The 53036-nt window shown below is 37.0% G+C and overlaps 3 protein-coding genes across 3 annotated transcripts; 2 read left to right on the top strand and 1 right to left on the bottom strand.

Annotated features, from left to right (window-relative positions):
* Window positions 1-2439: 2439 nt before the first annotated feature.
* LOC126967455 (N-alpha-acetyltransferase 40) lies at window positions 2440-33401 on the bottom strand. Its single transcript, XM_050811922.1, has 5 exons — window positions 33208-33401; window positions 32836-33092; window positions 29042-29197; window positions 7856-8014; window positions 2440-2690 (listed from the first exon to the last, which is right to left on the bottom strand). The coding sequence occupies exons 1-5, from the start codon at window positions 33211-33213 to the stop codon at window positions 2579-2581; spliced, it is 690 nt and encodes a 229-aa protein (XP_050667879.1). The 5' UTR covers window positions 33214-33401; the 3' UTR covers window positions 2440-2578.
* On the top strand, window positions 11433-25686 carry LOC126967447 (UDP-glycosyltransferase UGT5-like). Its single transcript, XM_050811913.1, has 6 exons — window positions 11433-11564; window positions 20099-20566; window positions 22457-22627; window positions 23122-23353; window positions 23944-24163; window positions 25332-25686. The coding sequence occupies exons 1-6, from the start codon at window positions 11493-11495 to the stop codon at window positions 25684-25686; spliced, it is 1518 nt and encodes a 505-aa protein (XP_050667870.1). The 5' UTR covers window positions 11433-11492.
* Window positions 33402-35382: 1981 nt separating the features above from the next.
* On the top strand, window positions 35383-45985 carry LOC126967451 (1,5-anhydro-D-fructose reductase-like). The gene is made up of 6 exons (XM_050811917.1): window positions 35383-35769; window positions 36706-36873; window positions 37528-37731; window positions 39318-39568; window positions 40460-40610; window positions 43926-45985. Exons 1-6 carry the CDS (start codon window positions 35482-35484, stop codon window positions 44094-44096), a joined length of 1233 nt encoding a protein of 410 aa, XP_050667874.1. The 5' UTR covers window positions 35383-35481; the 3' UTR covers window positions 44097-45985.
* Window positions 45986-53036: the final 7051 nt, after the last annotated feature.

The following is a 53036-nucleotide window of genomic DNA, read 5'->3' as shown; positions in this document are numbered from 1 at the left end:
TGTGTTAACATTAGTGTGTTTCGGTCTGAAGGGCGCGTAGTGTAATTACTGGGCAAATGAGACTTAACTTCTTATGTCTCAAGCCGCTCAGAGTTTTTGAGCTTTTCAAGAATCCTGAGCGGCACTGCATTGTCGTGGGCAGGGCGTATCAATTACCATCAGGTGAACGTCCTTTAAATAATAATATAAAATCAACGAGCATCCTTTCCTTCATTATTTTTGTTAGTTCGATTCAAAATCGACAAAAATTTATTTATTTATGTAATAGGTACTACACACAACAGAATTACAACAAATACATAGTAAACAAAAAAAACTATCAGCTAAATACAAGATAGGCTGCAACTCCACGAAAGTGTGTACTCAGCATGTTTAGCATAAATTAATAACTATGAAAATACAACAATAATAGCGATTTTAAAACAAGCTTTAGGTAATGTACTATTATAAAAGAAAAAGACAGAGAAAATATATATTTGGACAATATTTAATAGAAGTGAATAATTATGGTAATAATATTAAGATTAAAAAAAAATTAAACTAATTAAGGAATTAATATAAACTAGATTTCCATTTACAAACAGATGAACTGTGGATGTCAGGTACTTCACTGATTTCAAGTAGTAGTGCACTGTATTGACGACAAATTCTATAGATAGGGTTATGGAAGGACACGTTATTATTGCAGAACGGAATGATAAAAGGCTGATCATGTCTTGAAGACCGATTGGGAACCCTTAGATGAATATCCGACAAGAGGGTAGTAGAAATCTTTAGTAGCTCTACATATGAAGCCAGATAGCTTATTACATTTCTTGGCTATTGCTTCATAGTGATATTTAAAAGTTAGTTTCGAGTCAAAAGCAACACCTAGATCTCGTAAAACAAACTTCCGCTCAAGTGGTATATTATCAATTTTATAGTCAAACAAAATTGGGTTTTTAATACGAGTGAAAGATATAATGGAGCATTTTTTATACTCAAACTCATACTATTAGCACTACACCAATCGAGTAGAGTATCAAGATCCAATTGTCAATACAGTCACTAACAGTTTTAATTAAAAATTTTAAGGTCATCCGCATAAAGTAGGGAAACATTTCTTAGCCTAGGGATCAGATCATTAATATATATAATAAACATCAATGGGCCGAGATGGGATCCCTGAGGAACGCCGGATATGATAGAGACTCGTCGTGAGTAGGTACTAATTGACTACGATTGGATATATAAGATTTTATCCAACGTAAGAGGCAACCATGCAGACCCATAGTCTCCAATTTACAGGTCAATATTCTATGATTTACTCTATCAAAAGCCTTTTGAAAGTCAGTATAGATAGAGTCAACTTGACCATGATCGTTGAAAGCTATACAAATAAAGTCTGTATACTCCATCAAGTTACTGGCGGTTGATCTTCCTTTTAAGAAACCGTGTTGCTTCTGAGTGATATGCGGGATAAAGTGTTGGTATAGGTGGTCGTAAACTAAGGACTCTAATATTTTGGCAAAACTGGATAAGATGCTTATAGGCCTATAATTAGTACAGTCGCTAGGGTCACCCGATTTGTGTATTGGTATGATGTGTGCTTCTTTCCAAACATGAGGAAAAACACCAGTTTGTAAAGATTTGTTAAAAATCAAGTAAAGAGGGTCTATCAGAGCCTCTGAGCAATGCTTAATAAAGTAGGGAGGAATGCCACCTGGCCCAGCTCCTTTGTTGGGATCCAATGCATTGAGTTTCTTTAAAATATCCTCTTTAGATATGTGCACTGAAAATAGAGGATAATTAATAGTAGGCTGACTTGATAAAGAATCGTTCATGTGCATCAAAAATCATTTGACAGATGTTGTATTGCGTCCTATATTTGATATTCGACGATTTAATAAAGTGTAAATACTTTAAAAAACATTTAATCTAATAGGTAGGTAAGTATAATAAACCCTAACACTAAGGATTGGTCTCCGCTGCGCTCGCAGGCGTAGTCGCTAAGTGCTAGTCTCGAACAATGTGTGACGTTGACGTGCCACATGTTCTGTTAAACTTTGCTTATAATTGAAACAAAAATACCGGGTTTCGCAGTAAAACTTTGTAAAAATAATACTACAACAATAAGACACTGGGATCATATATCATCAGTAAGTATTTTGTATTTTATTAATTTCAATACAAAATAACACGGAGCGTATGTTACAAATCTTGAAAGATGCCATTGAGTGTCAAGATACTTCACACAAGCTTCTAATAGTTGCCGTAATAAAAAAGTTATTGTTCTTAGGTAGTGCGGTATCTAGTTGGAGCGCAGCGTAGACCAATCCTCAATCTAAAACCTGCAAACTCTAAAGAGTTTAGAACGGTGTGTGCGAAAACTGAGTCAGCAAACGGCGTGTCTAAGTGTGCGGTACGGTGCGGTGTACCCTTATCGAATTAAACTAAAAATAATCTTGAAAAATTTATTATGAAATGTTATTATTATATTCTTTTCTTAACAGAACTTCGTACAAGTAAATACAATTTAGTTCATATAAAAAATATAGTTTCATACTCATAAGTAGAAATTTGCGAAAACGATATCGAGTCATGATTCGGTCGGCTCCCCTCCATCATTGCTGTCCAAGCAAGTTGACTTACTGAGTATCTCATAATGACTTGCTTCTTCTTTCGGTGGACTAGTGTCATCTGTACTGTATCTGTAACGAGATAAAACTATGATCAACGTGTGGTTGACGACGACCCCCATAGCCGACCCGACCCTGCCTACTGAGCTAGAGGCCCCGGGTTCGAACCCCGGTAAGTGCAATCATTTATATTATGATGAATATTAATGTTTGTTTCCGAGTCATGGATGTTTATATTTATTTATGTATATTTAAGTAAGTATATTGTATTAAACATATCGTTGTCTTGTACCCATAGTACAGGCTATGCCTAGTTTGGGGCAAGATAATTTGTGTAAAAATATGTCAATATAAAAAAGCCCCTATCAGGTACACTCAGTGAGTAGCTAGACTGTTAAATGGTTTAAGTATAGTCAAACCATAAACTTTGTATACTACCTAAGTAGACAAACCATGTGTGAAAAAGCAGTGTTGATAGCCCCCCACAAGATGGACCGATGATTCAAGATCGCTGGAATACCTTGGATGAGGGCATCGCAGGACCGATCGTCGTGAAGATCTTTGGGGGAGGCCTTCGTCCAGCAGTGGACGTCTTCCGGCTGATGATGATGAATATTATTATTTAAAAGACCAGTGGGAGGCTCCTTTGCACAAGAAGCCGGCTAGATTATGGGTACCACAACGGCGCCCATTTCTGCCGTGAAGCAGTAACGTGTAAGCTCGTGAAATTACTGGGCAAATGAGACTTAACATATTATGTTTTTCAAGAATCCTGAGCGACACTGCATTGTAATGGGTAAGGCGTATCAATTACCATCAGCTGAACGTCCTGCTCGTCTCGTCCCTCCCTTTCATAAAAAAAGACTGTATGACTGACTGTGTATTTTAAAAGGTTAAAGTTTAAAGTAAAGACTAAGTGAAAACTAATTTTTTTCTTTGAAAATTATTAAGTAGTTAAAACCACGCCGCTTGACTTTATCCAATCGGAATGTTACATCTTATCGTAAGTCGGAACCTTCGAGAGCATTCAATGAATTCAATTAATAATTAGAATATGTCAATATTAATTTATTAATGAGATTGCGCAAAGGATTGATAGAAATGAGTGTCATTGAATGATCTACGGAAATATTTGTTTTGTTTAGAAACTGTGACTTCGTAAAAATAGCAGTATTATTAAAAGCGGCCAAGTGCGAGTCGGAGTAGCCCATGAAAGGTTCCGTAGCAGCAAGTAACAGAATATAAAAGTTCTTGTAGTTCGTTGTAACTTTGATCGATGTTTAAATAATAGGGGTTTTTTTAATTAAGTTATTGATAATACGATTTATGACGTATTAAAAAAAACTACTTACTAGATCTCGTTCAAACTAATTTCTGGTATAAGTTTACTGTACATCATATATTTTTATTAGTTTTATCATTCTCTTATTATAGAAGTTACAGGAAACACACACACACACACATTTTACCACTTTGGAAGTATCTTTCGCGCAAACAATTCAGTTTAGAAAAAATTATATTAGAAATTTCAATATAATTTTGAAGACCTATCCATAATTATTATAATTTTTGAGATTTTTTTGTGTGAAAATCTTAATGCGGTTCACAGATTCCACTTATCAAGTTTTAAAAGTTCTTATGGTTTTCTCAGGGATGCCATTATCAGATCTGTACCAAATTACAATGCAATCCAACGCGAGAAGTACCAGCTTTCAAATAAGAAAAGTATTATCAAAATCGATTCACCGAGTCGAAAGTTTTGAGGTAACAAACAATAAGAATAACGACGATTTGAGAACCTCCTCCTTTTTTGAAGTCGGTTAGAAACGGTTGGTTGTGACATACGAACGGACAGACACACAGACATGACGAATCTATAAGGGTTTCTTTTTTTCCATTTGGCTACGGAACCCTTAAAAGGACACTTCGATAAAGTACATAAAAGCAACCGCAGAAGAATAATAATCTAACGGATCTGATCTCAGATTGCAATTGACGATATTATAATGTGGTTTCTTTGCCAGTTAACATCACGAACAATAAGCGTGCATCATTTGTACTAAATAATGTCATTCATTACTCGAAAGAGGTTGAACAATTATCCAATAATCGTTATCAATATTGTTGAATTATATGCGAAACTGTACAGGACATGGTTTTTTTATCTTTTTGTTTTTTATGACAATAAGGACGAGACGGTCAGGACGATCAGCTGATGGTAATTGATACGCCCTGCCCATTACAATGCAGTGCCACCCAGGATTCTTGAAAAACCCAAAAATTCTGAGCGGCACTACAATTGAGCTCGTCTCCTTGAGACATAAGATGTTAAGTCTCATTTGCCCAGTAATTTCACTAGCTACGGCGCCCTTCAGATCGAAACACAATAATGCTTACACATTACTGCTTCACGGCAGAAATAGGCGCCGTTGTGGTACCCATAATCTAGCTGGCTTCCTGTGCAAAGGAGCCTCCCACTGGTAAAACTGGTGATAAATTTTTGGGTTTACACCACGAAGCATGGGTTTTCTTGTCGTTAGTTGATCACATTTATAGTTTGACTGATAGAAGAGCGTGCGGCTTGGTCATCAAATTATATTTTTTTTATTTATTTAGGCAATCCAAATAGATTACAATAATTCCTAAGCTTAAGTCTTAATTAAATTACATTTAAATCTTATTGTAATCCTATATAGGGTCATACAGCTTGAATAACATTTTAAAATTAAATCAAATATAAAATTCCTGATCTGCTTAATTATTTTACTTGGTTTATTAAAAAAATAACGAAAGGCTGGAATCAAAAACATCTATGTCTATTTTAACTATTTAATTATATGTGCGACACATTCTTATGATTGGGTTAAAATACGAGGTGTTATTTGAACAAATGGCTAAAGTAAAAGATCTGAGATATCAAAGTTTATAGTTTCAAAACTATAAATGTTGTCTATACCTCACTGCGTACTTGAAGGCGAAAGCTACAAAAATTGAACTCTCTCAGAAAGAACCCCCAACTCAAGCCTATTACTGTACACGGGAAAGTTCTAGAATCGAAAACAGGAGTTAAGTGTTTGGTCGAAAAACAGAAGCAGTCCCAGGACCATGTCCTCCTAGGAAGTGTTGTGTAAAGCCACTCGGGTACTTACATTCTACAATCCATGGAGGACATAAATACTACGTTGTCAGAGGCGGGGCTGCCTAATAAATTACTAGCAACAAGGAAGACCTTTGTGAAACTATGGTAGACTCCAGGGCACTGTAGTCTGCCGCAGTGCAGGAGTCCAATATCTAGCCGACATCCTGTGCAAATGAGCCTCCCACTGGTAAGCCTTTTACGACACCCTTGGGATTTCCCTATATCCCGGGGACGCACAGATGGTCCACGCCGACGAAATTGTGCGCACATCTATACAAGAGTCTGTCTACGTCGCAGTAGATATGTTAAGTTACATAATTTCGTAATAACCATTAATTATCAAATGCAATTGTCGGCGAGTATCTTATTATCTCAGTCAGCTAGTGGGTCACCCGAGTGGCCTAGTGTCGGCGATGTTCTCATATCTTGATTTATAATCGACTCCTAAGTGTTGCCAGTTTTCCATTTAATTAGATTTAACGTGATTTGTTTATGTGTCGCCTAGCTGTCTGTTTTGTGAAAAACATACAATGCGTAATAACCAATACATACTTTTTTTTTATGGAATAGGAGGACAAACGAGCGTACGGGTCACCTGTTGTTAAGTGATCACCGCCGCCCACAATCTCTTGCAACACCAGAGGAATCACAGGAGCGTTGCCGGCCTTTAAGGAAGGTGTACGCGCTTTTTTTGAAGGTACCCATGTCGTATCGTCCCTGAAATACCGCACAAGGAAGCTCATTCCACAGCTTTGTAGCACGTGGAAGAAAGCTTCTAGAAAACCGCCACACATCCAGATGGTGAGGATGATATCCTAACTTGTGCCGTGTCGTGCGAAGGTGGAATTCGGCGGCAGGAATCAGGTTAAACAGCTCTTCGGAACACTCCCCGTGATAAATGCGGTAGAAGACACACAATGAAGCGACGTCTCTACGCAACGCCAAGTGATCCAGACGTTCACAGAGCACTGGGTCCCCAATAATTCGAGCTGCTCTGCGTTGCACGCAATTTCTGCAATTTCATTATAACAACAGGGAGCATATTTTATGAAATAATTCATGATGTTATGAAATATTATTGACAAATTCATAAAAAACAGTATTTTATTTATTATGTACAGAACAACGTCTGTCGGATCAGCTAGTATATATACATATATACTTAGATTATTTATTCATTCATTTATTGGCTGAGGTAATCATATTATAAAGCGCCTACAAAGTTTAAAAGAGCGCAGGGCCTTTACTGCTGCTTTAAAACTTCGTTGATTTAAATTGTGTAATCCACAAGCTCTGAAGAACCCATGACGTAAGCAAGGTCTTGGATGTACGGTTTACGTATTACTTAGTGGACTGTATTAGGTCGCTACTAGTTATGAAATAACTGGGATTGCTGTTAAATTAAATTATATATATGGGCGGATATAGTGAAAGAGAGCTCTCGGTCGGTTCTATGTGTGAACTGTTCGTCACGGGCCGCCTTACGCAGTTAAGAATTCTGATCGGGCGGAAAGCTAATCGACCTGAAGTATAATATTAAAATGATGATTTGTTAGTTCTCCTTGCTCTTTTCTCCCGCCTTATATAAGAATAAGAAAAAAATATTCTATGCCACACACATAAAAATACAATCTAAATACTTAAAATATATTCCTTCTCCTGGTTTAACTAAATATGCTGTGGGGCAAAAGAAAAGGCCGATGCTCAGCTTGTGCTGTAAACCAATACTAGCTGCAGCGCTGATTTTCAGCATCTACCTTTTTTTTTATGAAAATAAGGGACAAGACGAGCAGGATGTTCAGCTGATGGTAATTAATACGCCCTGCTCATTACAGTGCAGTGCCGTTCAGGATTCTTGAAAAACCCCAAAAATTGTGAGCGGCACTACAACTGCGCTTGTCACCTTGAGACATAAGATGTCAAGTCTCATTTGCCCAGTAATTTCATTAGCTACGGCGCCCTTCAGACCGAAACACAGTAATGCTTACACATTTACTGCTTCACGGCAGAAATAGGCGCCGTTGTGGTACCCATAATCCAGCCGGCATCCTGTGCAAAGGAGCCTCCAATTTAACTGTCGAATACGGTGTTGTGTTACCCGCACGCTCGGAAGAAGGCGGCCGCACTAGGGTTGTGTGTGAGCGCCGTCAGCCGCACGCACGTCATGCGTGTGTTCCGCGCCAGTCGCTCCAGCACACGGAGCACGCGTTGGCCCAACCCACGACGTCGCCCGTCCGCTTCCACCTGAACCTCGTAACTGTAACAGAACACCCGACATTAGTCACTGCTATTACAGATTTTAGGCTTAAAGATTTCCGGCCGTTCCCAATATACTATCTACAGATAGAGATACATTACTACCGTCTCAATATAAACGATAAGTCATTTTTATCGCCTTAAATTGGGACGGATGAATTGCAATTTCCATACAAACTTCTATCGTCCCATTGACAGACAGCGTGTAAGGAAGGTGAGTTACCGTCGATATGTTTATTGGGACAGAAAAGTCAACGATAGTTACGATTTTTATATCAAGTAGGCCACAACCGGAGATAGCCTGAATATTGGGAACGGCCGTTAAAGAGTTTATTTCTCAAAAAGAACAAAAGTTACAGTACTTTTTTAATTTAGCTTTAAATTTTGGATAAGATTTTTCCTCAAACATAAATTTTGGCAATTCATTAGTATTACAGGTTTTTCGAAGTGAAAACTTCTTAAGACGCGTTGGGCACTATTTGGTGTATAATTTAAAAAAAAAAATTAGATTATTAAATGAATATGAGTTAGACACTTTTTAGATGGGTGAAATCTCGTGAGTTCGCGTCAACGAAATGCTTATACCAGAGTATCTGTAGCTACACAGCTGACGATTATGCAATAGATAATATTAGTGCTGACATCTTATATAAGTGAAATACTGCGCATTGTTGAAGTAAGTAGTGTATATGTTTGATAAATATATTAATGAACACAATTTTTTAAAATAAATTTGATTAATAATTTGTTTTTAAACATTATTAAATTTAAAATTTTAATACTAAAAATTATAAGTTTTCACTTCTATCGGCGGTCCTTTTAATTTTTATATAGTCTACATATATTAAGTAGTACCTACTTCTTTTTGTTAGTTACTATATTAAGAGTTATTTTCAACTACTTTCATTTCATTCAACTAGTTTATTTGATAAGTCGCCGTTTTATTCTACACTGGTCTTCAAAAGTAAGTATCACACTTTTAAAATTGGGATTACGTTTTAAGTTAACAAGATATACTTTCAAAATAAAAAGGACTTCAAAGAGAATTTAATTTTGTACATAAAAACTTTATAGTCGGTAACCTTCTTTTAAGAATTGGCTGAAAAAAAACTTCAAAAACAAAACCATTCTTATTCAAAGTGGACGTTTACGAATTACAATTTTACCATTCACATTTTTCTTTCTGTTTTAAATTTTTTTCAAGATCGATGGGTCTTGTTTTAAAAATTTATGCTAAAAAGCACATAACATTTATATATCATACCTCTTTCAGTTGAAGAATGTGCTAGGATCATGGCTTTTCTGGAACTAGGCATCAGTATGCGTCGCACTGCAAGAATGGTGGGTGTGACGGTACGAACGGTCCAGAAGGTAAAGCGAAGGTACGAAGAGACTGGACACCATCTGAGGAGACCTTGTAATGGCAGACCCAGGTGTACCAGTGCCCGAGAAGATCCTTATATTATTTCCACTGTGTTAAGAAATCGCCACCAAAATGCAGTTGAAGTCCAGCAACAGCTACTTCAGACCCGGAGGGACTACATTAGTGACAGTACAGTGAGAAGAAGACTTGCTGAAGCAAATTTGAAACCCCGAAGACCAGCGAGTGGCCCAAAACTCGAGAGACAGCATCGAGTAGCGAGACTGCGATACGCCCGTGAACACATGCAGTGAGATGAAGAAGAATGGTCAAGAATTTTGTTTGCAGATGAGTCTCGATTCTCCCTTTACACTTCTGATGGAAGGCGAAATGTTTACAGGCGACCTAGTGAGCGATACCTTCAAGCCTGCATCTCAGAAAGAGTCCAATACGGTGGAGGCAGTGTGCATGTATGGGCTGGCATATCTTCAGAAGGTCGCACAGAGCTAGTAGCCATAGAAAATGGCACCCTCACTGGGCAAAGATATGCTCAAGAGATTCTCAATGAGTATGCAGGGCCGTATTTAGCAAATATGGGTGATGGATCGATGCTGATGCATGATAATGCCCGGCCACACACGGCTCATATCGTAAAAGAGTATATTCAGGAGGTCGGTATCAGCGTGATGGCTTGGCCATCAAGAAGTCCTGATCTCAACCCGATTGAACACGCCTGGGATGAGCTTGGGAGGCTAGTCGGAAATCGCAGACCACCACCTACTACCCTCAGGGCACTAAAGCAGGCCCTGGTAGAAGAATGGGAGGATTTTCCCCAACATCGGCTCCGAAACCTAGTGTTCAGTATGCCAAACTGGCTCGAAGCTGTAATCAGAGCTCGAGGAGGCAATACAAGTTATTAAAAATTAAATAACATGTAATACATTTTAGTTGAATTTTTTTACACTAAACTAAAAATGTCTATTTTCATTGTTTTATCTTTTTTAAGTTAAAAATGTTACTAATGTATAATTTTAGTTTCAAAGAATTAAAGCCTATAAAATTTGCAACAAAACGTTTTTAATCTTAAATCTCTACCTTCTATAGTTAAGAAAAAAAATTAATTTGAAAAGTGTGATACTTACTTTTGCAGGCCAGTGTAGTTTGTTTCATAGGATACATAATAGCTTTAAGGTTAAATGTATACACTTTTATAATAAAGTCAAAGTGGCTGCTAATCCATAACTTATAAATAAATTTAAATGTTTTATTAAAAAATGGCTGTCATTAATTCTACTACTGAATATCTAAGTGATCGGACAGCCTGGGACTAGATTATGATTATTTTATAGCAATAACAATGACAGTACAATATCGTATATTTCATTAAAAAGAGCGCAAAAAAGGAATGCTGGGAGAGTTTCTTGCACTGCTTCTTCTCTCTCAGAGCGCCACTTTATTCCGAAGCGATAGTAGTATTAGAAATAACATCAACAAGAATTCCAAAGGAATCAAATTTGAGAAGATAAATGACTTTATTCGTCATATAAAATCTTATTAAACAATCATTGCTACGTTATACCTAAGAAAAATACTTTAGACAAAGCCATAGCTTTCGTATAGTAAATAAATTTAAAAAATAAGTTACTCAGAAACATTGTACATTATTACGAATGGCACAATATCTACATAATATAAGAACGTATCGAAGTCATCCCTTTAACACATTACTTCCATACAGACATGAATGTTACATGTAGTCTATATCAATAATTCCATCAATCGCTATGTATTACCTAAATTGTTATTTAAATGTGAAAAACGTCTCGTAACTAGCGACCGCGCTCCGGGGAACCGTGTCCAAACTAGAGCAACACAATCCACCCACTTACGAGTAAGTTAATAATCGAAGCGCAAAGTAGCACCTAGCCCAATAGTACGTATCTAAGTTGGTTGTATTATGCAAGCTTCAAGACGGGCGCAATTAGTGACGAGCATCAGTAAGATGCGGTTGATCGGAGCGCTGGTCTGCCTCGCGGTGACCGTGGTCGCAATCGTGGTGACCGTGGACGGAGCAAGAATCCTGGCCGTGTTGCCGACCAACACCAAGAGTCACTATGCCATGTACGGCACGATCCTGGACGCTCTCGTGCAACGACACCATAACTTGACTGTCATCACCCACTTCCCGAAGGTATATGTACAATACATTCAACTTATGGACAGAACTATTTTTGCATACAATTTCCCCGATATTTTCTCGACAAATTATTATCAATCGTTCGCAGATAAATTAAAACAAAAATCTATTTAAGTTGCACAAAATTATGTAAGTATATTAAATACGTAATACAAACTTTTTGATAAAAAAAAACTTTGAACATAAAATCATCAAAAAATATTAATATTATCTACGTCTAGTCTTGTGTTTCTTGAATTTTTATTGAGATTTCAAATCAAAAATTAACAAATACTAGCTGACCCGGAGACTTCGTACTGCCTAAATGAATAAATAAAAGACCTAAACTTTTGTATAAAATAAAGTTCAACGAAAGGAATCCTTTTTTTATTAAAATAAATAAAAAAATGCTCGGTATGAATGAAATTTAATTATTATTTTCTAGTAATTATACATGATGTTGCTTACATAAAAAACAGTTTTCCTAAAATACTGGCAATTTATAAGGTTTCAATTTGATATTGACAGACATACACAGTTATGATACAGTCTGTTAATCAATTTAAAGCTTTCTGATAACCTATATTTTTTATTTTGTTTTGTGGTGCGGTTAGATTAAGAAATTTCATTTTTTGACAAAACTTAAGATTTATCAATCTACATAAAAATAGATCTAGTAGATAGTTAACAACTGTAGTTAATCTACCTTACTATAGCTACCTACAATTAAGTTTATTGAAGTAAAACTTCTTTAGGCGTGACTTGGGGGTAAAACAAAATATTTTAAAACAGAAAAAAGTCAATTGAAACAATGTTTAACAATTATAATTTAATGGTTTAAAAAATTGTTTCAAATTGCTCAGTAATGTTTTCTGAAAATCTCCAAGTGTATTTGTTCATTTATGACTACTTTGTATTAAATAATAAATAAAAGTTCTCAGTGTGACGTTTGCGACATTCGTTAATTTTTCTTCGTCCATCGGACAGGCAAAAGGTCCGAGCCCATAGAGCCATATTCGTTAATATTTAATAACAACGTTATATTGATGTGTCATGTTAATATTTTTTTTATTAAATTATTTATTAATAACACGGCTTTAATTAATGGAAGTATAATATATTTAATGTTATAAATTAATATTTATTATATACTGGATGTCTTAGAATAGTTGCGAGAAACAAGGGCAAACGAAAATATCATACTATGTCTATGAGCTTTTAGATAAGCAAAAAAAGTATATATATGTATCTGTTAATTATTCCTAAAGTTAATAATAATTAAGTTTTACTAAGTCCGCGATGGTATATATCTCTTCAAGGTACTTGATACTATTATCCATTTTAATATTTTCAAAATTAGCAATTATTAAGCGGTAATAGAAAAGCTGTTTACACAAAATATACGATATTCATCCTTATCATTATATCACTGTATATTATATAATCATTCAAAAATATCGTTTTTGTTTCATTTTTAACTCAATAACTTTGATTATACATTTCCGATGGCACTGGCAATTTATACTATAATATTGTCTAATAATAATAATTGTTGTCACACCCACGGAGTAGAAAAAGATGTACTCCGCGCCGTGATATTAGCAAGTGAAGCACCGTTATGCTAGTGTGTGTGTGGTTACGGGGGATACTAGATACACAATTTTCTCCCTTAAATAATCATATATGGCCACAAATACTTATATAGTATCGTTTTTACACTTTTCCACAACGCAAGACGGCAGTTTCAAAGTATTTTATTGAGACGCAAACTGATCTGTCACAGTCGATGACAATTCTCATAACGGCCGCATATCGGCCTGTAGTAGTGTAAGTGTGTGCGTATTGGTGCTACACTGTTAAGTAAGGTGACACGGAGTCCTTATTTTTTTACTAGTCCGTGCTCACACCATTTTTTTCTATTGACAGAACAGCGTCGGTCGTGTCAGTTAGTGTATAATAAAGGAAATTTAATTTTATAAGATACAATTTCAAAACTATATACTTAAAATAAAATAAGTTATAATGTTTTCCAAATCATTATATGCAAAACATAAATTATAACAACTCTTTCTTTTAAAATTTAAAAATAAATCGCCGAAGAAATGGATTCATTTATGTAACCATTTCATGACGGTTTATATAAAGATTATATTTTCACAAAAACTAATTATAAATCTACAGTCTATTCATTTTTTCTTTACATTTCTATTTTTTATAGACATTAAATAAAAAAAAAACACTAAAATATCCTTAACTTATACAGTTGGAGCCATGCTAATCATACAATCTAGATAAAAATTGTAAGAAAATGTATTAATTGTACACCAATACTATTTAACATGACATAGTTTTGTAAAGAAAATTGTATTATATTTGTAATGAATTTATTGAATTAGGCGTTACTTTGCGGAAATCCATAACTATACAAATGATTTAAGTTTTAAGACAACACGTCCTGAGGATGCCTCGTGTAGAGGCGAAACACGTGTCGAATTGTTTCAAAAACAAATATTGGCGGAATTAACACTAAAGAAAACTTAAATCATTTGTATTTGTAATGAATTAAAAATGCTTCTAATTCTGAATTAAAACTATAGCGATCTTATGCGAGAGAGTTAACTTAGCCCCGCTCGATTCCTCAAGGCCATTGGTTCGGTCCCCAGCCTTAAGTTATGAGTTAAGTTTTGTCCGTTGAGGCGCTCTTGTTTATGATTTGTGAACTTTAAAAATCGAAGGAATTTTTTGAAATGACTCCGAGACGATAAGAGTTCGGAGTGTATGTCGTGTTGTCAATAATCTTAATGAGTTTTAAAGTACGCTAGATAAATTGTTCGGTAATGAACACCCTAATATAGTCATAACTGAAAAATGCGGCCGAGAGCATGTGAATGTAAATATTGTTTACGAGATTCGACAGGACTCATAACATAAGCTGCTATGAGCTTTTACCTATGTATTAGTAAACGCGGCTGTCTATTAGCGATATTTGTAATTAGTTACGATTTTATTATATTACTAGATGACCCGACACAGACGTTCTATACATAATAAATAAAATACTGTTTTTTATGACTTTGTCAATTTGAATACTTCATAACTTCAAGAATTATTTCGTAAAATATGCTCCCTGTTGTTATAATGAATTTTGTTCACAGCAGAACTGTCAAGCCGCGCGTCAATTAATTCTCTCATAGAAAATATGTCCATACAAAACAAATATTGTAAATAAAAATAATCATGGCTCCCAAATCGAAATAAAAACTATCCTAGTGGGACTAAACTGCACTCCATGACGTAATCCTCATAAGTTTAGGAGTTCACTGGAAACAAACGTCAGGACACTGGATTTATATATATTAATGATGATATTTCGATATATTTCTGTCTTGTTTTCTTCTTGCTCAGAGGGCCATTGGACTCCAAGGTTTTCGAGATGATGGTTGTGACTTAAATAAGGTCAAAAGAATCAATCCAAAGGAATCTTGAGCAACATAATTACAATTATTATGACCTTTAACGGAAAAGTATACTAATAACTGGGTGGCTCCATATCCCCAATAATGAAGCGCCATTTTTTCCATCATGCTTCTTCGGCGTACGTCGGAAATAAATATTAAATTTTGTACTACGCGTAAAATAATCAACTCACACTTTTACCAAACACACCAACACTACGATACAATATATTAAAAGGTAGAGCATACTAAAAGATAGCCTACCATTATGGTAGGAAATATTAGGACCTTACATATGAAATATAGGCGTTTGGTCGTACGGGCCACTTTGATCTCAAATATTTCCTCTTTGGTTAAGAATTCCAAATTCAAATGTATACAGCTATTTATTCATGCATTTGCGTTTCGAGAACCATAACTCATTTGTTTTTCATTTCGTCACTCAGTTTACGAAATGGAACACTTGAAATATCATGTCATTTACTAGTACGAGTTCCACCGTGGCGGCAATGCTGCAGAAACGGCTTGAAAAGTTAAAGACGTGTATGGCTGCGGTGTCGCAAAAGAAAATAGTGCGTTTTTGGTTCCAACGTTTTCGTTCTGGAAATTTCGAACTGCAGAACAAGCCCCGTGGACGGCCGAAGACCATGATAACGAAGAATTGAAGGCTTTTGTGGAAGCGGATCCATTACAAACCACGTCCGAGTTATCTGCAAGCTACAAGTCCCTGCCTCTCTCGTAACCTTGGACCCAAGGGCGTAGCTACCGCCGTATGTGCCGAGCAATTATACGATAGTTATATTTTATCGATTATTTGTTCACGGACGCGGGACGAAAACTATGCGAAAGAATAAGTGATACCAACGTTCACAAAATATATACTTACATACTTGTCCGTCGTTGTTTGAGAACAAAAGTTAAATGAAATACCTTTTTTTTTAAATAGTATTTAATCAAATAATTTAAGTAATTTATATCGATTTCTGGCGAAACTTCAAGTCCTATGGAAAAAAGTTAAATAATAAAGTTGTAGGTCTTAAAAGACCTACAGCCTTTATATTTCCACTTTTTTACATAACCTCAATATCTATTTATTATATAACTAATTACTAATTATTAATAATATCACAATATTTATTTTTACCTACAATTGAAAAGGAACCCTAATTTTCAATCGAAAATTCTCACGTCAAAATATCGACTTTTTAAAAAGTCGCTGGGTTTTTTGTTTGTTTAAATCTCTACTTTTTGTTGGTGTAAAAAAATATACATTACTATGGTAAATGTTCTTAGGAAATGCAAAGAAACGAAGAAACTCGAATCCGAAATATTATTACATGTACAATTTTGAGCTTAAAATTTACACTTCAATTACTCGAAAAACATAAGATTCCATGTTAAATTGATAAACAAAACAACTGGAAATCGAAATACACTACTACACGAAATACTATACTTTACAACCAAATAAGTTATAAAGTTAATACTTAAATAGTAATGTACAATATTTTGAGAAAGTTGTAAATTATATGTGTAAGAAGGATAATATAACACTGAATCATTAATTAGCCTTTTTAAATTTATAGATTTCATTAATTATTGTAATCCATATTTTGCTGTTACCAAATAAAAGGTACGAATTCTTTATGAAATACCTAATGATGGGCTAAAATTTTCCGTTTTTTATGGAAAAGGAGGACAAACGAGCGTATGGGTCACCTGGTGTTAAGTGATCACCACCGCCCACATCTTGCAACACCAGAGGAATCACAGGAGCGTTGCCGGCCATTAAGGAAGGTGTATAAGTTTATCTTAAAATATCAATAAATAGGCATCTACATATATAATTAAATGGGAGCACGCGTCTTATCACAGCGCACGCGACCTGCATGTGCATTTTAGTTCATTATTATGTAACATTGACTCCATTACGTACAAATTTGACTTCACGATATGAAACCGGACTGAAAATTAAAATGTAAAAAAACAAATAAAATTTGAAAACAATTTTTTTTATCAACGATGCGGGACTCGAACCCACGACCACTCGCGTTCCGTCAGAGTGCTTTCCCAACTGAGCTCACCGTTCGAGTGACGTATCGTCATAAAAACTTGCCTGCTTGTTCAACTCTTAAGTTGTGGCTTCACCTACACACGCATCGTCACAGCTATAATATGTTTTATTAAGGCGAGGTTTTCCCAACACTTTAGGTAAAAATTGCGCGAACGTTAGATTCGATAGGTACGCATGGACACGGGCGTCGGGCATGGCTGAGAACGAACCGAGCGATGCGGGTCAACGACCGCCGACCCAGAAGGACCGCGTAATATTTTTTAAAACTTACAGTGGTGCTAGAGTACGGAATTACTGTGATAATATTTTTTATGCATTTTTGAAGTAAATCTATTTTATCGACGTATGAGAGAAATGTAATATTACGCGCAAAATTATGATTTCAACATTATGGATATCGTATCCGTGATTCTCGAAGGTGCAGAGAACTAATTTGGGATCATTTTTGAAATCCAAGATGGCCGCCGCACAAAATTATGATTTCAGCAATATGGATATCGTGTCCGAGGTTCTCGAGGGTGCAGAGAACGATTTTGTGATCATTTTTGAAATCCAAGATGGCCGCCGCACAAAATTACGATTTCAGCAATATGGATATCGTGTCCGAGGTTCTCGAGGGTGCAGAGAACGTTTGTGTGATCATATTTGAAATCCAAGATGGCCGCCGCACAAAATTATGATTTCAGCAATATGGATATCGTGTCCGAGGTTCTCGAGGGTGCAGTGAACGATTGTGTGATCATATTTGAAATCCAAGATGGCCGCCGCACAAAATTATGATTTCAGCAATATGGATATCGTGTCCGAGGTTCTCGAGGGTGCAGAGATCGATTGTGTGATCATATTTGAAATCCAAGATGGCCGCCGCACAAAATTACGATTTCAGCAATAAGGATATCGTGTCCGAGGTTCTCGAGGGCGCAGAGATCGATTGTGTGATCATATTTGAAATCCAAGATGGCCGCCGCACAAAATTATGATTTCAGCAATATGGATATTGTGTCCGAGGTTCTCGAGGGTGCAGAGAACGATTGTGTGATCATATTTGAAATCCAAGATGGCCGCCGCACAAAATTATGATTTCAGCAATATGGATATCGTGTCCGAGGTTCTCGAGGGTGCAGAGAACGATTTTGTGATCATTTTTGAAATCCAAGATGGCCGCCGCACTTAATTATGATTTCAGCAATATGGATATCGTGTCCAAGGTTCTCGAGGGCGCAGAGAACGATTCTGTGATCATTTTTGAATTCAAAGATGGCCGCCGCTCATAATTATGATTTCAGCAATTAGGATATCGTGTCCGAGGTTCTCGAGGGTGCAGAGAACGATTTTGGGATCATTTTTGGAATCCAAGATGGCCACCGCTCAAAATTCGTCCTCGACACCCTCGAGAACCTCGGATACGGTATCCATATTGCTGAAATCATAATTTTGTGCGGCGGCCATCTTGGATTTCAAAAATAATCACAAAATCGTTATCTGCACCCTCGAGAACCTCGGACACGATATCCATATTGCTGAAATCATAATTTTGTGCGGCGGCCATCTTGGATTTCAAAAATGATCACAAAATCGTTCTCTGCACCCTCGAGAACCTCGGACACGATATCCATATTGCTGAAATCATAATTATGAGCGGCGGCCATCTTGGATTTCAAATATGATCACACAATCGGTCTCTGCGCCCTCGAGAACCTCGGACACGATATCCATATTGCTGAAATCATCATTTTGTGCGGCGGCCATCTTGGATTTCAAAAATGATTCCAAATTCGTTCTCTGCACCCTCGAGAACCTCGGACACGATATCCATATTGCTGAAATCATAATTATGAGCGGCCGCCATCTTTGATTTCAAAAATGATCACAGAATCGTTCTCTGCACCCTCGAGAACCTCGGACACGATATCCATATTGCTGAAATCATAATTTTGTGCGGCGGCCATCTTGGATTTCAAATATGATCACACAATCGTTCTCTGCACCCTCGAGAACCTCGGACACGATATCCATATTGCTGAAATCATAATTTTGTGCGGCGGCCATCTTGGATTTAAAAAATGATCACAAAATCGTTATCTGCACCCTCGAGAACCTCGGACACGATATCCATATTGCTGAAATCATAATTTTGTGCGGCGGCCATCTTGGATTTCAAAAATGATCACAAAATCGTTATCTGCACCCTCGAGAACCTCGGACACGATATCCATATTGCTGAAATCATAATTTTGTGCGGCGGTTATCTTGGATTTATCTAACTTCCCTAAAGTGCATATATATACAAAAATCCCGCGTGGCATAATATTCAAAATAATATTTCGTAAATTTTATTTTAGGTACTTTCCGACTTACATTTACCTGTATATTTCAACAAATACGCTGTCGCATCATCATTATTTTTTTACTATGATTCCCGCTTTGTACTTGTTTGCTAAAATCTTACGTAATGTGAGCCCGAGAGACACGAACACAGTACCTTCCTTGACAGTGGTCACGGGCGTACTGCTGGTTTGAGCGCGCATGCAACCAAGGCGTCACGTTTGGTTTATTACAAAAAAAAATTATATAAAATAATTCACAAAGCGTATTGATAAATCCCACAGTGAAAACTTATAAATACTAATAAACTATCGAATAAAATAAGTTTTGTGTTTATAGCTATCATAGTTTTATGATAATATAAACAATTCAAATAAAAAAGACCATTTAAAAAAAAAATATCTATCGAGATTTCTTTTCGTAATCGTGTTTTCGAAACAGCGATAATTTAGATAAAGAAATGAAGATAAACATGTCAAAAAATTGGAACCGTAGTATTTGTAGAAGTACTTTAAGTAGATTTTTAAAAATGTTACTTTTTAGGACTTTTTTTAACTATTTTTATTTTTGTATTTTTCAGCTGTTTGTATTAAATTTACAAACTTTTATTGTTAAAGTTTAGAATAGTTAATTGCTTAGTGTAAGATTTATAGTGTATCTAATATTACTAGAATAAATTGTATATTTGTTTCTAGAATTACGCTGCACCGAATATAAAAGAGATCAGTCTAGCGGGGACCATAAAAGACTTAAGCAATAATCTAACCAGGCAGCGGAACACTCTCAAGCCAAACTTCATTTTCAACCTGGAAGCACTCATAAGTGAATGTATAGAAGCATGTCAAGTTGTATCACAACAGGCGAACATACGAGCACTTCTTAACACCACAGACACGTACGACTTAGTTATCATCGAGGTCTTCGGGAGCGACTGCTTCTTACCGTTCGGGAAGTTGTTCAACGCACCAGTCGTCGGATTACTGTCCAGTGTCCCATTGCCGTGGGTTAACGACCAACTGGGTAATCCGGAGATACCATCTTATATCCCAGCGTACGTGACCGGCTTTAGCCAGAGCATGAGTTTGTGGGAACGTTTCAGTAACACTTTGTCTATTTTATTGGCTAAGATCCTATACCATTACAAATCACAAGTACCATCCCAGGTAAGTGGTGTTTCTTATTAAAATAAAATAATGTTTTAATGGAATGAAGTCAGCCTATTATTATATTTTTTTTTATGAAAAAGCAGAAGGGCCTGTTCAAAACACACAAATAAATTAGCTAAGCCCGCCACACAATCGTAAAGTAAATAAATTTAAAGTTAATAAGGATATATACGGTATGGATTTTGCATATATGACTTAAATGTAGCTACTATCAATACGATATTTGTTATCGCATTTGTTGACGATACACAAAAAATGAACGAAATCGGTGCACTAATTAGGTCAAAATGTAGATTTTAATATTGAGCAAATATGAACGCACTGTAGAATTGGGTCACCAGGTCAATGATTCAATGAACTTGAATCTTTGAACATCAAAAAGCGATGTTGCCGTTCCGCGCGCTTCAAGTTCAAAGTCGCTGGCCGTTCATCGGGCAGATTTAAAGCGACGTTGCCGTCTGATTGCTTCTCGCTTCTTGTCACATCATGCGGTGATTTCAAAAGCCGAAATCCTGCATCGCTCCAAAGGTTGCAAACGTAGTGTACGTTTATTAGGCACTAGCTCACCCGGCAAACGTTGTTTTGCCATATAAAGTATAATTCACGCGACAGTTTTATAAGTAATAAAATATTGCCTATATTATAGCCTGTACATCATTTTGTTCTATTGTCAATAGTTTTTGCAGCGCACGCAAAAATAGGTTTTCGATTTTACACCTTGTGTTACAAAATAGCAATTTTATTACGGATCCCTAATTTTGAAAAAAAAAAACATATGCAACAACAGCCTATAGCCTTCCTCGATAAATGGACTACCCAACACTGAAAGAATCAATCAAATCAGACCAGTAGTACCAGAGATTAGCGCGTTCAAACAAACAGCTTTATAATATTAGTATAGATTACAGAGAGTTTAGTCTCCCTAAATTTATTTAATTATTTATTTTGTTTAAAATTTTCACTTTTCAATTTAAAAGTTTTTAATTAAATAATTATTTTAGCGTTACTTCTATGCAGTAGTATTACTTATATTTTTATTTATTTCATAAAAACCGTAAAACAGGTCATAATCTATTGTGTATGGCAGCAAGTGACACAGATATAGGGTCGGGGGTCGTGTCGGTTTATCTCGCTACAGAATTCGCAGCAAGGTAAGCTGGCTTGCCTAGCCCTGTTAAATTGCAAATGTCATGTTTTAGAACGTAACACTTATCTACAAATAGCGCACTAAAAAAGATTTTTTTTTTAATTTTTTCCTTTGTTTTTTATTATTCTTGTCTGGGGCCCTGTATATATATCTAACCTACAGGAGGGTTTTACACAAAAACAATTAAGTTACATTTTTAAAACTATATATATTTTTATTAATTCCTTCTTCTATTGCTCAATTTACAGCTTTTTAATGTTATGCAATAAGGTCATCTATCACATAAGGCATACTCACATGAGGCATTTTACCAGTGGGAGGCTTCATTGCACAGGATGCCTGCTAGATTATGGGTACCACAACGGCGCCTATTTCTGCCGTGAAGCAATGTGTAAGCATTACTGTGTTTCGGTCTGAAGGGCGCCGTAGCTAGTGCAAATGAGACTTTACATCTTATGTCTCAAGGTGACGAGCGCAGTTGTAGTGCCGCTCAGAATTTTTGGGGTTTTGTAAGAATCTTGAGCGGCACTGCGTTGTAATGGGCAGGGCGCATCAATTACCATCAGCAGAACGTCCTGCTCGCCTCTCTTTTTCTCATAAAAAAAACGTTACGGTAGCTGCATTCCGAATGAATAATTATTTCAGTAAAGAAGTGACCAGTTTGATGAAATCCATAATAACTGCAAGTCATCGTCATCAATGATTAGTTAAGTATTAATAAAATTGTATTTATATTACAGGTGATCGCGGATAACCTTTTTGGACCAGGATACAAACTAGACGAATTAGCCCAAAATTATAGTCTAGTTCTTTCAAATAGTCACTTTAGCATAAACGAAGTACGACCTCTAGTTCCTACTTTGATAGAAGTCGGCGGTGTTCATCTTAACGATAAACAAATAATGTCAAAGGTAAATTCTAGGTTAATTGATGTACCAACTATAATTAAATATTTAGATTGACTTAAAACGAATACCAATTGTTATGTTTTTATAGTGATAACCCTCACTTCTAGGATTAATACACTTTAAATAAAATTTGAAAACAAAATTTTATGAACGATGCGGGACTCGAACCCACGACCTCTCGCGTTCCGTGGGAGTGCTCTAGATTGCAATTGTTGAGATTTCCAAGAACGACATCTCAAGTCAATTACCTAATATATAAATATTGGGGTTAAGCGGGTTATCAACTGTAAAGTAGACGCTGTAGATGAAGCCACAACCTGAGAGTTGAACAAAGCATACAAGATTTTATGACGATACATCACTTGAACGGTTAGCTCAGTTTGAAGAGTTTGCACGCAACGCGAGAGGTCGTGGGTTCAAGTCCCGCATCGTACATAATATTTTGTTTTCAAATTTTATTTGTGCATTGAAACTTATAATTTTTATTTGATTGGCAGGATCTGAGAACAGTTTTAGACAGCGCACATGAAGGAGTTATTTATTGGAGCTTCGGCTCTATGTCTCGCATTGAAACGATTCCTAAAGACAAACTTAAGCAGATGTTCGCTGTTATTGCGGAGTTGCCACAATTGTTCCTAGTGAAGATGAACAGATCGATGATGCCCGGTAATATAACGATACCGGAAAATATATTGCCCATGGAATGGATACCGCAGTACAAGACACTGTGTACGTATATATATATATATATACATAGCCGTTCATTAAATTCTCAATGCTATAAAGTAATAAATTATATGTGACTCCAAATTAGGACATTTCACAATAACCTCTTACCAGCTTGGAAACATACTTTAGGCCCGATCTCCACCAAAGCGGAGAGGAGAGTAGATAAGCAGTGAAGCTGTCAGGTTATTTCCACAAAAGCGGAGAGAAGATGTGATAAGCTTATAACAACGCTTTCGGGTGTGCGAGGCGCAGAGAGAAGGCAGCGGAGAAAAGGGGCGTGCGAACGCGGTCCGCTTGATCACTCGACGCGGCACAAAATTTTATAGACAAATGAGACATCTCCTCTCCTCTCCCCCTGATCCATTTCCACCGAAGCTAGGCGGAGAGGAGATGTGGAAATAAGGAAATCTGATTGTTTATCAAAATACATCTCCTCTCCGATTTGGTGGATACCGGGACTAAGAATGGTTGTGCTAATAGTTTCCACTTTTAAGTAGAGCTAATAAAGGAAACTAAGGTTATCTACGAGTTAGTTCACCTCGAACTCTGAACTTTGAACAATTATGTCAACAAAGTTGATCTATTTGTAGGTCATCCGAACGTGAAAGTATTTATATCACACGGGGGGCTGCTGGGAACCCAGGAGGCCGTGGCGTGCGCTACTCCAATGCTAATTGTCCCACTGTTTGCGGACCAAGCTCTAAACGCACGTGCAATGAGAGAAAGGGGTGTGGCACGCTCCATAGCATTAGCAGATGTTACTGAGAATTCGTGGAGAGATGTCCTTCACGACTTAATCACAAATGATAGGTGAGAAAATGATACTGTTGTTGATTCGACGACTTATAAAAAAACTTGATTAATACATACTTTAATTGATAGTTAGACAAGCAAAAACACTAGCGATGGGCGTTGAATTAACAGACCAGTTCATCCAACCAGTCGACCATACCAAAGAGGATGTAAATACTACGTAATAAGAGGTGGGACTGCCTAAGTAAAAATTGAAATTTAGTTTAGTATGAAACGTGCTGTCATTTGAAATAAGTTTGAAATAGTAGTAATTACAGTATGTTGATTGGCGGCGAAGTATAATCCGGCAAGTTTGAGCGCGAACAGTTGTATAACACGTAGTGGATGTCGGTCTCCTTTTTACAAGATTATGGCCGTCATCTGTCAATCTATCATACATATATGTGGAATGTTATACAATCGGGGAATCGCTTTTTTAATAGAGAGTTTCGCTAGGCTGAGTTGACTATCTCCTTTTTACAAGATTATATCCGTCATCTGTCAATCTATCAATGACTGCACGTTTCATACAATCGAGTGAATCGCTTTTTTCTTAGAGAGTTGCGCTAGACTGGATGATACATCGACGGTTCGACAGTTCACGGATTTCTAATGGACTACATAGTTTAATTCATAGACTATGACAGACGTCACATACAGTCGATTCTGTCGTTTCGTATCGCAACGTAAACTTGTAATAGACTGTCTACGATTTTAACTAATCCATCGTCTAGTCAAAGAAAGAAAATGAACAGTCTAGTTTCGTTCACACTAAATTCGTCGACGACCCATCGCTGAATATTTTTTTGAAAATAAGGGACAAGACGAGCAGGACGTTCAGCTGATGGTAATTGATACGACCTACCCATAACAATGCAGTGCAGTTCAGGCAGGATTCTTGAAAAACCTAAAAATTCTGAGCGGCACTACACTTGCGCTCGTCACCTTGAGACATAAGATGTTAAGTCTCATAAATTCCCGCAGCCCAGTAATTTCGCTAGCTACGACGCCCTTCAAACCGAAACATAGTAATGTTTACACATTAAGTAACGCTTCACGGCAGAAATAGGCGCCGTTGTGGTTTCAAGTTTTTCAAAGGAGCCTCCCACTGGTAAATATAATACTAATCCATCTAAATGTCATTTGCTTACTTTGACCAATTGATGTGTGTTTGGCTTTTTTTCAGATATAAAACGAGTGCTCTCTTACTCCGAGACAAATTTATGGACCGTCCCATGCCGCCTTTGGAGACCAGCGTATACTGGATCGAGTATGTCTTGAGACATAAGGGTGCAACACATCTTCGCTCGCCTGCTTTAGAATTGTCCTTCATTCAATATCTTCTTTTAGACGTAGTCGCCTTAAGTTTGGCTATATTTTTAACGACAACATTTATATTACACAAAATATTTCGATACTTGTGTATACGATGCATTCGGTGCTTGCCCAAACAGGAAATCATTGAAAAGAGACTATTTAGAAGAAATAACATTCGCCTCTTTCATTGTTTTATATGGGTATATAAACTTAAAACAAATTGATTATTGTTAAATTTAAGGAATATTTATAGCTATATTTTTAAATGTATATAAACATAAGTTAAGACTTTTTTCATAAATTGCAAAATATTAAGATGATGTGAATGTTACATGGCCCCCTCAACGACTGTTATTGGAAATAGTACTTAACTGCATGGATGATAGAGTGCAATCTGATATATCAATCATTACATTGAGAAGGGGAAGAGTTTTTGTATTGAGGGGTCAAGGGTGGAAGTATTGTCAGAACAAATTGCAGAAGGTATTCCATACATAATAATAGACATACATGTTTATTTCTTGTAGATATATTTCTGTAGACAGTATGGAGCGTATTTTTTGTATAGTGTATATGTCGCAGGTATAGTGTCAAAGCCGTGATATTACTAAGCGAAGCTGAGCGGAGCTCCCACCGGTCACCAATTGATTTCTGTGTTAATTTGTTTCTGGGCCATTTCTGGACCGATTTAAAAAAAAAATTGAACTCATAGAAAGATAATGTTTCTAGGTTATTAGTAAGTATACTAGAATTTTGAATTTCGACTTGATTCAATTATTATAGTTAAAAACAAACATGATTTACAAATTATACTAAATTAACACGCGCTATTTATATTTAGTATATTATAAGTAGTATATATGTAGTATTTATATTTATATTTAGTTTTAATTGTTTTGTTTTTGTACACAGATTTAGTTTACCTCGCTTCGCTCAAATATAGGCAGCGAAGCGGTACGAGTGACTGCGGCATCCTAGTATTTTAACGGTAGATTGTCAATCGACTTCATTTCTTTTCGTCATCGAATTTGAATTGGAATTTGATATTGTAAGGCAATTATATTTAGACAATTTTACTGGTCGTTAGTTTATGAGGCCGCCTCTGATTGGTGTGTTTCTTGTATTTATTGTATAGTTATTATTTCGTTAGTTACCTATACATTAGTGTAATTAACTAATTGAACAAATTGAGACTGTTGAGCCGAGCGTAGCGTGCCGCGGCAGCGGCCGGCGTGTGCCGGAACCGAAGCGGCCCTTGTTCACTACTATTTCAACAACAATTTCAGATGTAAAATTGTATACACACTCCAATGTTTATTATTATTGTTTTGCAAATTGCGAATGAAAAACAATCGACCAAGCAGAACGCTCGACGTCTCACACTGCTAACTTCATTTGTAATATACCTAGATTTATTATAATATCACTATATTGTACCCGTAACATTACGTGTACAATATAGTGATATTACAGTACAATGTCACTAAAACCAGGCAATTAATTTGTAAGCAATTTATTTGATTCACAATCTACCGTTTTACCGTCATGCCGATGACAGGTGTATGACGCCAAGCTACACACAGGTTGGAAAAAAACGAATTTTTGGTTTTCATGTCTATCTCTTCATTTAATGATGTGTGTTATTTAGAGATAAATTAATTAGTTATAATTTATAACTAACGTAGTAGTTTCTGAAATATAAAGAATACGTATTTAATGGGTTGGAAACAAAATGCTTCATTGTGTAATATGACATTAAGTACTATGACTCATTTTCGTCTTCTCCGTAGTCAACAAGTTTGAAAAGAGCAAGGGAATAACGAAAGTTTATTTATCCGTAGGTAATAATGGAAAATATGATTAATCATAAATCACTGTTATCTAATCAACCTCTTCCGTTTAAGTAGATGAGACGGACATTGAAAGAACATTATCCCACAAATAGGAAACCTGCGGAAACAACATTTCAGTTAAATTTAATAAGATTCTTAATGCTTCGCTAGTGGCCAAAGTCGCCATGGAGGCTATAAAATTATTGTAGCAAATAAATCCATGTTTTGTTATAAAAATTATATTTCAGAAACTATTATGTTAGAATCAAACGTTGATAGACTAGAATATCTGTCACTACGTTTTTTGAAACATCCTGTGTGTTTATATTAATACGTCATTATGACGAAACGGGTGTGAAATGTACGCTCCCTGATAATATCACTAGTGAAATTGTAATATCACGGCTTTGACAATATGCCAATGACCTCTACTATATACCACTGAACTGGCGGCTGTCAAAGTACTTTTGTGCCTGTTTGATATTCGCCATTTTGGCGCTGTTGGCCATGTAGCGAGAGTCTGCGGCACTAAAACTAGTGATGACAACCTCAGCAAACATTGATAGATGGTTGGAAACTATTTACAAAAAAAAATTGTGTACTTTATTACGTTGATTCTTGAAATATAAATAACACGAAAAACGAACGAAATTAATTCAAAATGCAAACATACTTCAGAGTATTGTACGTTCCTTCTCCTCCTTGTATTATAAGTCAAAATTAGTTCTCTGGACGCTCGCGAGTGGCGATTCAAATAGGCACAAAATATTTGCTCAGTGCAATATACCTACGACATATATATAAATGTAAAGAGTGATTAGAAAATTTAAGTATTATAATAGATATATACATATAAGACCGGCAACACATCCCCTGGTGTTACAGATGTCCATAGGCGGGTGCCTCACCACATGAGAACCTTCTACGTTTGCCCAATTATATAAAAAAAACATTTGTCTTAATCTTCCTGCACACGATGTAACAATATTAATTTATAGATGACTGCTTTTAAGTACCACATATTTGTTAACAAATCACAAATCTGTACATAACATACAATTGGTCCAATAGTTGTAAGTAATTCATGTAAGAGGTACACTAAAATATAACTTACATATTATAGCGAATTAAGTTCACAATTAAATATTATGTAAAGCCATTATCTAGTCTATATAATTATCGTCCTAACATTGTTAATGATGAATGAAAAATGAAAGTAAGTAATACTGTAAGTAGTTTATTCACTAGCTACAGTGCCCTTCTGACCTAAACACAATAATACTTACTTGTTACTGCTTCACAGCAGAAAGGCTAGGCTAGGCTAGGCGGCAGTGAGGTACTCATAATATAGCTGGCATCCTGTGCAAAGCAGCCACCCTAACATCTTGTCTCAACAAGACGAGCACAATTGTAGTGCCACTCAGAATTTTTGGATTTTCCAAGAATGAGCAAGTGTGGTACAGCATTGTAATGGGCAGGGCGTATTAATTACCATCGGCTGAATGTACTGCTCTTCTTGTCCCTTATTGTCATAAAAAAATGTATACACCCTAGGTGGGTGACCACTCTTATGTCTCTTGTTTGTACAAGGTCTACAATTTCATTTCCATAAATTAAAGCTTGCAATTTTCTGAATAATATAACTTCAATATTACAGACAAACTATATTCCAAATAGCCTTTTCTAAAAATCCCCATTAGTTATTTTTTTTTAAATATTTATGTAAAAGACATAATTGCTTCCTTACCAATACAATACAGGATCTCCAAAATCCATGTCAAATCGAAAGTGTGAAAATGCCAAGAATTTATCATTGTCCTTGGCAATGAGATACCAAGCTGCATCGTCTGTCATTTCCTCAACTTTTCGCTCCCTATTCCAGCCCCATGCACAAGTTTCATATCTAAAAGTAAATATATAAATGTTTTATGTTTATGTGAAATCGTAAACATGATAATAATTTGATACTAAAGAAATACACAAACTGAACATTCAGTCGGCTTATTGACGCCTTTGAGTGTTTTAATTGAGGTTACATTAAAGCTAATATAACATCAACCTTATAACAGAGTTCACTCCTACTACTTTCTAATACCAGTTAGAGGTGGTTGTTAAATCAAAAAACTGTTTTTATTAACACTTATATATTTGTTAACGAATTAACAGTTTTTCTTCAACGAAAAACCCTGTTGAAAATAATAAGCTAATAAATTCTATCAATGTCTTCGCCTGTAACTTGCAATAAATGAAGCATAATTCCGACCCTTTTGCACCTATCCCTTTCTCAGTAGCACTTCTGCCACAACAAATAAATAAAATAAATTAATGATTGAATACCTCACTAAAACAGCTTAATTCAAAACAGTTGATGAAGCTGCAAACGAAGACTGTTGACTTGATATTATATTGATGAAATAGCTACTGCGTATAAATTAAATTTAGCAATGTTATTAATATTATAATATGAACCTACTAAACCTAAATTATTAATGAATGCATTAACCGCTTTTTCAAAACCCGTTGATGATTTGTTTTTAGCTTTTCAACCTGTTCCCATTGACAAAAAACAGTTAAATTAAATTAATTTTAAATCTTCAATGACACACCTCTAATACCAAAACTAACAATACAGTCCATGAAGTAAGCAAGTAAGCAGGTGCCTGGTACTTTGTCAGGTAACCAATTATTAAGTCACTTAAAATTACTTAAAGTCACAGCTCACTTTAATAATTAATTATAGCTGTGACATATTAAATATGAACATTTAAACTAACTGTGGTCCGTGATGTCATTTCAGTGGACACTGGAATAAAAATAAAAGCAGCACAAATACTATATGCATCTAGCATAACAATATATAGGGTTTATGTTGTCTTAACCTCTTGTTCTCGAATTATTAAATCTAAAATATATTCAGTAGTTTGTGTGTGTTGGCCCGGACAACCATACAGCGAAACAGACAAATTTTTCATTATGTACTAATTTACTTAACCCCCAATAATCAAGGTGAAGATATCAGTAATCCTTTTCTTCTACAACAATATTTTTTTATACATATATTCAAAATATATTGAATATGGCATTATTTTATGGAAATCCATATTGATACAAATTTTTTAAGTTATTGTGACAGTAAATTCTGCTTATATTTATCTTGAAGGTTTATTATACAAGGCAAGTTTGGTGAGACTACATTTCTCAAGGATGCCTTGTATAGAGGCGGAATGCATGCTGAAATGATTGCAGGCTAATATAAGTGGTATTTACACACAAGATGACTCAAAAAATTTGGATACATATATATTCACCTCACTAACTTAAACTTAGATAAACTGAATCTCTAACTCTGCAACAATTAAAACAATTGAACTTCAGGAATTCTATTGTATTAAGTCTGATATTGAAGAGTATTAAAGGAAAGAGTCACTGGTGTCAACAAGTCTAGTGCTGGAAAGACTAGTTGGAGAAAGTTTACTCATTTTACATGCCACTTCTTCTTATTCTAGACCAGTGTTTCCCATACATTATTCTGCAATGGCTGGGTAATTTTCACATTGCTTCACTTCACATTCGTGACCCACCTTACTTTATAACCCAAGCCAAAATAATACACATTTATTAATAGTAAAAAGGTTATTAGTACTAAATACTTTTTTATCATCTACACTGGCCTTCAAAAGTAAGTATCACACTTTTGAAATTGGGAAAACGTTTTAAGTTCACAAGATATACTTTCGAAATAAAAAGGACTCCAAAGAGAATCTAATTTTGTACATAAAAACTTTATAGACGGTAACCTTCTTTTAAGAATTGGCTGAAAAAAAACTTCAAAAACAAAACCATTCCTTTTTCAACATGAACGTTTCCGAATTACAATTTTACCATTCACATTTTTCTTTCTGTTTTAAATTTTTTTTCAAGATCGATGGGTCTTGTTTTAAAAATTTATGCTAAAAAGCACATAACATTTATTTATCATGCCTCTTTCAGTTGAAGAATGTGCTAGGATCATGGCTTTTCTGGAACTAGGCATCAGTATGCGTCGCACTGCAAGAATGGTGGGTGTGACGGTACGAACGGTCCAGAAGGTAAAGCGAAGGTACGAAGAGACTGAACACCATCTGAGGAGACCTTGTAATGGCAGACCCAGGTGTACCAGTGCCCGAGAAGATCGTTATATTATTTCGACTGTGTTAAGAAATCGCCACCAAAATTCAGTTGAAGTCCAGCAACAGCTACTTCAGACCCGGAGGGACTACATTAGTGACAGTACAGTGAGAAGAAGACTTGCTGAAGCAAATTTGAAACCCCGAAGACCAGCGAGTGGCCCAAAACTCGAGAGACAGCATCGAGTAGCGATACTGCGATACTCCCGTGAACACATGCGGTGGGATGAAGAAGAATGGTCAAGAATTTTGTTTGCAGATGAGTCTCGATTCTCCATTTACACTTCTGATGGAAGGCAAAGTGTTTACAGGCGACCTGGTGAGCGATACCTTCAAGCCTGCATCTCAGAAAGAGTCCAATACGGTGGAGGCAGTGTACATGTATGGGCTGGTATATCTTCAGAAGGTCGCACAGAGCTAGTAGCCATAGAAAATGGCACCCTCACTGGGCAAAGATATGCTCAAGAGATTCTCAATGAGTATGCAGGGCCGTATTTAGCAAATATGCGTGATGGATCGATGCTGATGCATGATAATGCCCGGCCACACACGGTTCATATCGTACAAGAGTATATTCAGGAGGTCGGTATCAGCGTGATGGCTTGGCCATCAAGAAGTCCTGATCTCAACCCGATTGAACACGCCTGGGATGAGCTTGGGAGGCTAGTCAGAAATCGCAGACCACCACCTACTACCCTCAAGGCACTAAAGCAGGCACTAGTAGAAGAATGGGAGAATATTCCCCAACATCGGCTCCAAAACCTAGTGTTCAGTATACCAAACCAGCTCGAAGCTGTTATCAGAGCTCGAGGAGGCAATACCAGTTATTAAAAATGAAATAACATGTCTTACATTTTAGTTGAATTTTTTTACACTAAACTAAAAATGTCTATTTTCATTGTTTTATCTTTTTTAAGTTAAAAATGTTACGAATGTATAATTTTAGTTTCTAAGAATTAAAGCCTATAAAATTTGCAACAAAACGTTTTTAATCTTAAATCTTTACCTTCTATATTTAAGAAAAAAAATTAATTTGAAAAGTGTGATACTTACTTTTGCAGGCCAGTGTATTTAGATACAAAAGTTCAGTGTGAAGCATGTAGCTGCTGTTTATTTTTTAATTACAAATCTAAGTTTGTGGAAGATGACAAATGTTTTATCTAAATATCGAACGTTTGGATTATTTTTAAATGAGACGGGAATGTTACTACCGGTATTTTATAACGCGACCCGGCAAATGGTAAACACTGTTCTAGAACATATTATGCTGTTATAGAAATAAAATAATGTACCACTATAGTTGATAGATTCATTGTAAAGATATTAATATTTGATAGTGAAACCAGTCTTTGAATAACCAAAGCAATATACATACAGTGTTTTCATATTTCTCTCAGTTAGACCAATAGCCCACTGAAGTACATTTTTGTCAAGTTCCGACATCCTTTGAATGTACATTTCTACTTGAAGATTGTTGTTTTTGTACACTAAAAGTTCCTTACACAAGGATGCTATATCTTCCAGTTTATTTGCCTGAGTAACATAAGTCATTCCATCTGCTATACGACGCTGTTCAAGTTTTCGCGCCTGACGCTTTTCTTTGCTCTTATTTGTTGATACAACGGATTTTTTCTAAAAAATTAATTTAATGATGAAATATCTAAGTTTTAATATGGTACAAAGCTCGTCTCATAAACAATATTTTCGTAATAATACATTTTTTATGATTATCGAAAACTGTACTTACACCCATCGTAATAAGCAATGTAATTCAAAAGAATGCCTTGGATTTCTTCAAAATTATTTAACAAATAAAAATCTAGTTATATCAGTTTTACAGTATTTTTTACCAAATTATTCTGTAATATCGAATTATTCATAAAACTACAAAATGCACTGCAAATAAATAAATAGCATTGTTTACAAACTACTATCAAAGAGAATATAATCACTACGTTCAACTACTATGTAATTAATAATTATTATTATTTAAAACGTCAGACACGTGTGTGAAGTGTCAACTTCATTTTATCCTCCTATGACAATCAACGGACAGTCAGCGGAACGGCAAAAGTGTGCTTATAGACAAGGTAAGCACATTTTGTCCTTAGTCGTGCGTTCATTCACCAAGTCTGCGTACCTATGCTATAAAAAAGAGCCAGATAATACGTTCACGACGCCAAAAAAAGATGGTGTGACTTATCACTGGTAAGTTCATTTTATTGGTCTAAGATGGGTTGGCAAAAAGCGTAAATAATTTAGTGAAACGAATATTTTTTTTTAAAAATGGTACAATTATTTCTTTCTCTCCCGGTTGTCAGAATGAGACAGATGAATGGACGCGACAAGCCAGAAATGAAAACTATTGAGTCATTCTTTTTTTAAATGCTCAGTGAACAATCATTAGCAATATTGAATTTTGTATACGGAGAGTCAATGCTGATAGAGCCGCTTTTTTTAAAGGTCCTTAGCACAATATTGTATTTGATGCACAGAAGGTCCTACAAAATGGGAGCCCCAATGTAATTTGGAATCCAGAGTAATGCCAAGAAATATAGCAGATTCCACCGGTTTTATCACTTCTCCGTTTAACAAAACACTTGCATCTACATTATTGACATTTGGTATGGTAAATTCTATATATTTCGTTTTCTTGCTATTTAACAATAGGTTATTAACGCTAAACTAGTACACGATGTCAGATAGAATATGGTTCACTTCGTCACACATAGCATGGTTTCTTTTCACTTTGAAAATCAGTAAAGTGTCGTCCGCAAACAATACTTCCTTATGTTTCTTCTCTATAAGATTAGGAAGATCATTTAAATAAATAAGGAAGATGAACGGTCCAAGAATAGACCCTGGTGGTACCGCCATACGAGAGGAGTCCCAGGAGATATCCTGCCATTCACGTCAACCTTTTGAATTCTATTGATTAGATATGAAATTATCGAGCGCAGTTCGTTTTATGCCATACAGACATAGCTTCCTGACCAGCGTTGAATGTTGAACACAATCAAAAGCCTTAGATAAATCACAGAAGATGCCAAGTGCATTCTGCGATTCCTCCCAGGCATCAAAAATATTCTTAATTAGCTCAACACCTGCATCCGTTGTTGAACGTCCCCTAGTAAAGCCAGATTATTTCAAATGAAGTAACTTATGAGAGTTAAAGTAAGTAAGGATTTGGCTTAAAATTACTTTTTCAAAATTTTTATCAAGGGTTGGCAAAAAAGACACAGTACGATAGTTATTCGGTCAAAAGAGCATCCCGACTTATTGGTGTAATTTTTCTATGTTTCAGAAGCTCAAGAAACACGCCATGTTTAATACAATTATTAAAGACTATTGCAAGATATGGTGCTAAGACATCAATTATTGAAATTATTATTACTTTAGTGTTCCATCTACATGAAATAAATATTTAACGTGTACTTCCAGTTACAGCAAATAGTCCTTATTTTACTATTTAGCACAGCAATACACGCACTGATACTTGTTGATAGTTTTAATTCATCCTATAATAATAATATAATAATAAAAAATTTATTTATTTCAGGCAGCATTGCCCATATATTGTTAGTATTAACTTATTCTAGGATTAGTAATATTACAAAGATTTATTTTTAGATTTAAGAATAATATTCCATTTTCTATTAATAAAATTATGTACATTATTTAAGACTTAATATACTATTTTTATTTTTATTAATTCTATCCCTATTTGAAAAAATCTTTTTCCTCAGAATAGCATAAAAATCATCTACTCTGTATAAGGCAAACATGTGAGATGCACTACAAAAACGTGGTAATCCCAAGAACATCCTAAAAGCATTATTATATTGAACTCTAAAAATGTTCATTACTTGTCAATGGTGTTTGAGTTCTTTCTCTAAGGCAAGTACTATTGCAATAAACGGGACGAAATTTAGCGCGGATTTTAAAAATAAAAGTCACAATCAATGAAGGAAACAGCTGATCTCTGTATGATTTTGAAAATCAATAATTTTTCCAAAGGTTTATGATTACAAGCTTTTCATATGATTTTGATATAATTTGGTTCATAATTCACTTACATATTGTGCGTTTCACAAGCTTGTTTTGGCAACGATCCAGTTATATGTCTATAAGATTATTTTTGAACCGGGGTTTGTATTGTGTGGCCGTGAAAGGGTTTGGGAAGTCAAAACCTCTTGTAATAAAAACATTTATTAATCGTGAATTTCGAAAACTGTTTGGAAATATGAAATTCGCAAAACTATCTCAAACTGAAGACTTAATGCCGACGCTAGGGTTGGGGACTTGGCAGGTTGGTAAATATTTTATTACTAATGTGAATAATTATAAAATGGATAACCTTAACGTTTAATCATCTAAATAAATATGTAAATATATAATACAAAATGATATAGTCTAATTTGTGGCGTTAAAGAAATAGTGTGAATTTAGATTCAAGGGTCGAGGTCGACCATCGGTGGGAGATTCTTTTGCACAGAATTCCGGCTAGGTATGAAGGTACCACAAACTCTTCAGCGCAGCAAATAACGATATTACTTGGTTAGTGACACGTTACATCGTGTATGTCAAGTGTTTAGCGGTGCTGCTCAAAATCTGAAGTAAGTGATGTAATGTGATGGACAGAGAATATTTTCAGGTGAAAATTTTGCTCGTTCCGTTACTTCTTATAAGAAAGATACCATGAAAAGACTAAACGTACATTCAGTAATCTGCCGGGTGCAGAGTGCCAAGCAGGGCCGGATTTTTCGTTGTCTAATTAATTTATTAACTGTCTTTAACTATATAAAAATGTGTTCGGTAATGTGCCCAACTTCAATGGGCACTTTTCTTAATATTCACAGGGCCCTGGGTTGCAGCCCAATGACCCCTCGTATTGATCTACCCCTGGTCAAAATATGAGAGCGTATTGATAATGATTGGTCGGAGTAGGATAGTACAGGTCTGCCAGGACCACTCAGATTATGACTTCCTATCAAATCATATGACCCACACAATAATCTTTATATACAAAGTTAAAAATCTAGAATTAACAGAAATTAGATTATGTCTCGACGCTGTTTCCACATACTAAATACAGGCAAAGGCTAGGCAAAGATTTATTATTTGATTCAATAAACATGCTAAACATTTTCGTAGCCGCTTAGACTCGTACCGTACCTAATAATCGTCACTACCCTCGTTGATCTCCCCTTACAGCTTATATCGTTTACTGAATAATGTATTTCAGGCATCCCCGGATGTGATCGAGTCCATTGTGTACAAGGCGTTAGACTTAGGTTACCGTCACATTGACACCGCATTTAACTACAACAATGAAGACGCTATTGGCAAAGCTATTAAGAAATGGACGGAAGACGGAAAGGGGAGCAGGCAAGATTTATTTATTACAACAAAGGCAAGTGTACCTGGCTTGATAACATATCTGTCATGATACACAAGCTTCAAAAAATTGCCAGCTTTCGCACGACTTTTCCGCAAAAATAAAAAATTTACAAAGTTTGAATCAATATCATCTAAGCAATATGTTATTCTCTGTACGTACACCATTATCAAGCTGGTAACAGTAAGAATTGTAAAAATATTTTTAGGATTTAAAAACACAAAAGAACTTGTAGTCGTGTGGTCAAAAAAAGACATCATAACTATCATGATTTCTGAGCCCAGAATTCTTTCTTTTTCCAAAACCTCTATTCCCAGCAATTTTACCCTTCAAAATACATAGTTTGCAGCAGGCAGTACCTATCGTTGCGCAGTATATGACTGAGGTACGAGATCTTACGCTGTTTGATAGTTCTCATTAACTCGATGTTCTTCTGCACCACCTATTCAAATTCAATGAACAATGGCGAAATAAACGCTAGTAATATATTTCATCTCTTTCTATAGCGCTGTCAGACTTTTTATTCCTTTCGCGTCGCACCTCACGCGCGCGACAATATGTAAAATTGTTGCCGAGTGCTATGTCAAGGTTTATACAATGTTTATAAAAGGCTTAAATTTTTGCGAATTAGTTTATATCTGTTATTCATAAAAGATTTAATTTTTCTAGCTACCCCACGTCGGAAACAGGGCCTCGGATGTTAAGAATTTCTTAGAGCTACAGCTGAGTCGGCTGCAGATGGAGTACGTGGACTTGTACCTGATTCATGTGCCGTTCGCGTTCTATTGCGACGCGGAGACTTTGACGCCAATCGTCAACCACACCGGGGAGTATCAGCTGGATATTGAAACTGATCACGTGAGCACATGGAAGGTGAGGAGATAATATGCTTATTTTAATATATTTCATTAGAATCATCATCAATCGGGTGTTAATATAGAACTCTAGGTGTGTCGGCTCGTCTAATGGGTCATTCGACCTTACCTTGCTTAAAAATTTCTAAATTTGTCGCCCATATAATGATAGTGGTATTCAACTTTAACGTGTTCAGTGCGGTGATGAGAAACAAAAAGATAATATCAGTGTAACGGAAAAAGTAAAATGATTCACATATTTCTGGAGCCCTGGCAATTTGCACACACAGGTTAAAAGAAAAATCAGTTTTATAACCAACCAGCCTATATGGTAGATATATTTAACTATTTCATTGCTTTTTACTTCCCTCACACACTAGTTAAAGGTACTTACGCAGTGGCAGAGTTACACATTAACCGCCAGTAGGCTATTAAATTTTTGCCGCCACTACTAGTCTCTGTAATTCAATACCCAAGCCTTGTACTTTTATATATTCTTTGCCCTAGCTTAGAATGATAATATTCTTTTTTGTCACTGATAATGCAATTATATTTTTAGTATTCTATTGTTATTATTATGTACATCAGCGTTTGAACTAATATGTTATTCAAGAAATATATTTTTGAGCCAAGAAAAGCTAAATCAAATAAAAACTAGTATTTAGCTGGGGTAAGGTAGGTATGCTTTAAAACTACTCGCACAATATCAACACAACTTATACAAAATTACATTATTTTTATACATTTTATACTTATATACATTGTTATTCGATAAATATTGTTCATATTTTTTATTGCACTTACAAACTGAAAGAATACGAAAAACATCCATATTCAATCATATTTTGTAAACAATGTGTTTTATGATGGAATACATTTTTGTAGGAAATCTTCTTCATTACTTGCACTGAAAAACACTTTCAATTGAGTCACATTCAAAATCATTAGGGTAGGTACATATTTACGAGAAAATGCCATTGAACTTGTGTCCGGGTCGATTCTAACAACTCACTTATTTCTGATAGAAATGAAAACGGACACGAGTTTATCTATCTGGACCAGAATCATGAACTCTGAAATTTTCACTAGCAGTTGTTCTATTTCATCGCCTTTTCATCGAAATACTTATAATTATCTAGTTGAGCCACGAAAAATTTACGGAGTGTTTAGTAAAGATTGGCAGCAGTCACACCAAATCTAAGGTGGAACTCTGAATTTGAATATTTACTTTGTTTATTCTTTCTTAAAAAAGTTTTCATACAAAAACCATTTCTACCGTACCCGGGGGTACGGTGTACATAAATGTACTTCTTGTCGCGTTACTTATATTAGATCTTTTGGATTTCTTGTTTCATAAAATAAAAGATAAGCTCTTTACAAAAATTTGATGTTTGATGAAAAACCATGATCAATTTCTTTCGAACAAGATTATTTTTTGATTATTTATACAAATATATTTTGCCCGTTCTTCTCAGGTCTGAGGCATACTTTTTCGAAAGGGTGGTAGGTTTTGACTTTCAATAAGTTTATGATATCACTTAACTATTGCTACCTACATTGAATAAAAATATTTGAATTTGTATTTTACCTTCCCTTGTTTCTTAGGTAATGGAAGATTGTCAGAAAAAAGGGCTTGCAAGAAACCTAGGTCTGTCCAACTTCAACGAGAGCCAAATATCGAGAATAATAAAGCACGCTTCTTTCAAGCCTCAAGTTCTGCAAGTGGAGCTGCACGCTTACTTTCAGCAGACCGCTCTGAGGAGGTTCTGCGATGAGAACGATATTGTGGTGACTGCGTACGCGCCGCTTGGCAGCCCCGGCGCGAAGGACCATTTCGTTAGCAAATATAACTATAGGTACATATACGATTATGTCTTTTTAATTGAAGTTATACTTCTTTAGGCGCGTTATGAAAAAATTATGAGAGTGAAATTTTAAGATGCGCGCGCATCACTGTAACACAAAAGTAACAGGTTGGAATTGGTTCCTAAAATTTTCTGACGAACCAAAAAAAAAACGAACGCAAACGTCATTCGTTTTTTTTTGGTTTCTTCGTCTATTATTAAGACAGGCAAAGGGTTCAAGCCCATACATCCGTATTCATAATTTAATAATTAATTGTCAAAGCCATCTTTGCTAGATTTTTACAAAATTGTTCTTTCTAAAAACGTAGAGGTAACAGGGCAGCGAGTAAAATCATTTTAATGATTTTTGCTTTGTTAGGCCAAAGAAGTATTATTATTACACTATTTTTGGTATAATTGAACTAAGTAATATACTACTGGTATGCATGAGATAAAAAATAGTTTTAACGGAAAATTTGTGTACAATTTCACTATAAAGTCTCCAATCGGTGTTCATATGACGTCATTTAAAAATAAATTTAGATATTTTGTTAAATTAATGCTATGTCTTTCTACGCAATAGCGGAATATATCAGCGGTGTAACAGGAACAGATTGATATCACATTTAACAATACTGCATACGTAGACTATATAATATTATATAGCTATATGCAAGCACAGTATCAAGAATACTTAAGTACCTAACACAAAACAGGGACCAGCTGAATTTCTTGCGCCCGCTTTTCTTAAGTGTGAGGTAACTTTTTGAGTAATGGCGATGAATGATTTTGACGTTCAATAACATAGGTATAATTTCAATAAGTATTTGAATTTGAATTATGAAAATATATTTACAATAACAATATGTATATATCATCATAATATTACTTTTGTCGTTTTAGCCCTGATAAGTTTCCGGACCTGCTCGGACTCCCTGTAGTTAAAGAGATCGCTGATAAGCACGGCAAGACGCCGGCACAAGTACTGCTGAGGTTTCTCGTGCAGCAGAAGATCGTCGTCATTCCAAAGAGCACGACTGAGAACCGTATCAAGGTAATATACCTATTGTACCTGAAGTAGTTCCTTTATCTCCATTAGCTATTACGTTGCAATCCCAGATAAACCTAATATTCCTTTATGAAAATATTAATTGTAAAATACCGAGATTTCAATTTAAAAAAATATAGTTTTATCCGTGTCTTAATGAGACAAGACAATAACATTAGAATACAAAGGTAAATTTCGCCACTATACAGGTGTCCCAAAGTTATGGGACATGAAGGGAAAGTACCTTAAATATCGAATATAGGCTATTTTACTGAAAGAAGACGTTATGTTATTTTTAAAAGTTAGTACTTCTGCATTCAAAGATTTTCTAAAAATTACTTGCCTCGTCTGGGAATCGAACCGACTGAAATATAAAAAAAACTGCTACTACTTTTATGATGCCAATCGAAAGAATGGCCAAAAACTAATAACTTTTCTTAAGTAACATAGTATTTTAGAAGAAAGGAACAACGTAAAATGAATGTTTTCCTACTTGGATTGGTACGAATGGACCGATTAGATGGCCGGCCAGATCCCCGGACCGGACCTTACACCATTAGATTTCTTCTTTTGGGGATACGTGAAAGATATGCTATACAAAAAGCGATACGAGAACGTGGGCGAGTTACAAACAGAATTGTGCCATATCATATCGAGTATTCACCATAAAATGATAAGAAAATCAACAGGCAGCGGTCTCATTAAGAGATTGGCGATTTGCGTAAGACAAGAGGGATCACATTTTGAGCATTTGATTAATTAATTTACAAAATAATACCCACTTAATTGACTACTTTCTTTTAAAATACTATTTTACTTAAGAAGAGTTATTAGTTTTTGGCCATTCTTTCGATTGGCATCATAAGAGTAGGGGATGTTTTTTTTTAATTTAAGTCGGTTCGATTCCCAGACGAGGGAAGTAATTTTAAGAAAATCTTTGAATGCAGAATTACTTACTTTTAAAAATAACATAAAGTCTTTTTTCAGTAAAATAGCCTATCTTCGATATTTAAGGTACTTTCCCTTCATGTCCCATAACTATGGGACACCTGTATACAAGACTATAATAGCGCAGATGGGATGGCATTGGGTTATCCGGAAAGCAGAAGACCATGGTTCGAATTCAGATCTCCTATTAGTTTTTTTTGTTCCAGTTTTGTACATTCTTAAAAATCCGAGCAAGCCTCGGTCGTCCCGATATTTTAGTATAATAAGAGGCGTGGACAATGTACAAATCTACGCACCTTAAATAGGGCTACTGGAAACCTAAGCGCTGGCAGCTATTTCGGTCAACGATAGGCCTATTCTCATAACAAAACGAGAAAAGGATCGAAATGACCTTAACGTCAAAATTTTCATATTATTGTAATACAAATTGACGGTACAGTTACGATCATGATGAAGATACGTTCCGATATAGGGAAACTGCACCATGCGTATTCTCGTAACAAAATAGAACGTCAATTTTTGGGAGATGCTTATTTTGCAAAATTTCAACGTTTGGTTGAGCTTAGGTAGAGCTGAACTTAAAACATTATCTAATAGAGCATAGATAACCATTATTATAGAAGTAGAAATATTTTAGCTTTCTTAAAACAATATTGGTAACTTAGAGCGAGCTTGTTGTTCAAATGTAGTTGACGCGCGACTCTGATCTAGTTATAGTTCAGTTAACGTTCTAGGGAAATGATAGGAGAATGCCAATCTAGAGCAAAATCTGGGGGCCTACTCCAATATTCGGTACATCGTGGCATTAGTCGTGTCGAATCCTACTCTTAGTTACATCGTATTCAATGTCGAAACGATGATTGAACGAACGAAACATTTTTCGATATAATCGGTCCTAACCTTACTCTTAGTTGAAAATGTCTACGATGTTGTAACGATAAACGATATGGAATACGAACATTTGTTAGGTGCGATATATTCGGGGCATTATCGTATCGTTACGAATATATCGTTGTCGATTTTAAGAGTAGACCTCGTGGTTAGGATTTAAACTTAACTTCAACGATTTCGAAATTACGAGAAAAGCACCGCAGATCAGCCTTGTTATCCAACGCGGATATGTTGCCAGTATTCTTGGTACACTTGCCCGTAACTGCATAAATTGGAGGAGGATGAGGCTCTCCTGTATTTATTATTCGAAACCTTATATTCACAATGAGGTGATTCAACTGTGTATTCCTGGCAATAACAATCGTAGCAGATATCACCGTCGCATCGTGGAGTCGTTGCAGCACGCGTGCGGCGCCTGTTCAGCGAGTCTTGAAATTCTACTAGGTATTTGTATAGTGCTTGCGGCGTGCGCGCACCCCTTCATGATTCACACAAACATCGACTATTCACGCACACAGATAATAATTGAGCTCCGGGTGCGGCGTGATAGCAATAGTTTCTTCAAAAACCTACCTGTTTTTCAAATTACGCTTGGCGCGGGTCCCCGGGGTAGAAGACCAGGCCGGACACTGATCTATTTACTGACTGATTTAAGGCAGTTGCTGCTCCAACTTCGTGAGTCCTCGCATAGTGGTAACAAGCAATAGCAATAGACGTACATAATTGATTAACGTAATACCGTTTAAATCAAATAACTAAAAAAAGGCCGAGAAGACTCTTTTGTCATCTACCTTCTATTATAAAAGTGCTGACCCAGCAAACTTTATATTGCCATATATATTAAGAACCCCGCGCCCTCATTGTATGAAGAGTCATCGTTGACTGAATAACTTATATTTTGTACTGCGAATATATACCTTGGTATTTCTAAGCAAAAATATATATAGGTTCCGGATAAGAACCTATTACCAACATATCATAATTAGGTATACTAAAGTATATATAGGTCATAGTAACTAAAACTATAATATACAGTATACTAAAACCTTCTCCGAAACACATTGCATCTTATACATAGGTAGGTTAGTATTATTCTGATAGGTTCAGTAGTTTTCGCAGTGTCACAGAACAAAAAAACGTCTCTCCATATTATTAAAGATATATATTAAAGATATTATGTTGATGGTTTTGTCTGCAATGTTATTCGCTTAGATCATTTATATATTATACGTCTAGATAGACTATGACAGCTGTGAAAACATCGAAGAAAATAGACTTTAGAACTAACCTTTATTTGAACAATTCACGCACACTAACACAAAGTGACATACAAATAGCGAGTGTAAGACGTAGCTTGTCACGCACACAAAACTAATATTCCTGGCCTGTTTTTATCTGTTGTCTGAGAGCAAGAGACGTAAGTATACTTATAAATTTAAGTCTATAAATCTTAAATAAATTAGCGAAGTATTTTTTTTACAGGAAAACGCAAATATATATGACTTCGAACTGACTACAACAGAGATTAATTGTTTGAGTGAGCTGGACAAACAGGAGGAGGGGCGCATCTTCAACTTTCTGTTCTGGAAGGGAGTTGAGAAACATCCGGAATATCCGTTCAAGCTTCCCGAACTCAGAACCGCTCAGAATTAGACTGCTCAATGTTTTACTACTTGGTACTATAAGCTTTAGCACAAAGTTGTAGTTTTTTAGGGTTTCGTACCGTTTCATCAAACCCATACGTGTGGGGTATGGATAGGTCTTCAAAAATGATATGATAATAAAGTTTCTCATATCATTTCTTTCTAAGCTGAATAGTTTGCGAGAGACAGTTCCAAAGTGGTAAAATGTGTGTTCTATAATAAGAGAATGATAAAACTAAAAATTCTTAAATCGTATTATCAATAACCTAATTGAAAATAAATTCACTGTTATTAAAACATCGATCAAAGTTACAACGAACTGCAAGAACTTTTATAAATCTGTTATTTGCTGCTACGGAACCCTACATCGGCGAGTCCGACTCGCACTTGGCCGCTTTTTTATATTAGAAAACAGTGCTATTCTTTTAAAATGGAAATAAGCTAGATTACTTAGCTAATGTAATGTGGCCTAGTCAATGTAAAAATGGTAGGTATATTATGATACAAGTGAAATAAATCGCTCATTATAACTACACGAGGCTGTGGGTTTGCATCTATCGTAAATTAGCCGAGTTTCTAGTGAGTTATTTGCCCACGAGTTACATACGCATTTTTTCAACATACTTGCGAGGAAAAACAAACATGTATCTACCTATTGCATAAATCCAACAAATGTTAGGTATACAAACAAAATGTGAGAAATGGCGCGAAAGTTTTTTTTCACGTGCCAAATCTAAGATGATTGATTACATACAGCCATTAAGCCTATTTCAAAATTATAATTTTAGTGATAAAATGCATATATTATTTTATATGTATATAACAATGTAATAAGGCTCACTTTACGAGCAAGTGTGTTGAAAATAATGTAAAATAGCGGCTTGTAGATACTTATTTCGTCTGTAATTACAATATTCGATCATCCTATGGTGTCATTAAATTACTACCTACAGTTTTTCACCCAGTGTGAGTACCTACCTATCTAAAGATAGGAATAAGGTGTGACTGAGAAAGAATGATAAATGACGCGAAAACATAATAACAAGGTACTTATTTATTTATTCACTGTTCCATTGATATAATATATAATTTTATTTATATTATATACCAACTTGAACTTTGGTTCCTATCCAGCCCGTTCCATCACTTACCTATTTAACTCTCCCCGTGATGGATCACGTTTATCCTTCGATCGATGGAGTCTCGGGGACAATTCATAATATTTAGATTTAAATTTCGCAAAGGTATCATGTCTCATAGTAGTTTTTTCTTTAATAAATTCATCATTCCTCAGGAGTGAATGTTGACTCGCCAAATACTGGCACCATAAGGTGCTAGTATAGTATATATACAGTATAGTTCGGCGTAAGTATAAACTTACGCCGAACACGTGTAAATAAAGGGCGACCATTCTCTGATACCACATTAAGAGCACAAATCTATACTACCTCAGTAGCCATTCGCAAATGTTTACAGTAACCAGTGAGAATTTTGGACCCTGGGCCCTTTCACCTCAGTTGGTTGACTGACTTGTTTGTATGGCACACTATTTCTTTCCCTCGATATAAACTTTGTTCATTTCCGTATTTATCACCATTGACTACCCTAAGGGCTTAAAAGTGTAGATTGCACGACTGTTTCACAAAGTTAAAATTATTGTCCCAGCGTACGTTTTGTTAGATGAGCTTGAAGTAGGTACGTATTCGAAACGGTTTCAGTGGAAACAATTATTTATTCATAGTAATTGTACTTAGCTTTATAATATTTAATTCCTAGCAATGTAATGCAACTGATGTGATTTTATTGTAGTGCTATGAGCAAAATTATGTTCTTGTGTTAAACATGAATACTTCGAAGAAGATTGTTTTGGTTTCTTACAATAAAGTAACTTATTACTTATGTATCGACGTTTTATTTACTAGTAAGATTTCAGATAGAACCCTGACTTCCATGATAGCCCGTGCAAATGATTTTTTGATGAATTAAAGTGTTTATATTAAATGTTTTAATATAAGAAAATATTAGATCATATTAATTTTAAATAAGTATTATTTTTATTAACGCGTTCTCATTCCTTTTATATCGGTGGGTCGGGGTAACAAACACGCTCTGCGTGTTCTATAAATAAATGCCACCAGGATGCTTGTAGCAAGAAATCAAAAATTTTCGCAGACCCGTCCTTTCCGGCTCTCCTACTCTTCAGGCGGAATCCCGAAATTGTGGAAGGCGGCTTTAGTACACTCGATCCCTAAGAAAGCTGTACGCTCGGCAACTACCGCTCCATTATCTTAAGTTATGGAGTTGATAATTAACCGCAAGCTCTTGGGATACCTAGAGCACCAGCTGATCAGCGACTGCCAGTACGGTTTCCGTCGGGGTCGCTCAGCTGGTAATCTTCTTGCATATCTCACCTATAAATGGGCGCAAGTGGTTGAGTGGAATGGAGAGGCCTTGGCGGTGAGTTTGGACATAGCGAAGGCCTTCAATCGGGTGTGGCATAAAGCGCTTATAGCGAAACTACTGTCCTATGGACTTCCCGAAAGGTTGTGCAAATAGGTCACTAGCTTTTTGGCCGATCGGAGCATCAAGGCAAAATAATAAACGGTGCATGCTCTGACTTAAACGCTGGTGCCCCGCAAGGCTGCGTGCTATCCCCTAAACTGTTTCTTCTGCACATCAATGACATGCTGCAAATCAGCAGTATTCATTGCTATGCACATGACGACAGCACAGGTTATGCTTCCCACACCGGGTGTGCCAACATGTCCCGGAATAGCGTCAACGAGAACCGGAAAAAACTTTGTCTGAAATTGAGACTATGCTTTAAAGTCTCGGAATGGGGCCGAAACAATTTACACCAATTCAACCCTAAGAAGGCAAAAGTTTGTGCGTTCACCGCTTAAAAGACTCCCTTTGTCGTATCCCTTCGATTCGAGATCACTCCTCTAACTGCCACAGTCTGCATGAGCATTCTATAATAATGACACGGGAGTGGGTCAGGGATTGGAAATAATACTCCGCTTATAGGAATGAGTCTTTATTTGCGTTCACTTTTTCTGAACTTGCACTTCGCCGGTTTGCCGCTGTTCCTCTTGTGGGCGGCGGTACCTTCAACGCGTCACACTGCACCGAACACTACTTCTCTTCTGTCTTCTTCTTCTTAGAACACTTCCACTTTTCACTACTTCTTCTTTTCTTCTTCTTCTTCTTTACACTTTCGAGTCAGAACCTAGAACTGCCGTAGGCCACGCTTAGTACGGCTTATATACCCCCGGATCCGTTCTATTTTCAAAATGATTCTCCCATTCCATCTTTAAATTTAAATTGTACTAGAAAATTCTTTTAACTATTTTTATCCTGCTTACACATTTTCCATCCCTTTTTTTCTGTTCGATTTGATCCTGAACTTACTAGAAATTTCCTTTAACTTTACAAAACCCAAAAAAATCCATACACTGGTAGGTGTATCGAACCCGGGTCTACAGCGTCTAAAGTAAACACTTTTCCGCTGAGCTACGAGTATTGCTGACGGAGCTGTTGAAATTAACAACGTCTTGAAGTTTCACAACTCTCGTCATATACTTCGAAGGGTTGCTACGCAACACTGCCCCCTCCCAAGACATGATCGTCCCGATCATCGTTGCTTCCGTAGTACTTAGCCACCCGATCGACATGTACGATTTTCGGGGGACTTCGAGGGGTACGCTGGATCCTGAGAGTCACATCATTTATCCTTGTGATTACTTTATATGGTCCCTCCCAACTTGGTTGGAGCTTCGGAGACTTCCCCTTTCGCCTTACAGGATTGTGTAACCAAATCAGGGTTCCCTCTTCAAAGATAGGAATTCTTCGATCTTAGCGGGTCTTCATCCGTTCACTTGCCTTAAGCCCAGTTGTTCTAATTTCCTCGTAGATGTCAACCATCTTTTTCCGTAACTCATCCACATATTCTGTTATACTTTTCGGAGTATCCGGGGACAGCCTGAGAGTAAATCAGCTGGCAATTTCAATTCCCTTCCAAAATTGGCGTACGCAGGAGTCACCGTTGTTGTCTCGTGTATTGCGCTTCTATTCGACATAAGAAACAGTGGAATGTACTCATCCCAGTTATCCTGATGACTGTCCACTACTTTTGCCAGATGTCGCTCCAATGTTTGGTTAAACCTCTCCACCATCCCGTCCGACTGTGGATGATATGGCGTAGTTCTGGTCTAATGGATTCCCAAGATCTTGCAAACTTCTTGAAATACTTGTGACTCGAAGTTCCGCCCTTGGTCACTGTGCAACTCCAAAGGCACCGGTGTGAGATTCGGTAATCTGCAGGAAACTTCATTCACCAGCTTCGTCGCAACGGTAACTGCTTCTTGATTCGGTAGAGCAAATGCTTCCGGCCACTTCGTGAAATAATCCATCACCACCATTATGTAACGGCTTCCAGCTTTGGTGACTGGGAACGGTCCGGCTATATCCAGAGCTACTCTCTCCCGCGGAGCCCCAACATTATACAACTTCATAGCTCCTCTGCTCCGGGTTTGAGGTCCTTTGACAGCTGCACAACTCTTGCATTTACGGCACCAGTCTTCCACATCATCACGGCAATGCAACCAGTAAAATCGTTCTTTAATTTTTATAAGAGTTCTTCTTATTCCCAAATGTCCACCTGAAGAACCATCGTGATAAGCTCTCAGGATCTCGTTCACCTTCTCCCTGGGAACGACCAGTTGCAGATGGCAATCCTTTCCTTGCGGGGTTTCCCATTTCCGGCAGAGCAACCCGTCATGCATCACCAAACTATTCCATTGTGCCCAGAGACTCTTGGTAGCCGTACTGTGTCTAGCCACTTCAGACCATTTTGGTTTAAGTGATCCACTTGCTAGCCAATGTAAAAGTGGTTGAAGATCCTTATCATTTTCCTGAGCTCTCCTCATTGCATCGTTACTCCAGTTCCCATCGATCGAATCTGTTCTGATCAGTCGGATTATTGGATTTTCTTTCTCCTCCTGACGAATGCAATGTTTGCATTCCGTCGGATAAGGTCTTCTAGATAAAGCATCTGCGTTTCCATGAGTTTTTCCTCCTCGATGTTCGATTTCAAAGTCATACTCTTGAAGTTGCTCAATCCATCTGGCCACTTGTCCTTCCGGATTCTTGAATTCTAGTAACCACTTCAAGGCGGCATGATCAGTCCTTACGAGGAATTTGCGACCCAACAAGTACTTTTTAAAATGTTGTAATGTCTTCACCACGGCAAGTAACTCCCTACGAGTTATACAGTAGTTTCTCTCCGGCTTCGATAAAGATTTGCTAAAGTATGCAATTACAACTTCTTGATCTCCCCTCTTCTGAGATAACACTCCACCAATTCCAGAATTGCTAGCATCAGTATCTACTATGAATCTTCCCTCCGTGTCAGGATATCCGAGGATAGGTGATTCACATAGTCGTTTCTTCAACTCTAAGAAAGCTTGTTCGCAGTCTTCATCCCAGGAAAAGGCTCTTTTCTCCTCCGTCAGTCGATGTAAGGGCTTAGCAACATCGGAAAACCCTTGCACAAAGCGTCGATAATAAGAGCATAGTCCAAGGAATGCTCTCACATGTGTCTTTTCTGTCGGCGTCGGCCAGTCCTTGACAGCACTTATCTTGGCAGGATCCGTCGCAACGCCTTGCTCCGAGATAACGTGCCCCAAGTAATTCACCTGACGTTGAAAGAAGGAACATTTCTTTGGACTCAACTTCAAGTTGGCACCCTGCAGTTTTGCGAAGACTTTTTCGAGCTTCTTAAGATGATCTTCAAAACTTCGTCCCATAATGATTATGTCATCCAAGTAGACAAGGCAGGTTTCTCCCAACATACCTGCCTGCACATACTCCATCAACCTTTCGAAAGTAGCTGGGGCGTTGCATAATCCGAAGGGCATTGTTTTGAACTGCCATAATCCTTTTCCGGTTGAAAAAGCTTTCTTCTCCTTGTCTTTAGGGTCCAGATCAACTTGCCAGTAGCCACTTTTCAAATCCAGAGTAGAGAACCACGTCATGCCACAAAGTGAATCTAAGGTGTCATCGATTCTTGGCAATGGATAACTGTCCTTCTTAGTAACATCATTCAGACGCCGATAGTCCACACAAAATCTAGTTGATCCATCCTTCTTCTTCACCAGAACCACTGGAGAACACCACGGACTCGACGACGGTTCTATCACACCATTTTCTTTCATATCCCGAATCATGTCTTCCACTTCTTGTTCGCGTGCAAACGGAATACGTCTTGGTCTTTGCCGTATCGGAACAGTGTCTCCTGTGTCGATCTTGTGTTTCACCAAACCAGTTCCTCCGATGTCCCCGTCGTTCTTTGAGAAAATCCCGGAGTAGCGTAGCAGGAAATTTCTCGCTTTTATTAACTGTGGCTTGGTAAGATTGTCCTTACAGCCATCCAGAAGTTCTGTCTTTCTGTATGTTCACATCCTGGTTTGCAGCTTCGGTCTTCCTCCCTTCTTCACACTTTCTTAACCAAGCTATCTCCTCACAAGCTCCGATCACTGTTCCCTTCCTAATGATTTGCTTGTCCTCATGAGGATTAAACACGGGAACCATCGCAATCTGGGAGTTACCCACAACAGTCCTGGCTGGGATCCATGTCGTGTCCGATGTCTCTCTTTCTATTATAGCGCATTTATAAGGTCTTCCTCTGTCATCCCTTGGCAGGACTACCGGGACTAGGGTCTGCGATCTCGGATTTAAAGTAGTGTCTCTTAAGCACAACACTTTCCCAACAGTTCCGCCTTTTATTGGAATTTCTTCACTTCCATGCTTCAATACACCATGTTTCATGTCAATGGTACACTGATGATTTCGAAGAAAATCCAACCCAATGATGCAGTCATCTGTGATATCCGCGATTACCACTTTTTGCCAGTACAACGTATCCCCGATTTTCATGGCCACGACCTTCTCTCCCTGGACTGGTATGCGCTGGCCGTTAGCTGTTGTGAGTATTAAGTTTACATTTTCTCGCATATGTCGTCTTCCGATGCTCTCTAGTCTTCTTTGGCTAACGACTGTACGTGAGGCTCCCGTATCCAAAGTGAAACGGCAAGATTTTCCATTTATCATTCCTTCTATAACTAAAGTGTTTCCGTCACATGTCTGCTTAACGAAGATCCTTGGGGCTTTGCTTCTACCGGCCAGCGCCCACCCCACTGCCCTGGCCTTTTCTAGTTTTCCTGCTGCTCCAGCTGTGATGTTGAGACCGCCGCATCCTTCCTACGTTGCGTTATGCTCTCACGCCTGGGGCAAGTGCTCCTAATGTGTCCTCGCTCCCCACAACCATAGCATACTGTAGAACGGTAGAGCAAATGCTTCCGGCCACTTCGTGAAATATATGCTTGCCTTCGGCTAGAATCTGCTGGTACAATTTTGCGGAGTCTCAACGCCCGAAAATCGTGGCGAACCGCTTCCACTTCCAACGCATGTGCCACCGCTTTCTTCAAGCTGGTATGATGACTCAATCGTACGGCTGCTCTAACTTCGGCGTCCCGTATTCCATCGATGAAAACTTGGAGCAACATTTCTTCTATTGCAGCTGGCGACGACTGATATGCTTTACGCACTAGTTTCTCGGCTTCCACGGACCACTGCTGTAGAGTTTCGCTGGCCCTTTGACTGCGGTCCTTAAGTTGCGCCCGGTACACATGTTCGAGGTGTTTATCACCATAGCGTGCCTCCAACGCGCCAATAAGGTCTATGTAGGTCACTTCCTCCTTCCCAGCGCCGAGTGCTTCCAATACGGAGAGTGCTTCGTCACGGAGCGCTAGTGTGAGGGCAGAGTGCGCTTCTTGGTCACTCCAACCGCAGGCTTCTGACCGTCTCCAATTGTAGCTTAAAGGCAGCCCAGGAAGACTTGCCGTCGTAGGGAGGTACTTTTAAATTTCTGCTCGATGTGGTTCCGCAGGAAACTCCTGTGTTGGCTGAAGGACACACGACCCTCCCACTGAGCTGATTAATTTTAACTTTCATCTCTCCCATCTTCCGTTGAAAGTTCTCTTCAACTTTGTCCATCTTCTTTTCCACACTATCAATCCGGGCAATCTCTTTTTCCACAGCGTCAATACGGGTGGAGTTTTTCTGCACAACGGATAAAATGTCTTTGGAGAGGCCTTCATGCAGGCCTCGCAGCTGCTCCTCCTGTCGGCGCGCTTGCTCCTCCTGTCGGCGCACTTGCTCCTCCTGTCGGCGCGCTTGCTCTTGCATCATGGCGGCCATCTGCTGCATGAGCGCGCTGATGTCTACGGCAGGAGCCTGCGGTGCTGACACGGTCGCACTGAATCCAGAGCCGGATGTTTCTGACTCGTCCTCTGCCGCTGCAGCTGCTCCCGCTCGCGTGGTCACTCCCTTCTCGTTCCTGGGCACTAATGGCATCTTTCCAATCCCACTTCTGACACCAATTGACACGGGAGTGGGTCAGGGATTGGAAATAATACTCCGCTTATAGGAACGAGTCTTTATTAGCGTTCACTTTTTCTGAACTTGCACTTCGCCGGTCTGCCGCGGTACCTTCAACGCGTCACACTGCACCGAACACTCTTCTTCTTCTTAGAACACTTCCACTTTTCACTACTTCTTCTTTACACTTTCGAGTCAGAACTAGAACTGCCGTAGGCCACGCTTAGTACGGCTTATATACCCCCGGATCCGTTCTATTTTCAAAATGATTCTCCCATTCCATCTTTAAATTTAAATTGTACTAGAAATTTCTTTTAACTATTTTTATCCTGCTTACACATTTTCCATCCCTTTTTTTCTGTTCGATTTGATCCTGAACTTACTAGAAATTTCCTTTAACTTTACAAAACCCAAAAAAAATCCATACACTGGTAGGTGTATCGAACCCGGGTCTACAGCGTCTAAAGTAAACACTTTTCCGCTGAGCTACGAGTATTGCTGACGGAGCTGT

This window comes from Leptidea sinapis, chromosome 13 (assembly GCF_905404315.1).
Source record: "Leptidea sinapis chromosome 13, ilLepSina1.1, whole genome shotgun sequence".
Classification (NCBI taxonomy): Eukaryota; Metazoa; Arthropoda; class Insecta; order Lepidoptera; family Pieridae; genus Leptidea; species Leptidea sinapis.
The sequence above is the reverse complement of the archived record's forward strand: the minus strand, read 5'-3'. Positions and strand labels throughout refer to the sequence as shown.

What these genes read in the sequence shown, in the direction of transcription:
- LOC126967447 (XM_050811913.1), top strand. Translation starts at nt 11,493, where the DNA reads ATGTACGGCACGATCCTGGACGCTCTCGTGCAACGACACCATAACTTG. An exon ending in TCATCACCCACTTCCCGAAG is followed by an intron (nt 11,565 to 20,098) that starts GTATATGTACAA and finishes ATTTGTTTCTAG; the next exon opens with AATTACGCTGCACCGAATAT. An exon ending in AATCACAAGTACCATCCCAG is followed by an intron (nt 20,567 to 22,456) that starts GTAAGTGGTGTT and finishes TTTATATTACAG; the next exon opens with GTGATCGCGGATAACCTTTT.
- LOC126967455 (XM_050811922.1), bottom strand. An exon ending in GGAGATCCTGTATTGTATTG is followed by an intron (nt 8,015 to 29,041) that starts GTAAGGAAGCAA and finishes GTTCTGTTACAG; the next exon opens with TTACGAGGTTCAGGTGGAAG. An exon ending in GCCTTCTTCCGAGCGTGCGG is followed by an intron (nt 2,691 to 7,855) that starts GTAACACAACAC and finishes ATCTCGTTACAG; the next exon opens with ATACAGTACAGATGACACTA.
- LOC126967451 (XM_050811917.1), top strand. Translation starts at nt 35,482, where the DNA reads ATGATTACAAGCTTTTCATATGATTTTGATATAATTTGGTTCATAATT. An exon ending in TAGGGTTGGGGACTTGGCAG is followed by an intron (nt 35,770 to 36,705) that starts GTTGGTAAATAT and finishes AATGTATTTCAG; the next exon opens with GCATCCCCGGATGTGATCGA. An exon ending in ATCACGTGAGCACATGGAAG is followed by an intron (nt 37,732 to 39,317) that starts GTGAGGAGATAA and finishes CTTGTTTCTTAG; the next exon opens with GTAATGGAAGATTGTCAGAA.